Here is a 72,089-nt window from a genome sequence, read left to right on the forward strand (position 1 = left end):
GGGGTGGGATGAAAAGGGGAAAAATAATGAATATGATATGTTTTGATAATATGTTATGTTGAAATTGTTAATAGAAAACTTTTTTTAAAAAATACATTAAAACTTCAGTCATTAAAAACTTCCCGAAACAGGGCTTCCTTCAGATGTCTTCTAAATGTCACTTAGTTGTTTATTTCTTTGACATCTGATGGGAGGGCGTTCCACTACTGAGATCACCCTCTGCCTGGTTTCCTGTAACTTCGCTTCTCATAGTGAGGAGACCACCAGAAGACCCTCGGAGCTGGACCTCAGCGTCCGGGCAGAACGATGGGGGTGGAGACGCTCCTTCAGGTATACAGGACCGAGGCCGTTTAGGGCTTTAAAGGTCAGCACCAACACTTTGAATTGTGCTTGGAAACGTACCTGTCTGGTTTGAAATCTTCCCTTCTGGACATGGAGTACAATCATAGCAGCAAAATGGTTCCCCCTCTTTCCTTTGTCTGCTGCAACCTGGATGGCAGTAGTCATTACACAAGGCAAGGGGCACCACCTGCCCATAAAAGAGAAGATATTGCATGTATTCTATTCTATTTCTGTTTGTTCTTTGCCTTTTCATCAACAGGGTGTTGCATTGAAATAATGCACTCGGAGGGTATTTATTATTATTATTATTATTATTAATTAGCACCACTATCTTTACAATGGTTGTTTCAATCACCAATATTTGTGCATATTCAAACCAATATATATATATATATATATATATATATATATATATATATATGCTTTCGTAGATTTTCACGGGTACAGGAATGCAGGTTTTGGTGTCTTCGGGTGTCTTCCCGTGTAAGAGTCGTCTGTGCGACGTTTCGTCAAAGAATTGAAGCATTGGAGGCAACTCTGGGGATCATGAATTCTAACCCCGGAGGAATATACAGCTGTCCTATAAAGGGATCAAGCCTGTGGCCTTGGCATTACCAGCACCATGCTCTAACCAACTGAGCCACGCGGCCAGTAAATGGTTCAGGCAAAGAAAATGTACAAGTCAATGGACCTACTGATATATGTTTCCTTTTAAAATACGTTTATACAAATGGCAACTTGGTTCCTTAAAAAAAATGGACCACAGAATAAAAATTAAAGTTTCCTACAAAGCACAAGTTTGCATTGAATGCTTTCTGTGCTTGTCACATATTGATGTTCTCATTCCAAAACATTTATTGAATGATTGAGTTTTAGCTCGCATTCCACGTTAAGAAAAATGACATCTCATACATGGCAACAGCAGAAATACAGTGGTTAGGCAGAGTTGTATGGGAACCAAGGGAATGATATCTAAAAAGTTCTTCCACAGAATTCCTACAAAGGCTCTAACCCTTTGCTGCTAAGCACACCACACCAACTACGTTCCACTGGTCAACAGAGCTTAGTTCAACTAGATAGTCTAGGTATTTCGACCAGTGAATGAGGGCAGAGTTTTAAACCCTGGAAACCAAGATCACTACAGTGACATGTAAACAACCCATCCCTAGCCATACAATCAATGCAGCTAAAAAGACTCCTTCAGCAGGGTGTACATACATGATTATGAAACAAATCTGGTGCATGTCTACCTATAGACCTCAGAAGCTGCAGTTGGGTCCTACCTGGTTAAAACTCTGGTGCCATGTAATGATCTTTTCATCAATGGAGAAATCACTGCCCAGTGGTGCTTGGGGATCCATTTCCCCAACTTTCACTCTTGAGAAGGACTTATTTGGGAAAGTCACCCAGTTGATAATATCAAATCCACCTTCTAGCTCACGTTTCTCATTAAAAAAGACAGTGTCCCCAGCACTGTTGTTAAACAAGATATTTCTCAGGAAAGGTTGAAGCTACAGAGGAGGAAAGAGAATGGTTAATTGGGTAGAAATAGAGCACATAGCACAAAGCTTCTGTTTTCTCATGCTGGGATAAATTCACAGTATTTGTTGAAACTCCCCTTGAGTTTTAAGGGGAGACATGCCTGTCTTAATGGATCACTGCCTTGCAGTGGCGAAGGGGCTTGAATAACTCAGAGAAGCTATGAGCTATGCCGTGCAGGGCACCCAAGATGGACAGGTCATAGTGGAGAGTTTTGACCAAACATGATCCACCTGGAGGAGGAACTGGCAAGCCACTCCAGTATCCCTGCCAAGAAAACTCCATGGACAAAGGCAACAGGAATATAAAAGTTATGACGCTGGAAGATGAGCCCCTGAGGTCAGAAGGCGTCCAACATGCTACTGAGGAAGAGTGGAGTACAAGTAGAAGTTGATTCAGAGCTGATGAAGTGGCTGGGCCAAAGCCGAAAGGACGCTCAGTTGCAGATATGCCTGGAAGCGAAAGGAAAGTCCAATGCTGTAAAGAAAAATATTGTATAGGAACCTGGAATGTAAGAACCATGAAACTTGGTAAGTTGGATGTGGTCAAAAATGAGATGGCAAGAATAAATATTGCATCCTGGGCATCAGTGAACTAAAATGGATGGGAATGGGCGAATTCAGTTTGAAAGACCATCATACCTACAACTGTGGGCAAGAATCCCGTAAAAGAAATAGAGTGGCCCTCATAGTCAACAAAAGAGTGGCAAAAGCTGTACTGGGATGCAATCTCAAAAATGATAGAATGATCTCGATACGAATCCAAGGCAGACCTTTTAACACCACAGTAATCGAAGTTTATGCACCAACCACTGGTGCAGAAGAAACTGAAATTGACCAATTCTATGAAGACTTACAACATGTTAGGGTGTGAAACCTAAGACGCTGGCAAGTTAGCAATGTCATGTAACTTTAAGTAGTCAAGCTCGTTAAGTTGTTAAGTTGCTCAGTATATAAAGAGTGTTTGTTTCTCAGTGTGTGGGGCGTGAAGCAAAAATGTCTGAAAGCTCCGGAGGTGTTTCTGTTATCTTTCTGCAATAAACCTGTCTTTGGAAAGACAGGCTTCCCTGTGTCGTTATTTCTTTGCTGCTGAGACTCTGAAGCTTGTACTGCAACAAGAATCTCTGCACTGGACTTAATTAATGCTCTGCAAAGAGAGCTGTTGCTGGTGGCGCAGCGGAAGCGTTTACTGGACCAGTACACAAACTCTCTTAGGTTATGGATCCTTCTACGTTTCTACAGCTGTATTGTGTGCAGAGAAAGTGAAAGCAGCTTTCGGATGAGAGAAGACCGGCTTGGTCGTAAATCCAGCTCTTAAAGGAACTGAGAGGCTGCAGAAAATTGAGAGAGCTGCGTAAGTGAAGATTTACAGCTTCATTAGCTGCAAAAGGCTAGCTTGACCTCCCGTTGTGTTTGTGTTTTGTTAACAAAACCAGAGGACGGTGGTAGGTTGCTAGTGAAGAGACGGGGAAAAGAAAAAAAGTTTAAAAGGCTTCAGAGGAGGCTGGAGGCGTCTGAAAAGTGAGTAAAACAAATCCCAAGGGGAAAGAGAAGAAAGGGCACACAGAGGGAGTAGCAGCAGACCCCAAGAATGGCAGTGGAAAATTTCCAGGTTCCCTTTACAAAGTTGAACTCTGCTAATTACGTGCAATGGTCTAAGAGGGCTCAAGTCTGGTTGGAAGCCAAAGAAGTGTGGGCTGACTATGTCCAGAGGCGAAAGCCGTTTGTGGCTGTTGCAGCAGATGCCACAGCAGAGCAACAGGCTGCTGCACATGCCCAGAACAGGGAACATGATAAAATGGACTCTAAAGCTAGATGCATGTTGATGGTATCGATAGACGATTCCCAATTACCTCATGTGGAAAATGTAAGGTCTGCATTTGAAATTTGGGAAGCTCTTAGGCGAATTCACCATAGAGCCACGCCCGGAGAGAAGGTGAACATTATACGTGCTTTGTATGAGTTGAAATTGAAGCCAGAGGATAGTGTGGTTGAACACACGTCACAGATGACTGAGTATTTCAACCAACTGTCATCTTTAGGTGTGAATTTTCCTGAAAATATTAAAGTTTATACTCTGCTTAGCAGCCTGCATGCAGGGTTTGAAAACTTAGTACTAACTTTACAAGTTTTGCCAGAGGACCAGCTGAATATGAATTATGTGACTGGTAGATTGTGTGAGCAAGAATATCAACATCATCGAAAACGTATTGATAATTCAAATACCCCAAGGGTTGGATGTTCAGATAATTCTCAGCGTGGGAAAACTAGCAGGCAGAGCTGTAAGGAAGCCTCACAAGTGTCTGCCATGGCCAGCAAGTCATGTTTTCGATGTGGCAGCAGGTTTCATTTGATAGCAAAGTGTCCAGAAAAGCAACAGGAATTTCAACAGTCCAAGGCCAGTTTCCGGAGTTACAGGGGAAGACGACGTGAGAACTACAAGAATCAACGATCCAGAGGGGGAGCAGGTGCTGATAAGGGGCTATCTGCAATGGCAGCACAACAGAGTTCTAAAAGGAGTCAACAAACTTTGAAGTGGATAATTGACAGTGGAGCAAGTCACAGTTTAGTTCCAGCGACATCTATTGGCCGCTTGATGAACTGCAAGACATTGCCAGTTGCAAAAACCATGACTATAGCAGACAATAGTAAACGAGAAATGAACCTTAAAGGCACAATTTATGTTAACTGTTTGCAAACTAACCTTCCTGTTTTTGTTCTTCCAGGAATGAAGAATGGACTTTTGAGTGTGTCATGCCTGGTAAAAAGTGGAAACAGGGAAAGGAGCTAGTTAAAATTCCCTGTGAGGATGGGCTTTTCATTTTGGTTGAAGAGCAGTTAGCAGCAGGTAGATGTTCAACAGGTTAAGCGCAAGCTAAGTGTGTAAATAAGGCTCCTCATACAGGTTGTGCACATCTACTACACAGAAGGTTAGCTCATATATGCTTTAAGTATGTAAGCAAGATGCCAGATTTAGCTGAGGAGTGTAACATTAAACCCTGTCCAAATTTTTTGGATTGTTGTGCTTGTAAACATGCTAAGGTTAAGACATGTAACTATCCTAGATCTGATAGAGTAAGCAAGAAACCTTTTGAACTTGTGCACACAGACGTGTGTGGCCCTATGCCAGTCAAATCGCTTGGAGGTGCGAGATTTATGCAAATTTTGGTGGATGACTTTTCAAGGGCTAGTTGGGTTTTCTTTCTGAAAGAAAAATCACAAGCCGCTTCCATCCTGATGGATTGGATTGAAGAAGTCGAATGTAAATTTGACACCAGGGTACGTAAAATACAATCAGATCGTGGTGGGGAATATGTGAACCACACGCTGGAGACGTGGTTAAAAAGGAAAGGTATAGTTCATAGACTTACCAATCCCTATTCATCACAGGAGAATGCAGTTGCCGAAAGAAAATTTCGAACATTACAGGAAGCCATTACTGCTTTGCTGTTTGATTCTGGACTTCCACAGCGTTTTTGGGCTGAGGCTGCACTGTATGCGAATTATACTTTTAACAGAGTGTACAATAGCACAGTAGGCAACACTCCTTACTTCATGCTATTTGGGAAAAAACCAAAAATTGATCATCTAAGAGTTTTTGGATGTCGTGCTTATGTGCTGGTGCCTAGGGCACAACGTAGGAAAGGCGATCCTAGGTCTAAAGAAATGTTTTTCTGTGGTTATCAAGCAAACACAAAAGGTTGGAGATTTGTGAATGTAGAAGGCAATCAAACGAAAATCACAATCAGCAGAAGTGCGGAATTTTGTGAACAGGATGGTTGGAATAAAATTCATGGAAATCCTGACATACTATTTGATGTGGTGAACAGTAGCAATGAAACTCAGGCCCCAGGGCAGGTATTAGTTCCAGAACAGACTGAGGAATTTAAGTCTGAGGATGAGGGTGAGAAATCGCCTAGTTCACCCAAGTCTGTAAAATCAGAATCTTCTAGCTCTAAAAGTTCACCTGTACAGCAAGAGAGACGTGTAAAGTCAGAATCAGAAAGTTCTTCAACTACTAGTGACAAACAGGTGACGACTAGTGATTCTGGGTCAGAGGGGGAAACTGAAGGAACATCGCAGGAACTGTTAAGGCGTTCTAAGCGTACCAACAAAGGTAAACCTCCTGAAAGGTACCAAGCTATTAGTGTTTGGGCTGGTTTGGCAAATTGCGAACCTGAAAGTTTTGAGGAGGTTGAGCAATTACCCCAGGAGGAGGCCAGTAGGTGGCGTGAGGCCATGCAAAAGGAGTTGAATTCTATGAAAGAACTGGGTGTGTTTTCCATCACCAAACTGCCAGAAGGTACCAAGGCAGTAAGTTGTAGGTGGGTGTACAGGATAAAGACAACAGCGATGGGGAAACCAGAGTACAAAGCAAGGCTTGTAGCTCGAGGTTTTACGCAAAGAAAGGGGTTACATTATTCTGAAGTCTATGCACCCACTTCAAGGAGTGAAACCCTACGGGCACTATTAGCAGTTGCTGCTCAGAAAGGGTTCAAAGTGAATCAATTTGATGTCTCTACAGCTTATCTTCATTCAGACTTGGCTGAAGAGCTCTATATGGAGCTACCACCAGGATTGAAAGTTGGTAAATCAAATCAGGTATGGAAACTACATAAATCTATTTATGGACTCAAGCAATCTGCTCATAATTGGAATGAGTGTTTGAATGACGTTTTGGTAGGCATTGGTTTTAGCAGGAGCAAGGCTGACAATTGCTTATATTTCAGAAGTTCAGGAGATGCTCAAGAATCTTTGCTTGTTTATGTAGATGACCTGATTTATACTTCAAAGACACAAGAACAAGTAAAAAAACTAGCCAAAGAGTTAAATAAACACTTCAAAGTTAAGAATCTTGGTGATGTGAAGGTCTATCTTGGTGTTCAGATAGATAGGACCAAAAATGGCAGTTTTCTACTGAATCAAAAAGGCAAGATATTACAAATGTTGAAAAAGTTTAACATGACGGAGTGTGCAGGTGTTAGAACACCAATGGAAATGGGTTTTGTAAAAGACAATGAGTTCAAGGATAGTGCTGAATTCAAGCGTGCTGAAATCTTTCAGTCAGCACTGGGAAGCTTACTTCATCTTTCGCAATGGAGTAGACCAGATATTGCTTACGCTGTTAACTTACTCAGCAGAGAAGCTTCGAAGCCTAGTGTAAATGGATGGAAAGGAATTCAAAGAGTGTTAAGATATTTACAATACACCAAAGATTTTTGCCTTGAATTATCTTCGGAAGGACAAGCACAGATTACTTGTTGGGCAGATAGTGATTGGGCAAATTTAAAGGATAGAAAATCAGTGTCTGGCTGTGTAATAAAATTTGGTAACTCTCTGATTGGGTGGAGATCCAAGAAACAGAACCTGATTGCTTTGTCGTCAACAGAAGCTGAGTTCTGTGCCTTATCTGAGTTATGTAGAGATCTAGAATTTTACAAATGCTTGGCACAAGAGATGTATGAAAAGGCCATCACTCCAATCACTGTATGGGGTGATAATCAACCGTGTCTTAAGTTAGCACAAAATGGGCAGTTTAAAGGTCGTACAAAACATTTGGATATCCGCTTTCAAAATGTTTGTCAAACGGTAAAAGCAGGAATTGTTAAATTAAATTACTGTCCCAGTCATGAAAATCAAGCTGATGGTTTTACAAAACCGCTTGGGTTTCAGCGGCATGAAAACTTTTGTGAAGAAATGGGTCTGAAGTAATTTTGTTTTTTGTATTGCCAGCGAGAGGGGGTGTTAGGGTGTGAAACCTAAGACGCTGGCAAGTTAGCAATGTCATGTAACTTTAAGTAGTCAAGCTCGTTAAGTTGTTAAGTTGCTCAGTATATAAAGAGTGTTTGTTTCTCAGTGTGTGGGGCGTGAAGCAAAAATGTCTGAAAGCTCCGGAGGTGTTTCTGTTATCTTTCTGCAATAAACCTGTCTTTGGAAAGACAGGCTTCCCTGTGTCGTTATTTCTTTGCTGCTGAGACTCTGAAGCTTGTACTGCAACAAGAATCTCTGCACTGGACTTAATTAATGCTCTGCAAAGAGAGCTGTTGCTGGTGGCGCAGCGGAAGCGTTTACTGGACCAGTACACAAACTCTCTTACAACACCTTATAGAAATGACACCAAAGAAGGATGTTCTTCTCATTATAGGGGATTGGAATGCTAAGGTAGGGAATCAAGAGATAAAAGGAACAACTGGCAACGAAGCAGGGCAAAGGCTAATAGAGTTCTGCCAAGAGAACAAGCTGGTCATCACAAACACGCTTTTCCAACAACACAAGAGACAACTCTACACATGGACATCACCAGATGGGCAGCATCAAAATCATATTGATTATATTCTCTGCAGCCAAAGATGGAGGAGCTCTATACAGTCAGCAAAAACAAGACCTGGAGCTGACTGTGGCTCAGATCATCAGCTTCTTATAGCAAAAATCAAGCTTTAACTGAAGAAAGTAGGAAAAATCACTGAGACGGTAAGATACAATCTAAATCAAATCCCTTATGAATACACAGTGGAAGTGAGGAACAGGTTTAAGGATTTAGATTTGGTGGACAGAGTGTCTGAAGAACTATGGATGGAGGCTCACAACATTATACAGGAGGCAGCAACAAAAACCATCCCAATGAAAAGGAAATGCAAGAAAGCAAAGTGGCTGTCCAACGAGGCCTTACAAATAGCGGGGGAGAGAAGGCAAGCAAGATGTGAGGGAGATAGTGAAAGATACAATAAATTGAATGCAAATTCCCAAAAAATTGCAAGGAGAGAGAAGAAGGCCTTCTTAAACGAGCAATGCAAAGAAATAGAGGAAAACAATAGAATGAGAAAAACCAGAGATCAGTTCAAGAAAATTGGAGATATGAAAGGAACATTTCGCACAAAGATTACCATAATAAAGGACAAAAGTGGTAAGGACCTAACAGAAGCAGAAGACATCAAGAAGAGGTGGCAAGAATACACAGAGGAATTATACCAGAAAGATGTGGATGTCTTGTACACCCCAGGTAGTGTGGTTGCAGACCTTGAGCCAGACATCGTGGAGAGTGAAGTCAAATGGGCCTTAGAAAGCACTGCTAATAACAAGGCCAGTGGAGGTGATGATATTCCAGCTGAACTATTTAAAATTTTAAACGATGATGCTGTTAAGGTGCTACACTCAATATGCCAGCAAATTTGGAAAACAGCAGTGGCCAGAGGATTGGAGAAAATCAGTCTACATCCTAATCCCAAAGAAGGGCAGTGCCAAAGAATGCTCCAACTACCGCACAATTCCACTCATCTCACACGCTAGCAAGGTTATGCTTAAAATTCTACAAGGCAGACTTAAGCAGTATGTGGACCGAGAACTCCCAGAAGTGCAAGCTGGATTTCAAAGGGGCAGAGGAACCAGAGACCAAATTGCAAACATGCGCTGGATTATGGAGAAAGCTAGAGAGTTCCAGAAAGACATCTACTTCTGCTTCATTGACTATGCAAAAGCCTTTGACTGTGTTGACCACAGCAAACTATGGCAAGTTCTTAAAGAAATGGGAGTGCCTGATCACCTCATCTGTCTCCTGAGAAATCTCTATGTGGGACAAGAAGCTACAGTTAGAACTGGATATGGAACAACTGATTGGTTCAAAATTGGGAAAGGAGTACGGTAAGGCTGTATTTTGTCTCCCTGCTTATTTAACTTATATGCAGAATTCATCATGCGAAAGGCTGGGCTGGATGAATCCCAAGCTGGAATTAAGATTGCCGGAAGAAATATCAACAACCTCAGATATGCAGATGACACAACCTTGATGGCAGAAAGTGAAGAGGAATTAAAGAACCTTTTAATGAGGGTGAAAGAGGAGAGCGCAAAATATGGTCTGAAGCTCAACATCAAAAAAACGAAGATCACGGCCACTGGTCCCATCACCTCCTGGCAAATAGAAGGGGAAGAAATGGAGGCAATGAGAGATTTTACTTTCTTGGGCTCCATGACACCTGCTCCTTGGGAGAAAGGCAATGGCAAACCAAGACAGCATCTTAAAAAGCAGAGACATCAGCTTGCCAACAAAGGTCCATATAGTTAAAGCCATGGTTTTCGCAGCAGTGATGTATGGAACTGAGAGCTGGACCATAACGAAGACTGATCGCCGAAGAATTGATGCTTTTGAATTATGGTGCTGGAGGAGACTCTTGAGAGTCCCATGGACTGCAAGAAGATCAAACGCATCCATTCTTAAGGAAATTAGCCCTGAGTGGTCACTGGAAGGACAGATCGTGAAGCTGAGGCTCCAATACTTTGGCCACCTCATGAGAAGAGAAGACTCCCTGGAAAAGACCCTGATGTTCGGAAAGACTGAGGGCACAAGGAGAAGGGGACGACAGAGGACGAGATGGTTGGACAGTGTTCTTGAAGCTACAAACATGAGTCTGACCAAACTGCAGGAGGCAGTGGAAGACAGGAGTGCCTGGCATGCTGTGGTCCATGGGGTCACGAAGAGTCAGACACAACTAAACGACTGAACAACAACAACAACAACAACAACAACAACAACATGCCTGTCTAGATTCCATTTTTGTTACTAAGAAGCATTTTTTGCCTAGAAGAAGTAGCTGCCGTCATTAAATGTAAGTAAACCTTTTTAGTTTTTTCACTTTTGTGTGGTTTATTCTTAGCAACAGGTAGAAATTGAGGAAAGATCAGCAGAACAAAATAAACAGGGATAAATTGTGAAATTTCCTAATTCCTAGCTTCCAGGACGGTGCAAATTGCATAAGAGGTTTTACTCTGTTAAAAAATGGGGCTTCACAGCCTGTTTGGCCCATATTTCTCCACACATGTTGGACAGGAGGTTTAAACTTTAATTTTAAGTTCAACATTTCCATTCAACTTTTTTCAGCACCTGCTAAAAACTTTCAAACATTGCATTATTAGCAAGACATTTGTCTTTAGTCTGTTAGCACTTTTAAAGTTAATTGTGTTATTTTATACCAGATCTCATTGAAATTTGAACTATCTATTGATAGCATCAGAAATATATAACAAATATACTTAGTTTCTTAAGAAACGACTTTTTATTAGCAATCCATTTCTGCAGCTTATAGTCTAGGAACCATATGTTTGATTCTCACCTTCACTAGAAGCTCTTCTGTGCCCTTATAACATGGGTCAGCAAACTAAGGTCCGGGGCTGAATAAGGTCCACCAGGGTCATAAATGTGTCCTGCGGAGCCTGCCACCCACTTGGTCAGTCACCACGCCGTACCGGTTTAGCTCCAGTTTAGTTCTGCAGAGAGGCGCTTTCCTGGGACTGCATCTCCCAGCATGCTCTGAGGTTGCTCAGACTTCCGCAACGCTCGCCAATCTGAAGCCTTAGCAACCTCAGGCCATTGGCTGGTTTGAGGTGAGCCAGCGGCCAATTGTGACCCTTCCTGAGGCTCACTGTTTCAATTGGGGCAAGGCGCAGTGCAGGGCACCTTGTTGATGTCTAGCTCTGAGAAGGGAGAAGTAGAAGCAAAGGGGTGAGAAGAAGTGGGAGCAGAGAGCCTGTGAGGAGTGAGGAGGAGGAGGAGGAGGAGAAGTGTGTGGCTTGGTGGTGGCACATGTGTGCATGGTCATGGACACCCTGGGGTAGGGGCCCTTCCTGGCTGGGTGGCTGTGGCCCCTCTGTACAAGCTGAGACCCAGCGCCGGCAGGGTGCCCCCTAACCAGCCCAGCCCGCACTGTCTGAACTTGGTGAGTGGAGGTTTCTCAGTCGCTCTGTCCCCGAGGGAAGAAGGAAGGATGGGAGGGAAGGCGTGTGTGTGTGTGTGTGCATGTGCACATTCTGGCCCACCACAAGTTCTGAGGGACAGTGAACTGGCCCCCTCCCAGAAAAAGTTTGCTGACCCATGCCTTATAATAATAAATACATACAACTTTCCAAAGAACCAAATGAAAAAGCAACATTCTCTGTGGATGTGGAAGCCTCCGTATGTGCTCTCCAAGATTTAGTTTTATGTTTGGGCTATTCATTTAAAAAAAATGATCTGCTTTCCATGCTAGACATTACAGTACCTGGAAATGCGGCCTTTGAGGTCTCAGATAGTTACCAAGCACTATTTCTCTATGTTTGGTTCTGAGTGCCAACATGGCATGCGAAGCATGTGCCACAGCATAGACAGCATTGTAGATGCTGTAGCTTTGGCTGGTCATTTGCATTTCAAAAAAACCTCCAGGAAGGCTCTCCAGCTTCTCCTCACCAGTGCAGGATTCCTCCTCCGTTTCCACATCTAGAAACTGGCAACCAAATGCCTGTTGCCAGAAGAACCTGATAAAGCCATCAGCCTCAGAGTGGGGATTTAGGTTCAGGAGGAAACGGTGGAACCCCTTAACCTCACTGGAATGAATCGCAAAGGATAAGGCACCATGGAAGTTTTGTATATCCAGATCTTTGTGGAATACGTCCAGTGATAAATCCCAGTCAGCAGTCATAACCCACACTTTGTTTATGGGACGTGCACTCAACATGCCTAATAGTAGCAGCCATTGCAAACTTGTCTTGGTGTTCTTGTCTGCGTTGACAACAAATATATTGACATTTGTTTTGCCTAGGGACTCGGCCATTCTCTGATAGTCCGCCATCATCCCCAAATCACTAATATCCCTGTGGGTTAGGAATCTCTCAGTGACAGCTATACAGATGCCATTCTGGGAAAGCTGGCTTGCCAACATTTTCACAAACTTTTCTCCTTTATCGTCAGCTGTGACAAATATCCCAACCCACTTCCACTGGAAATAGAGAAGAAGCTGAACAATGCCAGTGTATTGATGTTCTTCGTTGGGGGCCATTTGGTACAAGGAGGAAATATGGTCTTTTTCACTCACCGCTGGAGTAAATGAAGAATAGGTGATCTAGCAAAGAACAGAGGGATTTTTAATCACCAGATATGATATTTATGAGTCTTTAAGTAATCAAACACATTTTTAGTACATCATGCTTCAGCAGAGGGAGAGATTGGGACCAGAACTATTCCATTAACGCAGATGAGAGGTCAGTTTTATTTAGGTAATCCTCATCTACTTTAGGTTTTCCATTTAAATTGGCAATCTCAATAACTTTCTGAGTTTAAGGATTAGTTTTTGAATTGGCTTTTTCTCATCCTTGCTCCTCATTTTCCTACTTTTGCCATGTCTTATAGGCAGTAGTGGCTGTTGGGGTGGATACTTTGTATTCTGAGCTTAATATATATTTCTTAATAAATTTATTTACTAATAAACATTAATCTTTTATACTACTTTCGAATTTCCTTTAATACCAATACCCATCCAACTTTAACATCCCTCCCCATAAACCTTCCCTGTCTCCAAACCACATTGTCTGTGATGCAACCTAAGGGTGTTGTCATGGCAAGTGAGGGGGAACAGGTCTGGCTTTGCCACTGAGGATCCTCTGGTGGATCCCAAACTGCTGTCATAAAGATTAAAATTTTGGTTTCTTCATACCATACACACTCAGTGGCCTGCTAAGGGATTTGATCTTAATTTCTTCTAGTCATGGCATAAGGTAAAGGTAAAGGTACCCCTGCCCGTACGGGCCAGTCTTGACAGACTCTAGGGTTGTGCGCTCATCTCACTCTAGAGGCCGGGAGCCAGTGCAGCACACACGGAAACGCCGTTTACCTTCCTGCTAGTAAGTGGTCCCTATTTATCTACTTCCACCCGGGGGTGCTTTCGAACTGCTAGGTTGGCAGGCGCTGGGACCGAGCAATGGGAGCGCACCCCGCCGTGGGGATTCGAACCGCCGACCATGCGATCGGCAAGTCCTAGGCGCTGAGGTTTTACCCACAGCACCACCCGCATCCCTGCATACTGGCATACTGAATGCTTAAAGAACAGGGTAGTTTTTGTTTTAATAAATAAATAAATAATAAAAAGTAAGCAAGAAATATTTGTTTTAGCCTTCCAAAAAACATTCACCTTTCCTTCTCCCCCTCCCAGTGCCATGGGAATACACGCTAAGGCTAAATCATATACAATAGTTGTGGAGTCTTCATTCCAGCCACACTCTTCCTACCTGTAGAATCTTATAAAGCTCCAAGATGGAGGCCATGTGGCTTGAAGTTTCAGACTCAAGGCCCCCAATGGCAGCTACCAGGTTCTTCTCAACACCACACTTGTAGTTGGGGATGGTTTTCCTATGATGAGAGATGAGGTTCAAAGTATTCTGATAAGTCATCTTTGCATCACAGTAGCTGTCATAGATCTGGAACCCCAAAGTGATGTTGGATAAAATGTTGGGGTTCTCGTTGACCTCACTCACAGCAAAGACTAAGGAAAGGACATGCTGGTAGTTCTTTGGCAATGCGCTGAAAAAAAAGAGGGATTATGCATGTGGTGGCGTTTCCTGCTTTTATCTTGCTTCTGGTGGACAGACCTCATGTTTTGAAAGTGGATAAACACACAAAGACATTATCCCACAATATTCAAATTGGGGACATACAATGAAACTGAATTTTGAAATTTCCTGGGGAGACAAAAGAAAGTAAAAAAGAAAGGTAAACTACGAAATTTATTCCCACAAGAGTTAGTGATGGCCAACAAATTATATGGCTTTAAATGACGATTTGACATTTCTAATGAGAGATACAGCTATTAAGCAGAGTGGCTAGGTTCTCTCTCCACCATTGGAGGCACTGTGCCTTTGAATCCCAGTTTCTGGTAATGGGGGCTGAGAAGACTGCTGTAATGCTCAGGACTTGCTTGTGGGTTTCTCATGGCATCTGGTTGGCCACTGTGAGATTACAGTGTAGGGCTACAACTCCTTGGTCGGAGTTAGAAGGACCTTTCTTACATTTGCTAGTTCTAATGCAGTCTCTGTGGAGAACAGAATGAAATGTATGGCAAAACTGCTGAAGGGCAGGGTAGGAAAAAAGTTCAGAAGGAAAATATATGGCTGCAGATGAAATATGAATTTCAAAGGATGTCAGTGCTTTAGTTTAAAAAACATTTCAGGAAATCTGAGTTAGTTAGGTGTGCCTTTCAATGTTAATTGAGCTAATGTTCTCCCCTATTCCTACTTATGAACAGTCCAAGCGATGGTCCCATTTCATTGACTGTAGCTCAATCTACTGATGATCTGCCTGTCCTTTCTACTACAAATCCAACTAGCCAACACTGAGGAGACTTCTTTTTGACCATACTATCACGTTTATTATCAAATTTTTATTATGTATGTACATAACCAGAAGCTTTTATCCCCAAAACAATAAAAATCATGTTCTTACACATATTCATCAGCAAGTGTTTCCGTTGGCTTCTCCTTGAAGTCTATTGAAGTGAAGACAGGTGAGAAGAACTGTGAAGTGATTCCACCAATAAGAAAGTGCCCCGGCTGATAATACTGGTGTTGGATGTGGAAGAGGTCAATCACACAATGCAAATCAGAACGTATCAAAAATAGAGGGAAAAGCATGAGTAGGGTCCAGAAAGGTAATCTTAACATCTTGAGATGTGGGGGTTCTCCTCTTAAAAATAAAGCACCTGTTTCAGTCTATCATCACCCAATGTCATCAGCTTCTGTCCTGTTGCCCTCCAGCAGCTCTAATTTATGTTTATAAATAAATGGTAGAATAGCTGTCATTGGCACTGGGGTGGTTTTTTATAAGCATTCTGCTGCTTCTGTGTTGCATATGGGCTTCAAAATGTCATCTGTATATTGCTAGAGAAAGAATGAATTGCTGTGTGTTAAGATAATAATATGGTACACAGTCCCAGTGGAGTTGCTAGGTCTGTGGCACCATGTGCAGCAGAAGCATCGAACAAAATATGTTTTGCCCCCTTGAGAAGATATTTTCGGTTGCATTGTAGATTGGGCAGAGCACCTGGTTTCAGGAAGATCTGAATGGGTGTGAAAATAATAGTGGATTAGCCAGGCCATGGGGGAAAATGGAAAGGTTTGTGTTCCATTATGCTTCAGAGAAGGGAATGTTCCACAGTATAGAAAATGCCTTGCATGAAAAAGTGGTCAGGTCCAGCATCTTGACTAACAAAGGAAGGAAGAAATAGTTCACTGAGAACCTGGCCAGTGTTAACATTGCTTTTCTGTTTTGCAAGCATGGCATCTATTAGCATTGAGTACTTTGTTGCTCACTGTCAGGCTGCCAGAAAAACTCCTCAGTCTGTTGTCTGATGCTTTCTAGTCAACTTTATTGCTCAGTAATCAAGTAGTCAGCACACAGTACTTCCATCAGATAAGCACGTCAGTTGCAGAAGCTAAAATTCTGTCCTCATTCCCCTTTATTTATACCTCTGTCCTTGCATTTATTTCATGGTGACTCAGCTTTCTTAATCATTCTAGCCCTTTCCCGTCCCTTCTTATCTAGCGCTGGGAGTGGAGCAGGGGAAGGAGCTGAATCAGGACTGTATTGCAGAGCAGGAGACATAGCCCTCGCTCCTTTTCTATCAGCATTTGTGGTTACCTCAAGCTGCTCCCCTTCATCCTCACTCTCTGCTGGTGATTCCTCCCTGTCCCACCAGTCTGAACCTGGTTCAAAATCCCTTTCACCCTCCGGTGCCTCCTGGACCACTAGCTGCCACTACTCTTCCTCATCCTGCCAGACCCTGACACTCGCTGTGTGCAGTATCACGACTTACCTGAGAGGATGCCTGGGTTCCGGACAAGGCCTCTTTCTTGCCTACATGAGGGATTAAGTTGACAGATCAAAGTGATCTGTGGTGGCAGCAGGTATAAAGGGGATGTTTATTAAAACACCCAAGGAAAACCCAGCTCATAGCTGCATAGCTTAAATAAAATGAAAATGTGGTGCAGGGGAGTGTGGGCAGTCCCAGAGCAGCTCAGAGTAAAGTGTGTGGCATGATAGAGGCAATGGCACACCCCCTCTTTAAGAGAACCTTTTTGGACCCAGAAGCTATGACCCAGAAGCTACGAGCCATAAACTATGACCCAGTGACAGGAGTACCAGGGGGGGGGGCTTCCCCTGAAAATTTTCAAGGAAGGGGCAGGGCTCCCTTAACATTTCATGGCAGCCATTGTGGTGCACGCCAAAGGGCATGCTAGCGTCACCTCACTTTGCCATTGTAATTGAGGGGGCACAGGCATGTCAGCATGTTGTGACCCATGCATAAGCCATGGAGCGTCTGCATGACATGTCAACACACCCCACAGTGTGTGCAAGTGACATCAGAACACCCCACGGAATGTGTGCATGGTCTACTGATGTCACACTGCCCAGGCACCCCTGATCACAGGGGCAAGGCAGCATGGGGGCAAGATACTTGAGATGGTTGTGAAAGTCCTTTTCAATCATGGGGCAGGGCCCCCTCAAAGTAAACACACCCTTTGACAGGGATAAAATTGGAATCACTTATGGAATATAATCAAAGCACATATTAGGGAGGAGGGAGGGATAGTGGCTTACAGTGGAACATTAATATGCTCCTGAGATGTGGGATCTCTTGAGGTCAGCATCAGAAAAGGATAATAAAAGACACAATCCAACCAAGAAAGATTTCACCTGGCTGGTGCCATGTATGTAGGACATAAACAGGATCATTTGCAATACATTTCAAATTATGGAATTTGTACTCCTTATGAGAGACAGCACTACCAACACAAGCATTGCAAAGCTTGACAGTTGCTTTCACAGGACAGAATCAGAACTCAAAATAACCATAACACATTGGAGAACTGGGCCCAAGTTACAAAATGAATTTCAATAAGGAATAACATAATAAGAACCAGGTTCCCAAATATTAGATGGAGGAAACCTAGCTTACTAGCAGTACATGGGAAAAAGATCTAGGGGTCTTGGTGGACAACAAATTTAACATGAGTCAACTGTATGATGCAGGAGCAAAGATCTAATTCTATTCTAGGCTGCGTCAACAAATGTATAAGGTCCATATCAAGGGAAGTAATAAAGGTAAAGGTAAAGGTACCCCTGCCCGTACGGGCCAGTCTTGCCAGACTCTAGGGTTGTGCGCTCATCTCACTCTATAGGCCGGGAGCCAGCGCTGTCCGCAGACACTTCCGGGTCACGTGGCCAGCATGACAAGCTGCATCTGGCGAGCCAGCGCAGCACACGGAACGGCGTTTACCATCCCGCTAGTAAGAGGTCCCTATTTATCTACTTGCACCCGGGGGTGCTTTCAAACTGCTAGGTTGGCAGGCGCTAGGACTGAACGACGGGAGCGCACCCTGCCGCGGGGATTTGAACCACCGACCATGCGATCGGCAAGTCCTAGGCGCTGAGGTTTTACCCACAGTGCCACCTGCGTCCCAAGGGAAGTAATAGTACCACTCTATTCTGCCTTGGACTACTGTTTCCAATTTTGGACACCACAATAGAAGAAGGATGTTGACAAGGTGGAGCTTGTACAGAGTAGGGCAATCAAGATGATCAAGGGTCTGGAAACCAAGCCTTAGGAGAAAGAGTTGAATGGGCTGTGTATGTTTAGCCATGATATGTTTAATATCTTTGTAGTATGTTTATATAATTGCCATCTTCAAATATCTTAAGGGCTGTCACATGGAAGTTGGAGCAAGCTTGTTTTCTGTTGCTCTGGAGGGTAGGACATAAACGAATGGATTCAAGTTACAGTGGTACCTCGGGTTAAGTACTTAATTCATTCCGGAGGTCCGTTCTTAACCTGAAACTGTCCTTAACCTGAAGCACCACTTTAGCTAATGGGGCCTCCTGCTGCCGCCGCGCCGCAGGAGCGCGATTTCTGTTCTCATCCTGAAGCAAAGTTCTTAACCTGAAGTACTATTTCTGGGTTAGTGGAGCCTGTAACCTGAAGCATATGTAACCTGAAGCATATGAAACCCGAGGTATCACTGTACAAGAAAGGAGATTCCACGACTAAACATCAGGAAGAACTTTCTGTCTGTATGAGCTGTTAGACAGTGGAAGGGACTCCCTCAGGCAGTAGTGGGCTCTTCTTCATTGGAGGTTTTAAAGCAGAGGTTGGAAGGCCATCTGTCACGGGTGCTTTAGCTGAGATTCCTGCATTCCAGGGTTGGGACTGGATGACCTTCAGGGTCTCGCCCAACTCTACTATCACGTTCTATATGAATTAATCAAAGTAAATCAAGTAGAACAATACAATAAAAATATTACGTGTAGAAGTACAAATAGAAATACAAAGCAATATATCTGAAAGAGATTTAATTAGATAAGTAGAATACTTAAGATCATTAGGAAGGCCAAATTTCATGTTGTACCATGGAAAGGGACTCCTTTGTGTCTCTCTTGTGTTCTGTACATGATAAAACACCACCAAACTGCACAGAATTTTTCAAGATATTCACGGCTTTTCAAAACATATTTTTTAATGAGCAAATCTTTCAACTAGTACTAAACAACACATATTTTTATGCTGGAGCAGGTTGCAATTACTGTAAGGTTTTCCACATTTTGACGACTGCAGTTCTGACAGTAAGCAACATCTATATCAAGAGAACCTGAAAGCTGAACCCTTCCCAAACACACAAACTTTAAAACATGTAAAAGGTTATCCACTATAATGATTTTAATAGTTAGATTGTTACTTATTTCTCTTTTTTAGCTGCCCTTTTGAGTTGAGTTCAGGCTTGAAGACAATGATATAACATTTTGGGGAGAAGATACAAGCCAAGATTCCAGCACTGGAGGCCAAGATGGAGAAGATCTCCACAGCCACTATGTACTTCCCTTTGGTGCTTAAGTAGGTTGGAACAAAAGAAAGCCACACACTGCAAAACACCAACATGCTGAAAGTGATAAATTTGGCTTCATTAAAAGTGTCCGGCAGCTTCCGAGCAAAGAAAGCCACGACGAAGCTGACAAGAGCCAGCAATCCCATGTAACCAAGAACAGAGTAGAACATGTTGGCTGAGCCTTCATTGCATTCCACTATGACTTCTTCAGGCAGAGAGTGCATGTCCAGATCTGGAAAAGGAGGGTCAGTACAGAGCCATACTATACAAATACTTGCCTGGACAGAAGCACAACCAAGAACAATAGAGATGGAAAATCTTGTCCCCACCCATTTCCTCATCTTGGATCCTGGTTTGGTGGCCATGAAAGCCAGAACCACGGTGAGGGTTTTAGCCAAAACAGAAGAAACAGCCACTGAGAAGATGATACCAAAGGCAGTTTGTCGTAGATTGCAGGTGAGTAACTGGGGGCGCCCAATGAATAGCAAGGAGCAGAGGAAGCAGAGCAGGAGGGAGATGAGCAGGGTGTAGGTGAGATTCCGGTTGTTGGCTTTGACAATGGGAGTGTTTTGATGTTTGATGAAGATTCCAAACACCAAGGCTGTAGTTGCAGAAAAAGCCAGAGCCAAAAGAGCCAAACTGATGCCTAAAGGTGCTTCATAAGATAGGAAGTTTTCTTTCTTGCTGATGCACTGGTTTCTCTCTTGGTTAGGATACCGATCTTCTTGGCACTGGAAGCAATCATCCATATCTTGAAGTATAAAGAAATCAGGATTACAATTATAGCATTTTGAGTCTCAATGAGATACAAATATTTATGGTCTAGGATCAGGAAACTGTATTATAATTCAGTCTAATTTACAGTATACACAATACAAAACATTATCTTTTTCAGGAAATTGTTAGAGTGTTAACATGTTTTGTCTTTATGGTAAACTATTTTTGGAAGATTCCTTCCAGTGGATAATTAAATCAGAATTAAATCTAAATGATAAGCTCCATAAATGTATGTTTGTGTTTACACGTGCATAGAATTGGAATTTGGGTGTGTTCAGAGGGGAGAAATCCCTAGTTCATCAATAAGAACTTTCAAAGCTATCTGAATGGAGAAATAATAATTAAAAATTAGTGTTTCACAGCTTACCAGTAGAAATAGTTGTAAAATAGGAAGTTTCATTTACCAATATTCAGAGTATTTTCTATCCCAGAAAGGAAGCTTAATGTCAAAGGAAGACTAAAGGTGCTAATATAATCCAGTTAACACACCTAGGAATATGGTAAAAAAAAATTACTATTGAATTGAAAATTCTAGAATTTTGGTGATCAAGTAAGTTGGTGTCCATGCAATCCATGAAGTTTTCAGGTGTGGAGGTAAGCAGAAGATATGCTGGTTAGCAATTCATAAGATTGTTTATGATAAAACACTTGTACAGTGGTACCTTGGTTTAAGAACAGTAAATATATTTCACAAAGAATAAATGGTATTGGGGAAAGATGGTGTCAGTTTGTACTTGACGGTTGGTAGATTCTTCTCTTAGTTCTCTTTGTTGCATCTTTGACTGAGAGCGTGGGAGTTTGGTGACTTCAAGCAGACATTGTCTGGAGGGGTTTTTGAGGACGGGCAAGATTTGGATTATTAGCTTATGCTCAGCTATGAAGGAGATTTGAAAACAAAAAGGACTAAACCCTCTCTTGGGCTCAAGGGACAGAAGCACATTCATATATATATATATATATATATATATATATATATATATATATATTTGCTTTCGTAGATTTTCACGGGTACAGGAATGCAGGTTTTGGTGTCTTCGGGTGTCTTCCCGTGTAAGAGTCGGGGTGTCTGTGCGACGTTTCGACGAGGTCTCACTCGTTCCTGGAACTCAAACACCAGATTCTGCTCTGTTCCAGTAACAAGAAGCCGAAAGCACCAGCCTGAAGATGACGAGTGAGACCTCGTCGAAACGTCGCACAGACACCCCGACTCTTACACGGGAAGACACCCGAAGACACCAAAACCTGCATATATATATATATATATATATATATATATATATATATATGAATAATACTTGATTTTCAACTGTTGACAACTAGACAAGTAATGTTTCTCTTCAGGTCTTGCGTAAGGTGTCTTATTCATATATATATATATATATATATATGAATGAATGATAGAAGAAGAAGAAGAAGAAGAAGAAGAAGAAGAAGAAGAAGAAGAAGAAGAGTTTGGATTTGATATCCCGCCTTTCACTCCCTTTAAGAAGTCTCAAAGCGGCTAACATTCTCCTTTCCCTTCCTCCCCCACAACAAACACTCTGTGAGGTGAGTGGGGCTGAGAGACTTCAGAGAAGTGTGACTGGCCCAAGGTCACCCAGCAGCTGCAGGTGGAGGAGCGGAGACGCAAACCCGGTTCCCCAGATTACGAGTCCACCCCTCTTAACCACTACACCACACTGATACTTGTTCAACGGTTGAAAACCAGACAAGTAAAGGTATATCTTCAAATATTTTGTAAGGCATCTATTTGTTCATAAATAGCTAACAAAAAACATGTTCTCAATATAGTTGATATACTATATCATACAGTCCCCTACCTGTCTGGTTTGAAATCTTCCCTTCTGGACATGGAGTACAATCATAGCAGCAAAATGGTTCTCCCTCTTTCCTTTGTCTTCTGTAACCTGGATGGCAGTGGTCATTACACAAGGCAAGGGGCACCACCTGTCCATAAAACAGAAGGTATTGCATGTATTCTATTCTATGTTTGTTCTTTGCATTTTCATCAACAGGCTGCTGCATTGAAATAAGGCATCCAACAGGGTATTTTTTAAAAAATTAATTAATTAATTAATGCCACTAACTTTACAATGGTTGTGACAATCACCAATATTTGTGCATATTCAACCCAACAAAGATAATAGAATCATAGAGTTTGAGGGGGCTCTGAGGATCATGTATTCCAACCCCCGTGCAATGCAGGAATATACAGCTGTCCTATAGAGGTATCAAACCTGTGACCTTGGCATTATCAGCACCTTGCTCTAACCAGCTGAGCCACTCAGCCAGTAAATGGTTCAGGCAAAGAAAATGTGAATATCTACTGATATGTGTAGATTTTATAATATGTTTTTAAAGATGAGAAGTGGCAACTTGGTTCCATTAAAGAAATGAATCACAGAAATGAAACTAAAGATTCCTACGAAGCACAATTTTGCATTGCATGCTTTCTGTGCTAGTTGCATGTGGATGTTCTCATTATAAAACATTTATTTCATTAATGGATTATTATTTCACAATCCACCTTAAGAAAAATGAAATCTCAAACATGGCAACAGCAGAAATACAGTGCGTAGGCAGAGGTATATGGGAGCCAAAGAACACACCAAAAATTAATTATATTTTTTATTCATTTATAATTCCGTGACACCTAAAAAGTTCTTCCACAGAATGACTACAAAGGTTCTAACCCTTTGCTGCTAGCCACACTACACCAACACCCCTACCACTGGTCAACAAATCTTGGTTCAACTAAATAGTCTAGGCATTTCAAATGGTGTTTCAGAGAAGAGCTGCATGGTTTTAAACCCTGAAAGCGAAGATCACTACAGTGACATGTAAACAAGCCATCCCTAACATACAAAGAATCAATGCAGCTAAAAGGAACTCATTCAGCAGGGTGTACATGATTATGAAACAAATCTGGTGCATGTCTACCTATAGACCTCAGAAGCTGCAATTGGGTCCTACCTGGTTAAAACTCTGGTGCCATGTAATGATCTTTTCATCAATGGAGAAATCACTGCCCAGTGGAGCTTGGGGATCCACTTTCCCAACTTTCACTCTTAAGAAGGACTTATTTGGGAAAGTCACCCAGTTGATAATATCAAATCCACCTTCTAGCTCACGTTTCTCATTAAAAAACACAGTGTCCCCCGCACTGTTGTTAAACAAGATATTCCTCAGGAAAGGTTGAAGCTACAGAGGAAGAAAGAGAATGGTAGATTTGGTAAAAATAGAGAATACACTACAAAACTTCTTTTTTCTCTTGCTGGGATCAATTCATACTATTTGTTGAAGCTCCCCTTGAGTTTTCAGGGGAGACATACCTGCCTAGATTCCATTTCAGAAACTATTTTTGTATTTCGTAATTAAGAAGCATTTTTTACCTAGAGGTAGCAGCTGCCTTCATTCAATGTAAGTAAACATTTTTACTTTTACAAATTTGCCTGGTTTATTCTGAGCAACAGGTAGAAATTGAGGAAAGATCAGCAGAACACAAATAAACAGGGATAAAATGTGTAATTTCATAATTCCTAGCTTCACAGCCTCCTTGCCATCTTTTTTCTCCCACACATGTTGGATAGGAGGCTTAAATTCTAATTTACAGATTTAATCCTCAATCCATATCCATCCAACCTAAGCTCAACATTTCCATTCAACTCTTTTTACATAGATTTTAATACATCAAAAGCTTTTGAACTGCTTATTGAATTTCACCAAACCAATGCAAGTGTGTATTCCTTGACAAACTATGTTAGACATTACCTGGAAATATTGATTTTGAGGTCTCAGATAGTTACCAAGCACCATCTCTCCCTGTTTGGTTCTGGGTGCCAACATGGCATGCAAAGCATGTGCCACAGCATAGATGGCATTGTAGATGCTGTAGCTTTGGCTGGTCATTTGCATTTCAAAAAAAGCCCCAGGAAGGCTCTCCAGCTTCTCCTCACCAGTGCAGGATCCCTCCTCCGTTTCCACATCTAGAAATTGGCAACCAAATGCCTGTTGCCAGAAGAACCTGATAAAGCCATCGGTCTCAGAGTGGGGATTTAGGTTCAGGAGGAAACGGTGGAACTCCTTAACCTCACTGGAATGAATGGCAAAGGATAAGGCACCATGGAAGTTTTGTATATCCAGATCTTTGTGATATGGCTCTGAAGAGAAATCCCAGTCGGCGGTCATAACCCACACTTTGTTTATCGGACTCATACTCATCATTCTACCTATCAGTAGCAGCCATTGCAAACCTGTCTTGGTGTTTTTGTCTGCATTGACAACAAATACATTGACATTTGTTTTGCTTAGGGACTCGGCCATATTCTGACATTTCTCTATCAACCCAGTATCATCAAAACCCCTGTTGGTTACCATTCTCTCAGTGACAGCTATACAGATGCCATTCTGGGAAAGCTGGCGTGTCAACATTTTCACAAACGTTTCTCCTTTATCGTCAGCTGTGACAAATATCCCAACCCACTTCCACTGGAAATAGAGAAGAAGCTGAACAATGCCAGTGTATTGATGTTCTTCACTGGGGGCCATTTGGTACAAGGAAGAAATATGGTCTTTTTCACTCACCGCTGGAGTAAATGAAGAATAGGTGATCTAGGGAAGAACAGAGGGATTTTTAAATCACCAGGTAGGATATTTATGTTTCTTGAGGTTTTTTATTCTTGCTGAGTTCAATAACTTTCTGAGTTTAAGGATTATTTTTTGAATTTGCTTTTCTGCATCCCTGCTCCTCATTTTCCTACTCTTACCATGTCTTATAGGCAGTAGTGGCTGGTGGAGTGGGTCAGGGGAACTTATTTGGCATCTTTTACATTGAGGGCAAAAAGGAAGGGAGAGAGGTTTGAACAGTGCAAATGCATTATGGTGAGTGCTGGATTGGATACATTAGGTGCATTTTCATCACACCAACCTAACTCTTCACTTCTACACCTTTCCTTCTGTTTACAGCACACATAAAATGGTGCTGGGAGGTCTGCCTTGCAGGAAAAAGAGCTGATTTCCATGTGATACTTCAGAGCAAAATTTGTAGAATCTTCTAAAGCATGGTTTGTCAAACTTTCTCATTTTTACTAACCACAGGGCCCACTTACATGGGTGGAAATTACTGGGGCCCATTAGACGTATGATAGTTAGCCAGAGGCAGAGTTTGGCATAATCAGCTGGAAATTCCTGACATGATTTTCTACAGATAACTAATTCATCTCTGAAAATGGTTGAATTCTTTTTCACAGTATTTTCCTTCTGAAAAAATGGGTTCCGTAGCTCAGCTTTCCTCTACACTATGCACAAACATTTGTTATGGAGATTTTGTGACTCAGTTAATCTATTTTAGGGAGAATTTCCTGATCCAGGGGTTTTAAGTTGATAAAACATATGATTTTATATTTTTCCCATTCCCAGCTCCACATGCTCCTCAAAGTCATTTCATATTACATTCTCCTTTCACACACCACTTACCATAGATTCCGGCGTATTAGGTGACTGGGCGTATAAGACGACCCCCCAAATTGGCCGCTGCTTCTATGCGGCAGCTTTGCTGGGCAGCGGCAGTGGGCGGTGGTCTCCATGCCAGAAGGAAGCTGTCCGGTGAAGTTGTCCAGCGATGTTAAGCTGGCTTTGGCAGCTTCAGCAGCTTCGCTGAGCAGGAGCAGTGGGAGGCAGGCTCCGCTCCGCATTGGGAGGCAGCTTTCTCCCAACGCAGAGCCCGCCGCCCACTGCTGCTGCCCAGTGAACCCATATCCAGTGTATAAGATGACCCGCGACTTTTTAGAGGATTTTCTAGGGTTAAAAATTCATCTTATACGCTGGAATCTACGGTATATCTTTTTCATCCACTCAACCATATACTTTCAGTTTCTTTCATCCCTCCTCCCTGATCACTTTACACTCACTTCTTGCTTATGATTTTTTTTTAAATTCACTTATCCATTTCCTTTGTGTTCTGAGCTTAATATATATTTGCTAATAGATTTATTTACTAATAAATATTAATCTTTTATCCCACATTCCAATTTCCTTTAATTCCAATACCCACCCAACTTTAACATCTCTTCCCATAAACCTTCCCTGTCTCCAAACCACATTGACAGTGATCCAACCTAAGGGTGTTGTCATGGCAAGAGAGGGGGAACTGGTCTGGCTTTGGTACTGAGGACAATCCACTGGTGGATCCCAACCTGATGTTTGAAAAAAATTGTCATACAGTTTAAAATTCTGATTTCTTCATACCATACACCCTCAGTGGCCTACTAAGGGAATTGATCTTAATTTCTTCTAGTCATGGCATACTGAATGCTGAAAGAACAGGGTAGTTTGATTATTATTCTTTAATTTAATAAATAAGCAAGAAATATTTGTTTTAGCCTGCCAAAAAAACATTCTCCTTTCCTTCTCCCCTCCCAATGCCCTGAGAATATACACTAAGACTAAATCATACACAACAGTTGTGGAGTCTTCATTCCAGCCACACTCTTCCTACCTGTAGAATCTTATAAAGCTCCAAGATGGAGGCCATGTGGCTTGAAGTTTCAGAGTCAAGGCCCCCAATGGCAGCTACCAGGTTCTTCTCAACACCACACTTGTAGTTGGGGATGGTTTTCCTATGATGAGAGATGAGGTTCAAAGTATTCTGATAAGTCATCTTTGCATCACAGTAGCTGTCATAGATCTGGAACCCCAAAGTGATGTTGGATAAAATGTTGGGGTTCTCGTTGACCTCATTCACAGCAAAGACTAAGGAAAGGACATGCTGGTAGTTCTTTGGCAATGCGCTGAAACAATAGAGAGATTATGGATGTGGTGGGTTTTCCTGCTTCTGTCTTGCTTCTGCTGGACAGACCTCATGTTTTGAAAGTGGATAAACACACACAAATCCACACATTATCCCATAAGATTATAATCTGAGCACATGCAATGAAATTGAATTTTGAAAGATCCAGGGGAGACAAAATAAAGTAAACACTTAGGTAACCAATGAAATTTACTCCCACAAGAGTTAGCAATGGCCAACAACTTATATGGCTTTAAATGAAGATTAAAACAGCATCAACAACAACAACAACAACAACAACAACAACAACAACAACAAGGGTGGTAGCTGCTAACCACAGTGGCTATGTTCTCTCCCCACCATTGGAGGCACTATGCCTTTGAATCCCAGTTCCTGGTAATGGGAGCTGAGAAGACTGCTGTAATGCTCAGGACTTACTTGTGGGTTTATCGTGGCCATCTGGTTGGCTGTTGTGAGATCATAGCGTGAGGCTATATGGGTCCTTGGCCTTTCTTACATTTGCTAGTTCTTATGACCTCTATGTGTAGAACAGAGTGGAAAGTATGGCATATGTGGTGTCATGTAAGGTAATAAAAACTTTCTAGGATATGATATATAATGAATTGAGAAAAAGTTTAAAAGAATGTTTGTTGAAAACCTGGAAGCTTTTTTATTAGCAATTATAAGTACTGAGATTCCAAAGGATCAGAAAAGACTATTTATGTATGCGACAATAGCCACTCAGATGTTATTAGCCCAGAGGTGAAAATAAGAATAAATCCCGACTAGGGAAGAATGGAAACCAAGTTGATGAAGTATGCTGAAATGGCAAAACTAATGGGAAAGCTCAGGAACCAAGAGGACAAGAACTTTTAAAAAGAATGGGGAGAAATTATAATTTATTTAGGAGACCATTGTAAACAGATGAAAACATTAGCAGGATTTTAATCTGATTTATAAAGTAATAAAGACTTTGGGATTAAAAAAAAGGATAACAGATTGATATTCAGTTGTAAATGTTGACATTAGGAGCCATGGAGAGGATGGGGGAAGTTGTGAGATTCAGAGTAATCTCTTTATATGAATTTGCAATTGATTTTGTTAGAAGTATATATATATTTAAAACCAAATAAAAACTATTCTATATAAAGAAAATTATCTAGTTTTTTATTATTTACTTACATAACCAGGAGCTCCCCCCCCGAAAAATAAAAATATTTCCTTACGTATATTCATCAGCAGGTGTTTCCTTTGGCTTCTCCCTGAAGTCTATTGAAAAGCTGGGGGAAAAGAATTGTGAAGTGATGCCACCAATTACAAAGTGCCCCGGTTGATAATACTGGTGTTGAACATGGAAGAGGTCAATCACACAATGCAAAGCAGAACGTGTCAAAAATAAAGGGAACAGTATGAGTAGGGTCCAGAAGGGTAAACTTAACATCTTGAGATGTGGGGGTTCTCCTCTTAAAAATAAAGCACCTGTTTCAGTCTAAAATTCTTATCATCACCCAATGTCAGCATACCTTCTGTCCTGTTGCCCTCCAGCAGCTCTAGTCTATGTTTATAAATAAATGGTAGAATAGCTGTCAATGGCACTGGGGTGGTTTTTTATAAGCATTCTGCTGTTTCTCTGTGGCATATGGGCTTCAAACTAACATGCGGATACTGCTAGATAAAGAATGAATTGCTGTGTGTTAAGATAATAACATGGTACACAGTCCCAGCGGAGTTGCTAGGTCTGTGGCACCATGTGCAGCAGAAGCATTGAACAAAATATGTTTTGCCCCCTTGAAAATATATTATCTGTTGCATTACAGATCAGGCAGAGCACCTGGTTTCAGGAAGATCTGAATGGGTGTGAAAATAATAGTGGATTGGCCAGGCCATGGGGGAAAATGGAAAGGCTGGTGTTCCATTATGCTCCAGAGAAGGGAATGTTCCAAAGTATAGAAAATGCCTTGTGTGAAAAAGTGGTCAGGTCCAGCAACTTGACTAACAAAAGAAGGAAGAAATAGTTCACTGAGAACTTGGCCAATGTTGACATTGCTTTTCAGTTTTGCAAGCATGGCATCTATTAGCATTGAGTGCTTTGTTGCTCACTGTCAGGCTGCCAGAAAAACCCCTCAGTTTATTGTCTGATTCTCTAAGCAGAACCAGGCACTGTGATTGCAGAAATCAACTTTATTGCTCAGTAATCAAGTAGTCAGCACACGGTACATCCATCAGATAAGCACGTCAGTTACAGAAGCTAAAATTCTGTCCTCACTCCCCCTTATTTATACCTCTGCCCTTGCATTTTTTTCACGGTGACTCAGCTTTCTTAATCATTCCAGCCTTTTCCTGTCCCTTCTTATCCAGCACTGGAAGTGGAGCAGGGGAAGGAGCTGAATCAGGACTGTATTGCAGAGCAGGAGACATAGCCCTCGCTCCTTCTCTATCAGCATCTGTGGCTACCTCAAGCTGCTCCCCTTCACCCTCACTCTCTGCTGGTGATTCCTCCCTGTACCACCAGTCTGAACTTGGTTCAAAATCCCCTTCACCTCCAGGTGCCTCCTGGACCACTAGCTGCCACTACTCTTTCTCATCCTGCGAGATCCTGACACTCGCTGTGTGCAGTATCACGACTTACCTGAGAGGATGCCTCGGTTCAGGACAAGGCCTCTTTCTTGCCTACATAGGGATTATGTTGACAGATCAAAGTGATCTGTCATTCATCCTGAAAGATGAATGTTTTAAAAAATGGCAGAAAGACATTTCAAAATTTATCGGAGGGGGGGGGGGCAAAAGGCCAAGGATAAAACATTAAATGCTTACAAATGTAAAAGATAGAGGCGGGTTTGCCCTCCCAGACCTTAAATTGTATTATGAATCTGCTTGTTTGCTATGGATCAGGGACTGGATGAGATTAGATAAGCAAGAGGCATTAGAACTAGAAGGACATGGCAACAGATTCGGCTGGCACACATACTTATGGTACAGGAAAGGGAAGGTTCATAGAAGTTTTAACAACCATATAAACAGGAAATCACTAATGAGAGTATGGGAGAGATACAAAGACTTATTGGAACAAAAGACCCTGTCGTGGCTTTCACCACATGAAGCATTACTGCTCAAACCACTTAGAAAGAAAGGAAAATGGCTCACATATGTTGATTTATTAAAGGAACATGATGGAAAATGGAAATTAAGAGATTATGATGAGATCAAAGACCACTTTCAGAGTTGGTTGCATTATCAACAACTATATGAAACACATAAAGAAGACAGCAAGAAAGGATTTAGTTATACAAGATCTAGGTCTCAAATGAAAGTTATTGAAGGGAAAGTGAAATTACTGAACGCCGCATACAGTATACTATTAGAATTGGAGACGAAAGATGAAGAGGTAAAATCAGTTATGATTAAATGGGTATAAGATGTAGGTCACTACATTATGATGGAAAACTGGGGAAAATTATGGAAAAGTGATTTAAAATTTACAGATTGTTCCGTATTGAAGGAGAATTAAATGAAGATGATGTACAGATTGTATATAACACCAGTGCAGTTAGGGGAAATGTACAAAACTAGTTCAAATATATGTTGGAAGTGTAAGCAACATCTATATCAAGAGAACGTGAAAGCTGAACCCTTCCCAAACAGAGAAACCTTAAAACATTTAAAAGGTTATCCATTATAATGATTTTAATAGTTAGATTGTTACTTATTTCTCTTTTTTAGCTGCTCTTTTGAGTTGAGTTCAGGCTTGAAGACAATGATATAACATTTTGGGGAGAAGATACAAGCCAAGATTCCAGCACTGGAGGCCAAGATGGAGAAGATCTCCACGGCCACTATGTACTTCCCTTTGGTGCTTAAGTAGGATGGAACAAAAGAAAGCCACACACTGCAAAACACCAACATGCTGAAAGTGATAAATTTGGCTTCATTAAAAGTGTCTGGCAGCTTCCGAGCAAAGAAAGCCACAGCAAAGCTGACAAGAGCCAGCAATCCCATGTAACCAAGAACAGAGTAGAACATGTTGGCTGAGCCTTCATTGCATTCCACTATGACTTCTTCAGGCAGAGAGTGCATGTCCAGATCTGGGAATGGATGGTCAGTACCCAGCCATACTATACAAATACTTGCTTGGATAAATGAGCAAAAGAGAATAATAGAGGTGGAAAATCTTGTCCCCACCCATTTCCTCATCTTGGATCCTGGTTTGGTGGCCATGAAAGCCAGAACCACCGTGAGTGTTTTAGCCAAAATTGAAGAAACAGCCACTGAGAAGATGATACCAAAGGCAGTTTGTCGTAGATGGCAGGTCAGCAACTGGGGGCGCCCAATGAATAGCAAGGAGCAGAGGAAGCAGAGCAGGAGGGAGATGAGCAGGGTATAGGTGAGATTCCGGTTGTTGGCTTTGACAATGGGAGTGTTTTGATGTTTGATGAAGATTCCAAACACCAAGGCTGTAATTGCAGAAAAAGCCAGAGCCAACAGAGCCAAACTGATGCCTAAAGGTGCTTCATAAGATAGGAAGTTTTCTTTCTTGCTGATGCACTGGTTTCGCTCTTGGTTAGGATACCGATCTTCTTGGCACTGGAAGCAGTCATCCATATCTTGCAGTATAAAGAAATCAGGATTACAGTTATAGTATTTTCAGTCTCACTGAGATACAAATATTTATGGTTTAGGATCAGGAAACCTTGAATTTCACTGTACTATAATTGAATGTAATTTATAGTATACATGATACAAAACATTGTCTTTTTCAGGAAATTGTTAGAGTGTTAACATGTTTTGTCTTTAAGGTAAGCTAATTTTGGAAGATTCTTTTCAGTGGAAAATTAAATGAGAATTAAATTTAAATAGTAAACTCCATAAATGTTTGTTTGTGTTTACACATGCATAGAATTGAAAGGTGTGTTTAGAGAGAGAAAAGTCCCCATTCTAGCAATAGGAGCTTTCCAACCTATCTGAATGGAGAAATAATAATTAAACATTAATGTTTCACAGCTTACCAGTAGAAATGGTTGTAAAATAGGAAGTTTCATTTACCAATATTCAGAGCATTTCCTATCCTAGAAAGGAAGCCTAATGTCAATGGAAGACTAAAGGTGCTCATATAATTCAGTTAACACACCTAGCAATATGGTCAAAAAAATACTCTTGAATTGACATTTCTAGAATTTTGGTGATAAGTAAGTTGCTCTCCATGCAATCCATGAAGTTTTCAGGTGTGGAGGTAAGCAGAAAATATCCTGGTTAGCAATTTATAATATTGCTTATGATAAAACACTTGTACAGTGGTACCTCGGTTTAATAACAGTAAATATATTTCATAAAGAATAAATGGTATTGGGGGGGAAAGAAGGTAGTTGGTAGTTGCCAGTTGGTTGGTTCTTCTGTTAGTTGCATCTTTCATTGAGAACATGGGAGTTTGGTGACTTCAAGGAAACACTGTCTGGAGGAGTTTTTGAGGACAGGTAAGATATTGATTATAAACTTATCCTCTGCTATGAAGGAACTTTGAAAACAAAAAAGGACTAAACCCTCTCTTGGGCTCAAGGGACAGAAGCACATTGCATTCAAATATTGAGAGAGAGAGAGAGAGAGAGAGAGAGAGAGAGAGAGAGAGAATATGAATGAATAATACTTGTTGTATTATACTTGTTGACAACCGGACAAGTAAAGGTTTATCTTCAAATCTTTTGTAGGGCGTCTATTTGTTCACAAATAGCTAACAAAAAACATGTTCTCAATATAGTTGATATACTATATCATACAGTCCCCTACCTGTCTGGTTTGAAATCTTCTCTTCTGGACATGGAGTACAATCATAGCAGCAAAAAGGTTCTCCATCTTGCCTTTGTCTGCTGTAACCTGGATGGCAGTGGTCATTACACAAGGCAAGGGGCACCACCTGCCCATAAAACAGAAGTCATTGCATGTATTCTATTCTATTTTATGTTTGTTCCTTGCCTTTTCATCAACATGGTTCTGAATTGAAATAAGGCACCCAGAGGTTTTTTGTTTTAATCAAATAGCACCACCAACTTTCCAATGGTTGTTTCAATCACCAATATTTGTGCATATTCAGCTTAAAAAGTTCTTCTACAGAATGATTGCAATGGCTCTAACCCTTTGCTGCTAAACACACTACACCAACTACCTATCACTGGTCAACACATCTTGGTTGAACTAGATAGTCTAGGCATTTCAACCTGTGAATGAGGGCAGAGCTGCAGGGTTTTAAACCCTGGAAACCAAGATCACTAGAGTGGCATGTAAACAACCCATCCCAAACCATACAAAGAATCAATGCAGCTAAAAGGAACTCATTCAGCAGGGTGTACATGATGATGAAACAAATCTGGTGAATGTCTACCTATAGACCTCAGAAGCTGCAATTGGGTCCTACCTGGTTAAAACTCTGGTGCCATGTAATGATCTTCTCATCAATGGAGAAATCACTGCCCAGTGGTGCTTGGGGATCCATCTTCCCAACTTTCACTCTTGAGAAGGACTTATTTGGGAAAGTTACCCAGTTGATAATATCAAATCCACCTTCTAGCTCACGTTTCTCATTTAAAAAGACAGTGTCACCAGCACTGTTGTTAAACAAGATATTCCTCAGGAAAGGTTGAAGCTTCAGTGGAAAAAAGAGAATGGTAAATTGGGTAGAAATAGAGAACACACTACAAAGATTCTGTTTTCTCATGCTGGGATCAATTCACAGTATTTGTTGAAACTCCCCTTGTGTTTTAAGGGGAGACATGCCTGTCTAAATTCAATTTTAGAAACTAAGGGGAAAAAATTACCTTGAAGTAGTAGCTGCCTTCATTGAATGTAAGTAAACCTTTTTAGTTTTTCAAATTTGTGTGGTTTATTCTTAGCAACAGGTAGAAAGTGAGGAAATATCAGCAGAACACAAATAAACAGGTATAAATTGTGAAATTTCCTAATTCCTAGCTTCCGGGACGGTGCAAGTTGGATAAGTGGTTTTACTCTGCTAAAAAACGGGCTTCACAGCCTGTTTGGTCTCATATTTTCCCCACACATTTTGGGCAGGAGCTTTAAATTTTAATTTACATATTTAATCCTCAACCCATATCCATCAATCCTAAGATCAACATTTCCATTCAACATTTTTCAGTACCTGCTAAAAACATACAAGCATTGCAATATTGGCAAGACTTTTGGCTTAAATTTGCCAGCATGCTTCCGTACAACTTAACGTATTTTTCGTCCCATAGGACGCTCCGTCCCATAGGACGACCTAGTTTTTTTGGGGGGGAAATAGAGGGAAAAATCTTTTCCTTTATTTCCCCCCCAAAACCAAGTCGGGGAACAGCGGGATGGTGGCGCTGCGCCTCCCGGCTGTCCCCCGAGCTTGTGGGGCTGGCCGATGTCTGCCCGAAGCACGGGGTGCTCTGCTTCAGTGCTCCCCACGCTCCGTGCAGCAGGCTGCTATCTGCAGCCTAGGGAGCCCTGCGGGAGTTCCCGCAGGGCTCCTTAGGCTGTGGATATCTGCCCGGCGCGAGGGGCGCTGTGCTTCAGGGCGCCCGCGCGCTGGACAGCAGGCTGCTACCCGCAGCGTGGGGAACCCTGCGGGAACTCCTGCAGGGCTCCCTAGGTTGCGGATGTCTTCCAGAAGCGCCGGGCGCTCTGCTTTCAGCGCACCCCACGTTCCGGGAAGCAGGCTGCTATCCGCAGCCTAGGGAGCCCTGCGGGAACACCCGCAGGCTCCCCAGGCTTGCTGATAGCTTCCTGAAGTGCGCACCGACCCCTCTCGCTCTCCAAGCTTCAGCGAAAGCCTGTATTCACCCCATAAGATGCACACAGATTTCCCCTTCATTTTTGGAGGGGAAAAAGTGCGTCCTATAGGGTGAAAAATACGGTAATACAACAAAGACTCTTGAATTGCTTATTGAATTTCACCAAACCAATGAAAGTGTGTTTCCCTTGACAAACCAGAATAAAGTACTTCAGTATTTTTTATCACAATTGGATAGAAATATATGGCATGTTTGTGTAGGGGGGGGAGTTTACAAATGTGTTTGTTAGCACTTTTAAACTTAATTGTGGTATTTCATTGAATTGTGGTATTTCATTTCATTGAAATCTGAGCCATCTATTGATAGTAAAAAGAAATATGTAACAAATATCCTTAATTTCTGAAGAGACAACTTTTTATTAGCAGTAGATTTCTGCAGCCTATACTCAAGGAACCATGTGTTTGATTCTCACCTTCATTAGGAGCACTTCTGTGCCCTTATAATAATAAATACTGTACTTACAACTTTCCAAAGAACCGAATGAAAAAGCAACATTCTCTGTGGATGTGGAAGCCTCTGTATGTGCTCTCCAAGCACATTATGATTGGGCTATTCATTAAAAAAATGATCTGCTTTCCGTGTTAGACATTACCTGAAAATATTGTGGCTCATGAAGTCCCACATAGTGCCCAAGCATCACCTCTCCATATTTGGTTCTGGATGCCAACATGGCATGCAAAGCATGTGCCACAGCATAGACGGCATTGTAGATGCTGTAGCTTTGGCTGGTCATTTGCATTTCAAAAAAAGCCCCAGGAAGGCTCTCCAGCTTCTCCTCACCAGTGCAGGATCCCTCCTCCGTTTCCACATCTAGAAACTGGCAACCAAATGCCTGTTGCCAGAAGAACCTGATAAAGCCATCGGTCTCAGAGTGGGGATTTAGGTTCAGGAGGAAATGGTGGAACCCCTTCACCTCACTGGAATGAATGGCAAAGGATAATGCACCATGGAAGTTTTGTATATCCAGATCTCTGTGAAATGTTTCTGATGAGAAATCCCAGTCGGCAGTCATAACCCAGACCTTGTTTATTGGCCTCACACCATACATTACACCTGCTATTAGCATCCACTGCAAAAACTTCATGGTGTAAGTGTCTGCATTTACAACAAACACATTGACATTGGTTTTGCTTAGGGAAATGGCCACGTCTTGACATTTCTCCACCACATCATAAATGTTGAAAAAATGACTGGCACTTGGCAATCTTTCAATGCTGGCTGCACAGATTTCACTCAAGGAAAATTGGTGTGTCAGTGTCTTCACAAACATTTCTCCTTTATTGTCAGCTGTGACAAAGATCCCAACCCATACCCATTGGAAATACACAAGAAGCTGAACAATCCCATTGTATTGATTTGCTTCACTTGGTGTCATTTGGTATAAGGAAGAAATATGTTGTTTTGCACTCCGTGCTGCAGAATAGGTGATCTAGACATGAACAAAGGAGAGAGAGAGAGAGAGAGAGAGAGAGAGAGAGAGAGAGAGAGAGAAGGGGATCAAGGTCATACGATTAGCCCCGCAGAGACAGAAGTTCTGTTTAGCTCCAATCCTAATTGATAATTGTATTCTTAAGAACCTCTTCTGAACCTTCCAAGTGTGATGAGAAGTTCTACATAGAGCTGATACTAGGTCCAGAGACACTCAGAGAGTTTTATATTACACTCGTTCTCCTGTTTTCCACTGGACCTTATATTGGAGTATAAACCATATAAACAATTTCACCATGAGATTAATTGAAACAACTGGGAAAAAAATGTTTGACATCATGCTCCCCCTGCTTTCATCAGAAGCTTTTCTGTGACGCCAAAATATTTTTGTGTGTGACCTATTTTCCTATTTGCTGTAACTGGTGACTCTTCCCCACTCTAAAGCGAGTGCATCAGTGTCACCTGCTTTGCGTTTGTAACAAATCCTTTTCTCCCTTCACGCACATTTCTCCCTTCACTCACACCCAAAGCCTGGGAATATACAATAATAAAACATGTCCCAGTTGTGAATGCTTCAACCCTATTAGAATCATGTTACCTGTGGAATCTTGTAGCAGCTTAAGATGGAATCCATGTAGATTGACGTTTCAGAGTCAAGACCCCCAATGACAGTTATCAGGTTCTTCTCAGCACCACACTTGTAGTTGGGAACAGTCTTCTCATGGCGAGAGACAAGATTCAAAGTATTCTGATAAGTCATCCTTGCATTGAAGTAGCTGTCATAGATCTGGAACCCCAGAGTGATGTTTAGTAAAATCTTGGCATTCTCATTGACTTCCTTCACAGCAAAGACTAAGGATAGGGCATGCTGGTAGTTCTTTGGCACTGCACTGAAGCAAGAGAAAAAAGATGATGCGTATAATGGGTTTTCCTGCTTTCACTGGTGTATAGTCTGCAAACTAATCCACACTGTCCATCATCAAACCTGTATATTTATTTCATATGGGAGAGAAGGGAGTTTCAATTCCATTAAATATTTGCTCCGTGATGCACAGAATCACCATAGCAAATATATACAGAATGCAAGAAGATGATGTTCAGTACTGTATATAAAGAGTAAACTTGCTCAAAAAATTGCTAATGCACCCATGGGGATTAGTTTGTGGATTTCGCCACTTGTCATCCTTTTCTGTTCATGACGCTTATGCATGAAAATTCATCACTTTCATTGTAAATTTTGCCTAATATACTCATGATTTTATGAAATTTTGCAACAGTTTTGTATGCTGTCTGTAACAAGAAACAGTATGTATTTATAGTGCCACTTTACCCTATCATTTGCATTTCTGTACATGCTATTTAGATGGAAAACTGCATTGCAGAATTCAGAAAAGTGTGAATTTGAAGGGATAGATCTTTTATTGTTATTGTTTAGTCGTTTAGTCGTGCCCGACTCTTCCCCTATTGTTCCAGCAATTGTGAAAGAGGCAGGCTGTTTTTAATTGTGAATGAAATCAAAGTACTCCCCCATCTCTATTTACAATCAGCCCAGGGGTGTTTCTTCTCCTTATTGACTCCAACTCCACCTACTGTTGGTCTCCCTGTTTCCCATCTTACAAGTCTCATTGAGCACCTGCCACCACAAGCAAATTGCTTCTGTTATCTAGTATTTTCCCGACTTGGGACTTTTTTACCCAGAGAATGAAAAATCTTCTTACGCATATTCATCAGCAAGCATTTCATTTGGCTTCTCCTTGAAGTATAGTGGAGTGAAGGAGGGTAAGAATAGCTGTGAAGTGATACCACCGATGATGAAGTGCCCAGGCTGATAATATTGGTGTTGGACATGGATGGGGTCAGTCACACAATGCAAAGCAGGGTGTACTGAAAATAGAGGGAACATGATGGGTAGCAGCAAAAAGAGTACCTCTAATATCCTGAGATGAAAGTCTACTCTTCTTAACATTAAAGCACCTGCTTCAGTCTAAACTCATTATCATTCTCCACTGTCAACCTCCACTGGCATCTGTTGCTATGAGCAGCTCAGGCTGTTGGTATAAGTGGTAGATCAGTTCTCATTGGAACTGGGTAGTCTTTATAAACATTCTGAATTTCACTCAGGCATATGTTTGTTGACACCAAAATGCTATGTGGCTATTGCCAGAGGAAGGCTGAATCACAGTGCCTTGAGATAATTTTAGAGTTCATAGTCTCTGGTGCATTGCAATCTAGTTGGCATTATGTGTAATAGAACCATTGAGCAAATAATGTTTTACTCCTCTTGACAAAGCTCTTCTGTCCTCTGTTGTGAGACAGGCAATACAGTGGTACCTCAGGTTACATACGCTTCAGATTACAGGCTCCGCTAACCCAGAAATAGTGCTTCAGGTTAAGTACTTTGCTTCAGGATGAGAACAGAAATTGTGCTCCGGGAGCACGGTAGCAGCAGGAGGCCCATTTAGCTAAAGTGGTGCTTTAGGTTAAGAGCAGTTTCAGGTTAAGTAAGGACCTCCGGAACAAATTAAGTACTTAACCTGAGGTACCGCTGTAAATGCCTACGTTCCACAAAACTAGAGAGAAAATCTAACACCCACAGATGGACCATAATGAACATGCTTTGCTTGCAGCATGGCCTGGATGATCCATTTTGTAAGAGCTTCATTTCAAAGGGAAGGACCACTTGAGGAGATGGTTGATGCAGGAGGACCTCTCCTGCACAGTGCAGTAATTAGTTCGATGTATAACAACAACAACAACAACAACAACAACAATAACAATTTATAATAATAATAATTTATTATTTATACCCCGCCCATCTGGCTGGGTTTCCCCAGCCACTCTGGCCAGTTTCCAACCAAATATTAAAAACAATACAGCATCAGACATTAAAAAAACTTCCCTAAACAGTTGTCTTTTATAAGTAAAATAGTTGTTTATTGCCTTGACATCTGCTGGGAGGGCGTTCCAAAGGGCAGGTGCCACTACCGAGAAGGCCCTCTGTCTGGTTCCCTGTAACCTCACTTCTCGCAGCGAGGGAACTGCCAGAAGGCCCTCAGCGCTGGACCTCAGTGTCCGGGCTGGATGATGGGGGTGGAGACGCTCCTTCAGGTATACAGGACTGAGGCCATTTAGGGCTTTAAAGGTCAGCATCAATACTTCGAATTGTGCTCGGAAAGGTACTGGGTCAATTTCAAAAGGATCTTTTAATCTTATTTTAATTCTATTGTGGTTTAATTGCATTTTAATGGTTCTCTTTTCTATGTCTTTAGCTTGTTCTACTTTATTGTAGAGTCCCAAACTGGGGAAAAGGTGGGATATATTATGAAGGCTAAGAATAAGGATAAGGATAAGGATAAGTGAAATGACCTTTTACCCTGTCCCAAGCTGCAAAGTGCTTTTTAAACCTATGCCAGCAGCAGCACCTTCAGCTTACCTTATTAGCTCATTGGCAGCCAATGTAAGTCTTAATGCAGTGGCATAATCTGTTGGTAATATTCTTCTCAAACTACTGGCGTGTGAAGCTTCTGGGGCACTGTAGAAGACACCACAACCATGAAGTCCAACAGAAGGTGAGAGGTGGGGGTGCTGGATTTTGCTGTCACCAAGGGTGCCACTGAAATTTGGACAGTCTAGGAGGCTTGAAGGACATTCTGTTATGGGACACGGGTGGCACTGTGGGTAAAACCTCAGCACCTAGGACTTGCCGATCTCATGGTCGGCGGTTCAAATCCCCACAGCGGGGTGAGCTCCCGTCGTTCGGTCCCAGCTCCTGCCCACCTAGCAGTTCGAAAGCACCCTTAGGTGCAAGTAGATAAATAGGTACCGCTTTATAGCGGGAAGGTAAACGGCGTTCCGTGTGCTGCGCTGGCTCGCCAGATGCAGCTTTGTCACGCTGGCCACGTGACCCGGAGGTGTCTGCGGACAGCGCTGGCTCCCGGCCTCTAGAGTGAGATGAGCGCACAACCCTAGAGTCTGTCAAGACTGGCCCGTACGGGCAGGGGTACCTTTACTTAGGAGGCCATAGATTGTTTAATGAGCCCAAGGCCTGGAACAGCCTGTTTTTATTTGTTTATTTGTTTATTATTTTCATTTCTATACCACTTTATATTTTTAAGAAAAATCTCAAAGCGGTTTAAAGGTAAAGGTAAAGGTACCCCTGCCCGAACGGGCCAGTCTTGACAGACTGTGGGGTTTGTGCGCCCATCTCACATTTATTGGCCGGGGGCCAGCACTGTCCGGGGACACTTCCGGGTCACGTGGCCAGCGTGACATCGCTGCTCTGGCGAGCCAGAGCCGCACACGGAACGCCGTTTACCTTCCCGCTGGTAAGCGGTACCTATTTATCTACTTGCCCCCGGGGGTGCTTTCGAACTGCTAGGTGGGCAGGCGCTGGGACCGAACAGCGGGAGCGCACCCCGCCGCGGGGATTCGAACCGCCGACCTTTCGATCGGCAAGCCCTAGGCGCTGAGGCTTTAGCCCACAGCGGTTTACCGCACATTAAACATCAATAAAACAATCTGGAATCAAAACCTGGCACCAAAAAATATGTAACGGAGGAGGAGGCATATGAAGAAGGGAGGTTTGGAGGGTAACAGGCCTTTTCTGTGGTGGGTCCTTGTTTGCAGAATGATTTCCCCAGCATATATTTTGGCACCACATGAAAACATTCCTCTTTGGCTGTAAATGATTCTGTGACCTTTTAAAGCAGGATGAGTTTTGTCTTCCCCTCACTTTACTATTATAAAATTGTTTAATTTGTGTTTTATTCTGTAAACCACCCTGTGGTCTCTTGATGAAGGGGTGTATATAAATTTAATAAATAATAATAGCGAAAATCTATATATGACATGGCACAGTGTCCACATGGATCAACTGTAAATTAGTTTTAATGATGGCACTGGAACAATTGTAGAGGGAACATGTTTCTTTGAACTGGAAACCTTTTAAGCAAACATAACTGATGGACAACATCCATTTAACATTTAAACCAAGGAATCTTTATGTAGAGAAAATCATAGCATTTTGGGGGGGACCAGAGATGTATTCGTAAATATGCCACCTCTGATTTATGGTCTATATCCTATCTTCAGACTCTCATTGGACATATTCCAGCTATTTGCTCAGCAAAATTAAATGGAAATAAAGCGTATTTCAGTCAACTGGATTTACTTCCGAGTATCATGATTTCAGTTGTTTGATTTTTAGTTATTTCTCTTTTTTAGCTGCTCTTTACTGTTCAGTTCAGGTCTGAGGACAATTATATAGCATTTAGGGGAGAAAATACAACCCAGTATCCCTGCGCTGGAGGCCAAGATAGAGAAGATCTCCACAGCCACCATGTATTTTCCTTTGGTGCTCAGAAACGTTGGAACAAAAGAAAGCCACACACTGCTAAACACCAGCATGCTGAAAGTGATGAATTTGGCTTCATTAAAAGTGTCTGGCAGTCTCCGAGCAAAGAAAGCCACAACAAAGCTGACAAGAGCCAGCAATCCCATGTAACCAAGAATATAGTAGAACATGTGGGCTGATCCTTCATTGCATTCCACTACAATTTCTTCAGGAAGAGAATGCATGTCTAAATCTGGAAAGGGAGGGTCTGTACATAGCCATAGTATGCAAATACCTACTTGGATAACTGAACAGCTGAAAATAATAGAGTTTGAGAATCTTTTCCCCACCCATTTCCTTATTTTGGATCCTGGCTTGGTAGCCATGAAAGCCAAAACCACAGTGAGGGTTTTTGCCAAAACAGAAGAAACAGCCACTGAAAAGATGATACCGAAAGCAGTTTGTCGTAACTGACAAGTTAGTGTCTGAGGCTTGCCAATGAATAGCAAGGAGCAGAGGAAGCAGAGCAGGAGGGAGATGAGCAGAGTGTAGGTGAGGTTCTGGTTGTTGGCTTTGACAATGGGAGTCTTCCGCTGCTTGACAAAGATTCCAAACACCAACACTGTCGTTGAAGATAGTGACAGAGCCAAAACAGTCAAAGTGATGCCCAAAGGTTCATCATAAGACAAAAAGTTCAGATATTTCAGAAGGCACTCGTTTCTCTCTTTATTAGGATATTTATGTTCTTGGCATTCAAAACAATCATCCATATCTTTAAAAATAAAAGAAAAAGTAATAGTATTTTAATCAACTCTTCCATATTATACTGTATTACCGAAGTATAATAGAGATATATCATGGACTGATGTTATTGTTGATTATCTACCATGCTGGCAGATTACTAGCTAGTAATGTGTGGCTAGTATGAGGAAATGCTTAGCCCAGAAGTGCATTTGTTTCAAATGCAGGAAAGACCCTCGTAAAGCAGCACCATGAAAAATTAACCCCCCTAATTTCAATTAGAAGGGGTTAGAAGATACATCTCCTTCTTGCCCCTGCTTCCTGGCCATATGCTTATCCAGGTTTAGGGGAAAATGAAAAACCCTCTTATTTAGCATCCCCCCCCCCGAACTATTTGACCAGAGGATGCAAAGTGGAGCAGGTGGTCTCTTAGTTGGCACTTGATAGGAAAGAGTGGGAGCCTCAGGGTGGATTGGGTGGGCTGTGCAAATTTATATCTAATATTCCTGATGGTGATTGTTGTAGGGTGGCCTAGGGTGGGGTGTGTGTGTGTGTGTGTGTGTGTGTGTGTGTGGTTTTTCTGTCTCTCAATGAAAGTTTTATCCAGCACTCTATAGGCCTCCCAGCTTCCCTTGCTTCCTGATCTGAAAAAGCCCCATGTCATTCCCCCCCCCCTTATTGAAGCATAGGCATGTGGGAAGCCTGCAGACTGCAGTCAACTGGTTAGATTACTGGCAAAATGAAATAAAATACACTCACGAACACTCTTCGGCCATCACAAATGGAATGTGAATAAACCTTGCAGATGAGAATTTCAGCAAAGTTTCTCTCCTTTGGTCATTTTCAAATGCAATTGCTCATAATGGATCAGCAAAGTTTTTTTGTGTGTTTTTTTTAAAAAATGGAAGTATTTATTATTATTTTGTGGCATAACCCTATGAGATACAAAATGGTTCTGAACATCCTTTAGAAAATAATGTCTCCTTACCCTTTGCATTTGAAATCTTCCCCTCTGGACATGGAAGACACTCATAGCAACAAAATGGCTTGCCCTCCTTCTTTTTTCTGCTGAAACCTGGATAGCAGTAGTCATTACACAAGGCAAGGGGGATAGCCTGTTCATAAAAGAGAAGAGATAACATTTATAAAATCTCTCATAACAGTGAGGTTGCTGAATTTAACAAAGAGCGTCATGTGCCTCTGATAGGGTTTTGTATGTTTATTCAACCAGAGCTAACACGAAAGGGTGAGGGGTCAGCACTCTTAGAAGATACCACTTCCTTTTAGCCGGGTGTTTTTTGTGTTTTTTTTTTTTTTGGTGGGGTCATGCTGAATGAATTGCTGAAAAGATAGGATCTATGTTTTGAGTCATTCAGGAATCTTTTCCCTCACTCTAAATACGTTGAGGTTTCCTCATATGACCACCCTTTAAATTAACCCATTGTCCTCTTACAGAACTTGGTAGAGTTGTAATGCCAGCATGTGCACCGTTTAATACCTGGTAGGCTGGGATCACACTGGGGAAGAGAAGCCTTGGTGAGTAAAACCATTACAGAAAGAAGATACAGTGGTGCCCCGCAAGACGAATGCTTCGCAAGATGGAAAACTCGCTAGACGAAAGAGTTTTCCGTTTTGGAGGTGCTTCGCAAAACGAATCTCCTATGGGCTTGCTTCGCAAGACGAAAATGTCTTGTGAGTTCCTGTGGGGTTTTATTTCCTTTCCCCCCTTTTTCTAAGCCGCTAAGCCACTTATCTGCTTATCCGCTAAGCCGATAAGCCGCTAAAAGCTGCTAAAAGCCGCTAAAAGCGCTAATAGCGCTAATCCGCTAATCCGTCAATGGGCTTGCTTCGCAAGACGAAAAAACCGCTAGACGAAGAGACTCACAGAACGGATTATTTTCGTCTTGCGAGGCACCACTGTATAGCATTTGTGCAATTTCATATTGTCATGAACAGGTTGCTAAATTGTAACAAAAGATCATATGCTTCACAGGGAGGTTGTATTCAGGCTGCTATTGATACTAACTCGGGAAAGGAGGAATGTTTTAAGCACTGACAGAGAATGGCACATTCATTTTTCAGTGCTGTGTATGTGGGTGTGTGTTAGTGAACTGCTACAAAACAGAATGAAATAGCTTTGTGGTTGTTGTTGTTTTTTTAAAAAATGGAACAAAAATGTTAAGAATAATAAAAAGAAACATTGATCTCATACGGAATTAGGTTTGCATTCCCTAAGTAATATCTGATTTGGGACTTTCACACAGAAAATGATCCTTTGTCCTCATTCCAATTTATCTTCCCCCATAAAACCAATCCTTTTTTCTGGTGGTACTCACCAGTACACAGTATTGGCACAATCAGTGCTCAGCTGCGTAGGGAGCTGTGCCATGAGCAAAGGCCTGCTGGGGTCTGGTCGCTGCCTCACTCACACACACACACACACACACACACACACACACGGAGGAATTTGTGTGCTGGCTTGAGCACACAAATCTTGCCCCCCAAGGAGCCTGAGAATGTAAGGTACAGCATGTGATGCACTTCCCCCATTGTGCGCTGTGCACTGCTGCTGGTCGTATGCGTTCTGGTACCCTAGATGGTGGCACTCACGATGGTCAGGGTAGGAGCCACTTTTGAGTGCCAGCAACTTTTTCTAGGAAAAACAGGTGCTACCTAAAATTGATTTTACAAAAGGGGTGGGGAAGGTCAAACAATATTTAGTATTTACTCCCTTATTCATTCATACGTTTTAGTTCTATTGCAGCTTTTCACAAATGTCTTTCAAGAGTAGGATTAACTGATCAACTTTGTACCCTAGACTATCCAGTCTGACCCTACCTGGTTCAATTGGTTGTGCCATGTAATCATTGTCTCATTGATGGAGATCTGTCCGTCCAGTGGTTCTTGAGGCTCCATTCTTCCTACTTTCACTTTTAGGAAAGATTTGTTTGGGAAAGTGACCCAATTGATAATATCAAATCCAACTAACAATTCACCCTTCTCATCAAAGGACACTTTGTCACCAGCACTGTTGTTGAATGAGATGCTCCTAAGAAAAGCATGAAGCTAGAGTAAAAGATGTTTAAGTCAGATTTTTGAAGTGTGAATGTGCTTTATATGCAATGTGCTCTGTGTGGCACTGCCCTTGAGATTGGTTTGGAAGCTGTAGCTGGTGCAAAATATCCCATACACTGGGACAGAGTATGCCTATACTGTATATTACCCCACTTTTTGAAGAATTGCATGGGCTGCCAATTAGCTTCTGGGCTAAATTCAAAGTCCTGGTTTTGGCGTATAAAACCCTACACAGCTTGGGACTATGATACCTGAAATTTTTTTCTTACCCCTTATATCAGGGGTCAGCAAACTTTTTCAGCAGGGGGGCGGTCCACTGTCCCTCAGACCTTGTGGGGGCAGAACTATATTTTGAAAGAACAACAACCATGAATGAATTCATATGCCCCACAAATAACCGAGAGATGCATTTTAAATAAAAGCACAAATTCTAATGTAAAAAGACACTGATTCCTGGACCGTCCGCGGGCTGGATTTAGAAGGCAACTGGGCCGGATCCAGCTCCTGAGCATATAAGGCATGGGCTTGCCTACCCATGCCTTATAAACTCAATTGATCACTGCACTCTTCTTGGAGGGGCAGCTGCAGAAACCATCTTATCAGGAAGTACATTCCAAACAATCTAAGAAATTGGCCTTTAGTCTTCTGGTTAAAGTCTTTAGTCTTCTGGCTTTAGTCTTCGGCCCAGTATACCTGAAGGATCATTTCCACGCCCATCATCCAACCTGGACACTGAGGTTCAGCGCCGAGGGCCTTCTGGCACTTCCCTCAGTGCAAGAAGCAAAGTTACAGGGAACCAGGCAAAGGACCTTCTTGGTAGTGGCACCCACCCTGTGGAACACCTTCCCATCAGATGTCAAAGAAATTAAAATCTATGTGACGTTTAGAAGACATCTGAAGGCAGCCCTGTTTAGGGAAGTTTTTAATGACTGATGTTTTAATGTATTTTTTATCTTTTGTTGGAAGCCACCCAGAGTGGCTGGGGTATAAATAAATTAATAATAATAATAATAATAATAATAATAATAATAATAATAATAATAATAACAACAACAATTGCATATCATAAAACTAAATGTACATTGATGGTCCCATATAAACAAACAAACAAATATTGTCAATTTCATAGTCAGTTCCTAAAAATATAAATAGGCAGTAATATATGGTACATCACCTTTAAAAGACTTGTCTTTGAAATCTCCAGAAGGTCTCTATCCGCAATGGTTCTGTATCTGTTTCTAGATGCATATAAGGCATTCAATGCATGTGCAACAGTGTATACAGCATTGTAAATGCTATAACTTTGGCTGGTCATACTCATTTCGAAAAAAGGTCCAGGAAGTCTCTCCAGCATCTCCTTTCCTGTGCAGCATCCATTACCCATGTCAGTATCTGCAGTTAATGAACAGCTGAATGCTTGTTCCCAGAAGGCCCTGATAAAGCCATCTTCATCAGAGATGGAGGGATTCCGGATCTGAAGGAAATCTTTGAACCCCTTCACCTCAGTAGAATGAATGGCAAAAGACAAGGCACCGTGGAAAATCTTTACATCCAGATTGTGGAAAAATGGCTCCAATGAAAAGTCCCAATGGGCTGTCATGACCCACACCTTGCTTATGGGGATCTTAATATCCTTTTCAATTAGATTGAGCACTACTTGCAAAATCAACATCATGTGAGGATCAGCACTTGCAACACAGACATTGACGCTTGTCTCATTTAGTGAAGCTATTATATCCATATAAATGTCGTAAAAGTTAATCACACCTAAAATGTTGCTCTGTTTTGGCATCCTTTTAGCGAAGGCTGTACAGATACCATTCCGGGAAAAGATGTGGTCCATGGTCTGGATGAATTTTTCTCCTTTATCATCACCCATGGCCAGGATCCCAACCCACTTCCACTGAAAATAGAGCAGCAGCTTGACAATTCCGGTGTACTGATGCTCTTCATTTGGAACCATGCGATATAACGGAGAGCGCTGAGTTACATCACTTACACCTGGTGCATATAAACAATAGGTGACCTAAGCAAGGAAAATAATGTTTGTTTCCATTGGGGGAAATGTTCACTTAATTATAATAGTAATAGTTTCTTTCATATTTGCTGCTCAAAATTGTCCATGCTAAAACCTTAGGCACCTTGTTTGCCCATTGGTATTTTAGTTTGCCCATAGGCATCTGTTTGGCTGCTGTGAAAAGAGGATTTTGGAACTGACAGACCACTGGCCTGACCTAGCAGGCTCTTCTTATGTTCTTATGCATGTGGGATCTCTCACCACTTTTAACTTCTCACAACATCTCAGAACATCTACCCCTCAAATCTTCCTTCCTTCCTTCCTTCCTTCCTTCCTTCCTTCCTTCCTTCCTTCCTTCCTTCCTTCCTTCCTTCCTCTGTTCTCGTTGTTGTTGGAAGTTCTGATGTTAGATGATGCTAGGAGTTTGCAGGATTTTCCCGCTTATTCAATAATGTATTGAATATTTTCAAAAAGTGAAGAGTCCAAACTTATTTGCAAAATACAAGGATCATTTATAAAATGAATAGCAAATTTCAAACAGCCCCATCTTTTAATCCTTAAAGATTTAGGTGAAGGTAGATGAGAATCAACCAATCAATTTGGTATTCTTTGTTGTTACACTTGCAGGTAAGCATGGACAGGGAGGGTGATCAGTAATTAATGCCTTCCTAGTCCAGATAAGTAAATGCAAAATGTGATAACTGGGGGATATTTTCTATTTTACTCCTTGCAGACAGAGCCAATGGCAGCCCTGTATCAGGAAGTTTTTAATGTTGGACAGTTGCTGTGTTTTTATTATGTTGGATGCCACCCAGAGTGGCTGGGGCAACTCGGTCAGGTGGATGGAGTTTCAATAATAAAATTATTGTTGTTGTTGCTGCTGTTGTTATTGCTGTGAAATATCAGCGGCACACTGTCCGATGCTAAAATTTGGTGCCCTCCACCTCTTGCCCTCCGTTCTACATCCTTGTTGCAGCAACCTGTGTGGCAACAGCACTCAATGCAAGTGAACCAGCTGGACTGTCCTAAAACAATATCTGATAGGGCCAACAATGGGAGATTCTATCATACTTGAGACATGACAAGGCTGCCTATCCTGAAGGGAGAGTCTATGTCGCTGGGTCGGAGAGACGATTTTAAAAGAGAGTTCTGCCACCTTCATTTGTAAAGCCTTCTTTCCTTTAATATTAATCCGATGCCTTCCAATATAGTATATAAGAATACAGGAGTTTTATTTACTTATTTATAATTCCTCTATTAACATACTAACACAATTCAGCATTAATTTAGTATTGTGCATCAGTGTATGCATTTTCTTTTTGGTGCTTCTTTCCTACCCTATGCTTGGTCTGTCTTTCTTAGGCCATCTAGCTCAGAATTAACTATACTGACTGGCAATGTTTCTCAAGGATTTTAGACAGAGTTCTCTCCTAGGCCTACATGGAGATGCCGGGAATTAAATCTGGGACTTTTCCTATGTCATCCTACCTGTGGAATCTTGTAGAGGCCTAAGACAGTAGCTATGTGGAAGGAGGTTTCGGAGTCAAGGCCTCCAATGACAGCAATTAGATTTTTCTGCATATCACAGTTGTAGTTGAGAACAATCCTCTTCTGATTAAAGAGAAGATTCAAAGTGTTCTGGTAAGTTATCTGGGCATCAAAGTGACTGTCATAGATATGGAACCCCAAAGTGATGTTCGGTAAGATCATGCAGTTCTCATTGATCTCTTTTACAGCATACGCCAAGGACAAGGCATGCTGATATTTTTTCACCATCACACTATAGTAGAGAAGAAGAAAAAAACTAGACTCATAATGCATTAACTGGCATTTTGTCTCGATATCACCTTTCTATACTTGACTGCTTTTGTAGGAGCAGCTTTCAGCATTGCCTTCTGTACCTACATCATCTCAACATCAGCAAAGCCCTGCTGGGTCGATCTGATCCAGTATCTTTTTTTCTACAGTGTCTAAGTAGATATCCATGGGAACCCAGAAAACATGTGAGCAATAGCCCTTACCCACTGCCTCTTTCCCAGCAGATTATTATTCAGCTGTGTGCTGGCTCTAAACCTGGGTGTAACACCTAGTAATCATTGCTGCTATTTTTCTAGAAAAAGAGGTGCTGGGACTCGCTATAAATACCTCCATTGTTCTCTTATAATGGCAGTGACATCCAGCTAAGAGGTGACAGAACTGAGTTCCTGTGAATTCCAGCTGAAAAGAAATCCCAGGTCATCATAGACTAGTAGGTTTCAATAGCCTTTTGAGAACATTTTTGTTGGTGGCCATCTCTACATATTGTGATAGTTAGTTCCATAGTTTATGTTTGGGTAAGTGGTGGTTGTATATTGTCTGCCCAGAATATCTAACCATTCTGCTTGGATGAGCCTCATTTCTAAAATTATGAGACAGGGAGGAAAAGAAATGTCTCCTCATTTGATCCAAACCATGAATAATTTTAGAAACCTCTGTAATGCCCTTGCCTTCCTCAACATTTTCTTTCTAAAGTAAAAGGTTTCAAAAGTTACAACCTTTTACTTATAATGGAATTGCTTCAGTCCTATGATTGAGGTTGCTCTTTTCTGTGTGTTTTTTTATAACTCTACAATATCCTTTTCATGATTTGGCTCCCAGAACTGCAGGCCATCCCAAATGAACAAAGGTAGAGTGTACAAAGGCATTATGGTATTTCTGAATCCATAATATTTAATAAAGCCTTTTCAAAACTGTCACACAGAGGGCCGACATTTTAATTGAATCATGACATTGTCAGTCACTGTCATATCAGATCTCATCTCTCTGTGTGTGTTCATAGATAGATAATTTGCTCCAGAGTGACAGTGAGCTACATTTGTCATTTTAATGCCAATTCAATTTTGGGGAAATATCCTTTCTCAACTCCTCACAATCCCTTTTTATTTTTTACCACCCATCTCATTGCTTAACCTCAAAATATGTCATTTGTGAAGAAGTTAAAAAGCATTGTTCCCAATACAGATCTTTGGAAGATCACCACTCTGGTGTCCATTTCTTCTTCCTACTCTCTGTTTTCAGTTTGTCAACCAGTTAATGTCTTATTATCCCATGACTAATTAATTTGTCCAGAAGCCTTTGGTGAAGGCAATACTTTTTTGAAATTTCCAGAATATTGCATGGACACCTTTCTAAATGCTTTCCTTATAAATACTCACTCTCTCTCTCTCTCTCTCTCTCTCTCTCTCTCTCTCTCTCTCTTATAATATAACCACTGAAGATTCACATAACGGCCTGCTTTTTAATAGCTAAGCTAATAATCATCATTTGATCTCTTAGTCTCACTACAACTAATGCAATACTAAACAAGAAGTTCTTCACAGTTCTCGCCAGTCAGTCTAACCATTATAGTCATTGGAACTTATTTGCTGTTTTGATCCTGTCTGACAGCAATGATAATTGGGGTGTATGCACTGGGCCAGAGAGGGGAAAGCTAAATACATAGTCATAGGGTTGGGTTTAAATTCTAGAAGTATGTGGTGTGAGATAAATTATAGAATCAAGTCTAACAAGGAAACTACATGGGCATCCCCACCACAAAAAAATGAACACCATTCCCTCCAGTATAGAAACCCAAGTGGTTATTTTTTTTTTAAAAAAACAAATCATTGCTAATAGGACCTTTTTATATAATTTATCGAAGGAGAATGAGGCAGCCAATCACTATTAGTCACTATAGCTGCATTATACATACAGGTTCACAAAACAGTCAAATGTGTGCAATGGAAAACAAGACAATGGCTTCCTTACACAGGTTCAACATCATACTTTGGTTTTGGCTGTGTTTCGAAGTCTGCACCCTCTGAAAATGAGAAGATCTGGGAAGTGATCCCACCAATGATAAAGCTCCCTGGCTGATAATACTGGTATCTCACCCGGAGGGGATCATTCATGGTACACAAAGCTGGATAGATATTGCAATCAGTCTGAGGCAACAGCAGCAACACCAGGAGTTGTAAGGACAAGAAATACCCTGTCATCCAGAAGGAAAAATGGTCTTCCTTTGACAAAGAACTCCCGGTTCCTTTCTTGATCATTCTCATCTGTCACCAACCTGGTTACAAAAGCATGGTCTCATTGAATCTAAAGCCTTTTCATAAACTGATCTGCTACCTGCCCTCTAAACTTAAAGGGGGGAAAGGTCCCCACAAAGGGCGACGCAGTACTGTATGAACTCTCCCCCCTTTCTGACTAGTTTGAGGGCTATTATATATACATATTTAAAAGAATAATATGGCCTGTTGTAGTAAGGGCAGTGAATAATTGGGATCTTAGATAATTATACAGGATGAACAAGCATCTCCCCAAAGTATTGCATTCAGAAAGGCACCAGCTGTTGCAGGACTGCAAAATAAATATAGACCATTCCAGTTCTTAATTAGTTTCACAATGTTAGAACAATTGTAACTTCCACTGTTATTGCAGTACCATTTGTTCCCCCTGGAAATAGCATAGGTTTTTGATGCCTGGGCAAGAGGAGTGGAAGAAATCTATAGGAAATTGGGTAGGGTGGGTTTGCCCTGCTTTTGTGGCTCAGATTTTTTTTATAAAAAAAATTGTTTGTTTGTTTGTTTGAAACATCTTTTGTCTTGTCTTAATAAAATAAAATAGAGATGTATTTCAGTGTCTCAGAGATAAACATTGATTGATTGACTGATTGATTGATTGATTTGAAACATCTTTTTAAAATATATATTTTTAAAAAAATACTTGCCAGGTACTGATTGCAGTATACACGTTTCAGTCTCAGTTTTGGTGCAAGGTGACTATAGTAATGATGGTAGCATCTGACAAGGATCCCCCCCCCAAGGTAATAAAATAGACACTCCCCCACAGAGAAACCCTTGCTCTCTAAATTAGGTAAGCCACCTCATCTTGAAAACCCACTCTTTAGACCTAAATCGGAACAAGTGCTGTTTCTTCCAATACAACTCTAAACCATGGGTTTTCATGGGGAAAATTGGTGGGGCAAATGAAGGTGTGGATGAATCCTATGTATTAGGCTTGGGTCCTAGTTTTCTGATAGGCTGCAGTAGGCTCCAAGTCAGATATGGTCCAAATCGGATAGGTGGTGATCATATTGGCCAGCATGGTCACAGAAGGGTTGGAGTTCAGATCTGATCAGGAAAGGCTGGAAACTCTATGTTGCTACTCAATGAGATGAAAAAATTCCTTCCAGTAGCATCTTAAAGACCAACTAAGTTAGTTCTTGGTATACCAAGAACTAACTTAGTTGGTCTTTAAGGTGCTACTGGAAGGATTTTTTTTATTTTGACTATGGCAGACCAACACGGCTACCTATCTGTAACTGGAATCAATGAGATGAGTTTGAGATGAGTTTCACAGAGTGGACAACTGACAAGGTTAGAAAAGTTTGGAAGGCAACTGACAAGGTTGGCAAAGTTTGGAAGGCCTGCTGTGGGTCCTTGGATTGTGAGTGGAGTGCAGCCAAGTCTTGCAAAAGCCATGAGGATAGCATCTGACAAGGCCCTCTTAAAGGTTGTTCTAGAACTGAGAAGCCACCACCAAAATATCTAGTAGCCAGCCAGCCATTTTACATATAATTTATTTGGTGACGGAAATTGGAGCAGAGCCTCTATCAATGAACTTCACGATCAGTTAGAGCTGTATATGGCAAGGCAATATTTCAATAGCTTGGTCCAAGATTTTATGGGCTTTAAATGTAAGAATGAGAATTTTGGGGGGTTACCATGTCAAATAACCTCATTTGAAATTCTTCTTGAGCAAAATAATAAAACCAAAATAACAACAAAGCTATATTTAGTACTCTAAATATATACCAAACAATCTCTCCGTACTCCATATAAAAGGAAATAGGAATGGGACTTAGCAAATATTGGGTTAACAATCCTCAAAGCAGAATGGACATGGACATTTAAAATATTCCAAAAACATATATTAATGTATATGAATGAGAATTATCTTAAGGCAATTTTCCAATGATACTAAATTCCACACAGAATTAGTAAAGTTTACGGCCAAAACATGAACAGCTGCAGAACTAGCACAGATTTAATACATATCTTTTGGAGTTGTGAAAAAGAAACACTTTTCTGGACAGAAGTACTAAATAATTATATAAACAAGCACACGCTACAATCTTCCAAGAAATCCTACAATAACTCTCCTTTATTCTGAAGTCGTTAATACTGATTTGTAGCTGATTAAAACACGGCTAATGAAAACAAAACAGTGCAATACCCAAAAAAGGAAAAATAAAGATCCTCTTACTATAACAATTAGTTAAGAAAAAGCTGTCAAACTATCTCAATGATAAAACTTACATAAGAGAGAATGCAATAAATAATAATCAAGAAAACAAATTTATTGGGAGCTGGGCTTTATTTTGACCTTTTGGAGTGACAATGTGAACATGACTTTCCCTTTTAATCTGTTCACCAAACTTCACAGTGTATGTCTGTGTGTGTTTGCTATGTTGCGCCTTTCTTCTTTCACATGTTATTGGTGGCCATCCAACCTCTGCTTTCAAAGGTACCTAGAGAAGGGGGGGATCCATATGGCATAGAGCTAAAATAGACCCACTGTAAGTTTGTAAAAATGTCAGCCCTGAAAGCAAGTGTACAGAGTAAAACATATTTAGGATTGAACACGAAATAGAAAACTAAACATTTAGCATTGATTAAGTAATTCAACCAAACTATGATAACTTTATTTAATGGAGTTCATTGGGACAAAGATGCATCCCTAAATATGCCACATTTGATTCAAAGTAAACATCATGTTTCAGAATATCATAGGGCACATTTGAGATATTTAGTCTGTATACATAAATGGGGCTAAAGCATATTAGAAACAGTTGTGTTTACTCCTGAATATAATTATCTCAGTTGTAATATTTTTACTTATTTCTCTTCTTTAGCTGCTCTTTACTGTTCAGGTCTGGCCTCAGGATAATTATGTAACATTTAGGGGAGAAAATGCAACCAAGTATTCCAGCACTAGAGGCCAAGATAGAGAAGATCTCCACAGCCACCATATACTTCCCTTTGGTGCTTAAATAAGTTGGAACAAATGAAAGCCACACACTGCAAAACACCAGCATGCTAAAAGTGATAAATTTGGCTTCATTAAAAGTGTCCGGAAGCTTCCGAGCAAAGAAAGCGACAACGAAGCTAACAAGAGCCAGAAATCCCATGTAACCAAGAATATAGTAGAACATATTGGGTGAGCCCTCATTGCATTCGACTATGATATACTCAGGCAGAGAGTGCATGTCAAGATCTGGGAATGGAGGCTCAGTACCCAGCCATAGCATGCAAATACTTGCTTGGATAAATGAGCAAAAGAGAATAATAGAGGTGGAAAATCTTTTCCCCAACCACTTCCTCATCTTGGAGCCTGGTTTAGTTGCCATAAAAGCCAAAACAACAGTGAGGGTTTTTGCCAAGACAGAAGAAACAGCCACTGAGAAGATGATACCAAAAGCAGTTTGTCGTAAATAGCAGGTTGGGATCTGAGGCTGGCCAATGAATAGCAAGGAGCAGAGGAAGCAGAGCAAGAGGGAGACGAGCAGGGTGTAGGTGAGGTTCCGGTTGTTGGCTTTGACAATTGGAGTCTTCCAGTGCTTGATGAAGAGTCCAAGGACAAAAGCAGTGACTACAGAAAAAGCCAGAGCCAATGCAGTCAAGCTGATGCCCAAAGGTTCATCATAAGACAGGAAGTTTAGGTCCTTGGGAAGACACTGGTTTCTTTCTTTGTTAGGATATTGATCTTCTGGACAGTGGAAACAATCATCCATGTCTTGTTTTAATAAAATAAAATAGAAATGTATTTCAGTGTCTCAGAGATAAACAATACTGAAGTCCACTAAGGAGACTTCTTTATTAGAGATTATGCATATCCCTGCACATCACCATTTAGTTCTGCTATGTTTCTCTTCAACTGAGGATTGCACAAGTGCAAAAGCATCTTACACACCCCAGAATTTAAGTTGGGCCACTTATAATTCTATGTTTTGGTAGGTTTTTCCTTAAAAGAAAGACTAGTCTCCAGGGAATTGGAGGTAATGTCATGTGTTCTTTAGCATAACTGTAATTCTTGTAGAAGTATCGTGTTTATTTCTTTCACCCAGTTACCCATGAAGCTTGAGACATTTCTTGGGTGCTATCTATCTTGCTGAAACAATGATACAGACCCTCTAATGTCAGTATATATGATTGCTCTTAATATGCTTTACAGAATAATGTGTACAACCTCTCTTGTTCGAAATCTTCCCTTCTGGACATTGAGCACAGTCATAGCAACAAAATGGTTCTCCCTCCTTCTTTTTTCTGCTGGAACCTGGGTGGCAAGGGGCATTGCACAATGCAAGGGGCACAGCCTATTCACAGAAAAAGAAGATATAACATTTATTTTTTTTTAAAAAACCCCTCCTATGATCAAGAAATTGCTGGTGTCAACAAAGAGCATCATATATCACTGAGAGGATTATGCATGCTGATCAGACTGAAGAGGGTAGGGTTACAGCACAGTTAAAAGTTGCCCTTTCCTATTTGCTGTCTTTTTTGGGTGGGTGGGTCGGTGTGGGTGTGTATGAAATATTTAAAAAAGGAACTCACACTTTGAGTCATTTAAGAATCTTTGCCCTTACACTCAACTGGCCTTGTTTCCCCTTATGGATCCCGAACATTGTTTGATCGCCCTTTAAACTAACCAATTCCTGGGCAAGGTGATTGAGAGAGCGGTTGCTGAACAGCTTGGTAGGTTTCTGGATGAAACATCGGCTCTGGATCCATTCCAGTCCGGCTTCCGCGCTGGTCATGGGACCGAGACGGCTCTGGTCGCCCTAACAGATGATCTCCGTAGACAGCTGGATCGAGGCGGGTCGGGGCTGCTGATTCTTCTAGATCTGTCAGCAGCTTTCGACATGGTCGATCACGAACTTTTGGACCACCGCCTCGCCGACATGGGGATCCAGGGCGCAGTCCTTCAATGGCTGCGCTCGTTTCTCTCTGGTCGGGGACAGAGGGTGGCGCTTGGGGGGGGACTGTCATCCCGCCACCCCTTGGTGTGTGGAGTGCCTCAGGGTGCGATTCTCTCCCCGATGCTTTTTAACATCTTTATGCGCCCCCTCGCCCAGCTTGTCCGGAGTTTTGGGCTGGGTTGCCATCAGTATGCCGATGACACCCAACTCTATCTGTTGATGGATGGCCATCCTGACTCGGCCCCAGACACACTGATCAGATGCTTGGAAGCTGTGGCTGGATGGTTACGTGGGAGTCGGTTGAAGTTAAATCCTTCGAAGACAGAGGTCCTCTGGCTGGGACGGGACGATATGGGATTGAGGGGGCAACTCCCATCTCTTGCGGGGGTGCAATTAGTGCCAGCACCGTCCGTTAAGAGTTTGGGTGTAATCTTCGATACCTCCCTCTCTATGGAGGCGCAGATTGCAGCTATAACAAAGGCGGCATTTTTTCATCTCCGCCAAGCTAAGCAGTTGGCCCCTTACCTCTCTCGCCCTGACCTAGCCACTGTGATCCACGCGACGGTCACCTCCAGACTGGATTATTGTAACTCGCTCTACGTGGGGCTGCCCTTGAGACTGACCCAGAAACTCCAGCGGGTGCAGAATGCCGCAGCGAGACTCCTTACGGGGTCTTCGCTGCGGGATCACATTCATCCGGTGCTATACCAGCTGCACTGGCTCCCAGTGGAGTACAGGATCAGGTTTAAGGTGCTGGTTTTAACCTTTAAAGCCCTATACGGCCTAGGACCCTCGTATCTACGGGACCGCCTCTCCTGGTATGCCCCACAGAGGAACTTACGGTCCTCTAATAAAAACATCTTGAAGGTCCCAGGCCACAGAGAGGTTAGGCTGGCCTCAACTAGAGCCAGGGCTTTTTCGGCTGCGGCTCCAACCTGGTGGAACGCTCTGTCACAAGAGACAAGGGCCCTGCAGGACTTGACATCTTTCCGCAGGGCCTGCAAGACAGAGCTGTTCCACCAGGCCTTTGGTTAGGGCACAGCCTGACTCCCTCCTTCAGCAATCTTTACAATACTTTAGTTTATGGTTGCCATTAATTTTGATTTTAATTAATTCTTATGATGTTTTTATATTGTTGCACTTTTTTAGTGTTGTTAGCCGCCCTGAGCCCGGCTTCGGCTGGGGAGGGCGGGATATAAATAAAAATTTATTATTATTATTATTATTAATTGCTATTATTCTAAGTTTGCTTTCTTTGCCTTCAGTCATCTGAGTTTTGTAGAATGCTACAAAAAATTGTGTGTTCACCACTAAAATAAAATAAAAAAGAGGTTAAAATCAAATGGTATCTTTCCATTTAACCAGGTGGAGTATTTTCAAAATGGAAGTTCGATATTGTTTCCCATAAAACTATAAATAAATAACTCTCAAAGTGGGTCCTTTTGCTACCCATATCAGTCTCTAATGAAAGTTTATCTCCTGCACCATAGCAAGTTTAGTTTCAGGAAGTATGCGGGCTGAAAGGGGTGCAGTGCCAGGAGATGATGTGGATGCCCTGAATAGAGTCAGAAATATGAGGTGCGTTCTGAGTCAAGTAGGGAAGGATTTGGTCGATTTCTAGCACACAACCCTAAACGTAAAATCCAATGCTACAGACTGGAGCCAACATGACATGGAGGGAAAGGCATTAAGCTTTATGTCTTAGAAGCACCATTCTGGTCCTACCTTTTGGAATCGGCTGTGCCATGTAATTATGGCCTTATTAATGGAGAACTCTCTGTCCAGCGGTGACTGAGGATCCATCCTCCCTACTTTCACTTTTAGGAAGGATTTATTTTGGAAAGTAACCCAATTGATAATATCAAATCCAGCTATCAATTCACCTTTCTCATCAAAGGAGACCTTATCCCCAGCAGTGTTGTTAAATGAGATACTCCTCAGAAAAGGGTATAGCTAGAATGAAAAAAGTTTTAATTAGTATTGTCTCTTTCCATCCCTTTTGTAAAACTTATCTGGCTTCTGAAGCTATTAGTTATTTCCCTCATCCTAGGTAAAAAAGTTAAAGGACCCCTGGACAGTTAAGTCCAGTCAAAGGTGACTATGGGGTGCGACGCTCATCTTGCTTCAGGCCGAGGGAGCTGGCGTTTGTCCACAGACAACTTTCTGGGTCATGTGGCCAGCATGACTAAACTGCTTCTGGACTGATGGTACTGACAAGTGCCAGAGTTCACGGAAATGCTGTTTACCTTCCTGCCAAAGTGGTACCTATTTATCTACTCGTGCTGGTATACTTTTGAACTGCTAGATTGGCAGGAACTGAAGTGAGATGATCGCCACACTGCATATTCACCTTTGACTGGACTTAACAGTCCAGGGGTCCTTTACCGTTACCTTTTTTTAACATATCATCATAGTATTTCAACCATTGTTGGGAATGGCAAAGATATGCAAGATTGACCCTGGTGGATCAGATCAATGTCATTCTGATTCTTCATCCTATAGGCATCTTTGAGAACATGATGCTAGATTCGATAGACACTTCATCTGATCCTACAGGGCTGTTCTTATGTATTCATGTGACATTTTACCTGATGTGTGCCCAAGTATATCCCACTTTAGGTAGTATATAAACAAATAAGTAAACACAAAAAGGGGCAGCATGGATGAACATGGTAACTTCCCACCCAACCCCAATGATTCTACTTTTTCTGTGTAAGAAATTACCTTAAAATGTTGCAGCTTAGAAGTCTTCAGATGCTTTCCACCCACCGTTTGTCCATGTCTCTTTCCGGATGAATACAGGGCATGCAACGCATGTGCCACAGCATAGACAGTATTATAGATGCTGTAGCTTTGGCTGGTCATACTTATTTCAAAAAAAGGTCCAGGAAGGCTCTCTAACTTTTCCCTACCACTGCAACTCCCGCTACTCTCCTCACCCATGCCAGTATCTGGAAATAAGCAGCTGAACGCTTGCTCCCAGAAGACTTTGATAAAGCCATCTCCATCAGAGTGGGAACTATGGGCCTGAAGGAAATGTTGGAACCCCTGAACCTCATTGGAGTGAGCTGCAAAGGACAAGGCGCCATGGAAAATCTGAATGTCCAGTTTCTTGAATAACGGATGAACGGAAAAATCCCAGTGGGCTGTCATTATCCACACCTTGTTAATAGGCATCATATTAGTAATACCCAGATTGAGAACCACCTGCAGATCTAATATCATATGAGTGTCAGCACTTACAATAGCTACATTGACACTTGTCTTGCTTAGCAATGTTGCCATATTCATAAAAATGTCATAAAAGTTAATAACACCTAAAATGTTGCTCTGGATCGGCATTCTCTCGGTGAAGCCTGTACAGATACCATTCTGAGAAAATCTTTGCTTCATCGTCTGCACAAACTTTTCTCCTTTGTCATCACCCATGGCCATGATCCCGACCCACTTCCATTGAAAGTATAGCAGGAGCTTGACCATTCCACTGTACTGATGTTCTTCATTGGGGACCATGCGGTATAAGGAGAAGTGATAGGTTACATCATTCACAACTGGAGTATATATACAGTAGGTAACCTAAGCAAGAAAAATAAGTTTTCCTGTAATAAATGTATATAGTCAAACCTTTGCTTACTGACAATAGTAATTCAGTTTTTCTCATTAAAAAAACGACAACCCAAGGATATATTTGTGGGCTTATTTCACATTTTAACCCTACAAGACTCCAGTGAATTGGAACAGACTGGGGGGAAGTGATTGTTGAAGATAACCTCGTGAATTCTATGTATGACTCAAATCTGGATCTCCTGGTCTTCACTCCCAACACACTAACCACAATGCCATACCATTCTTTGTTCTGAATTATTGGTTAATCATTCCTGAATTATTATTTCAGGAATTATTCCTGAAATGCAGCTGTCTGACAAAACACAACTCTGATTTTTTCCAATGCAGTTCTCTCATCAAAATGTGTACAAGGAAGCACATATTGGGAGAAAGAGTGCATAACAATTTGGAGAAAAACTACATGCAAAAGTGGGATATACTAGTGAAATCTGCTTGCAAAAAATGTGGATTTTAGGCAAAATTGTATACAGTAATATGCCTATTAAGAAAAATTCACATTAAGATATTAATGTATTTCCGCAAGGACTTCATATGCAATTTTGTACACACTGCTCGGCTGAGAAACTGCATTGCACAATTTGGATAAGTGAAAATAAGTTTCATTTAACATATTGTTAACGGATTCATCTTCAAAAGGAAATTGGATTGAATTTACCTCATCCTTACTCTCAAGCTTGAAGTCTGCCTTGCCCTGGCTTACAGAATGCTGTATCCTACAATGGATCTGGTAGAATTTATTGTAAAATGACTGAAGCACTCATGTGATGGAAAGAAATCTGACACCAAGACCACATATATGGCCAAAGCTGCACTAGTCACAAGATGTATAGCCAATTCCCATCCTCCCTCCATCTTCATTTATCAGATGTTCCCTGCATAGGTAAAGGTAAAGGTAAAGGTACCCCTGCCCGAACGGGCCAGTCTTGACAGACTCTGGGGTTTGTGCGCCCATCTCACATTTATTGGCCGGGGGCCAGCGCTGTCCGGAGACACTTCCGGGTCACGTGGCCAGCGTGACAAAGCTGCATCTGGCGAGCCAGCGCAGCACACGGAACGCCGTTTACCTTCCCGCTGGTAAGCGGTACCTATTTATCTACTTGCCCCCGGGGGTGCTTTCGAACTGCTAGGTTGGCAGGCGCTGGGACCGAGCAGCGGGAGCGCACCCCGCCGCGGGGATTCGAACTGCCGACCTTTCGATCGGCAAGCCCTAGGCGCTGAGGCTTTAACCCACAGCGCCACCCGCGTCCCCCTAGTCACAAGATGTATAGCCAATTTCCATCCTCCCTCCATCTTCATTTATCAGATGTTCCCTGCATAATTTACATCAAATATTTCAACATCTGTTGAGGAAATGGATGCTACCATTCACATTAATTTTTAGGTAGGCATGTCCATAGGAAAACTGGCAGTCTAGCGGGCCTCCTAGTGAGTCTCAGACCACTGGTCCATTTATTCAGTATTAACTTTAGAAGCTGGCAGTGGCTGTCCAGAATTTCAGGGAGGCAGCACTTCCAGCCCTACTTGGGAGTTGCCAGGGATTGAACTTCTGCGTGCAAAGCAGCTGCTCGATCACTGAACTATGGCCCTTCCTATGTGCAAATTCTCCTTCATGTAAACAATGGATAGTATAGGACAATTTTCTCATAAGAATGATGAGCACAGCAGAGTCATTGAGTCTGGTAAATGGGAAACGGGTGAAGTTGATGTCTCTTACCTGTGGTATCTTGTAAAGCCCTAAGATAGTGGCTATGTGGAGGGATGTTTCTGAATCAAGTCCCCCAATGACAGCAACAGGGTTCTTCTTCATGTCGCAGTTGAAGTTGAGAACAGTTCTCTTCTGATTAAATAGAAGATTCAAAGTGTTCTGGTAAGTTACCTGTGCATCAAAGTGGCTGTCATAAACATGGAACCCCAAGGTGATGTTGGGTAAGATCTTGTGGTTCTCATTGATCTCTTTCACAGCAAATACAAAGGACAGGGCATGTTGATATTTTTTCAGCATTGCACTAATGTAAAAGACAGGTAATGTGTAAGAAGTGATGGTCTACATGATGAACTACTTCCTCACACTTTGCTGCTTCTGTGGGAACGTCTGCTTCAGTGTCTCTTGCAATATATTATATAAAGTGCCGCAGCAACCCATATTTATTATTGCTGGGGATCATAAGGAAATTAAAAGGAAAACATGGTTATGATATTTTGAGGTGTTTCACTGTTATCTGCCTTCATCTAAGACAATGCCAACAGCTTGCTTGTATTGTAGTATTATCAGGGAATCCTGTTCCTGTTCTTCTGAATATATTTTCAACTTCTTTCCCACTGGAGAGATCCATAGCTGCCTGTGTTTCAGGCAGGAATCATTCCCTGACCTATGTGGAGATGTTAGGGATTGAACCTGGGACCTTTGCATGCAACACATATGTTCACCTTCTGCTATGAACACCCTTACTGAGTGCTCAGATACTGTCTGACAGCTCAGATAAAAAGAGAGAAAAGAGCATTCAAGGTCACAGAGTGGGAAACCGAAGATGAAATTTGAGGATACTATAAATCCTGGAGGTACTGATATGTACATAGGAACATAGATTGCTGCCGTATACTAAGCTAGAGCAGTGGTCCATTGAGATCAGTATCTCAATGGCAGCAGCTCTCCAAGTTTTAGACTGGGGTTTTCCACCAGCTCTACCTGGAAATTCCATGGATGGAACCTGGGAACTTCTCCATGCAAGCAGACGCCCTACGATTAAGCCACAAGCCTTCCTCAAATTGTTGTATAGAAATTGTTGGAACAAGGAAACTGCAAGTGTGTTTTCCTTCAAAAACATGAACACCATTCTCTCTCAAGGACAAACGTGAGCGGCATGTTTTTTATATAAACCATGGTTTCTATCATTTATTTATATAATCTACCCTTTGTTACCAGTTATATGCACAGTGATTGTATATAACCTCCAGGTATATAATTTAGAGACAAATATATGGTTTTCTTACACAGGTTCAACATCATACTTTGGTGTGGGGTGTGTGCTGAAGTCTGCGCCCTCAGAAAAGGAGAAGAGCTGGGAAGTGATCCCACCGACGATGAGGTCCCCTGGCTGAAAATATTGATATCGCACCTGGAGGGGGTCATTCATGGTGCACACAACAGGAGCCAACTTGCAATCAGTTTGAGGCAATAGCAACAAAACCATGAGTCGCAAGGACTGAAAGTACCCTGTCATCCAGAAGGCAAAACTGCTGTCCCTTGATAAAGAATTCACTGTCCCTATCTTGATCATTATCTTCTAGTGACTATCTGTTTACCACATCCTGGTATCAATGCCTTTACAGTCTGATGCTCAACTGATCTGTTGGCTTCTTTCTTAATATATAGGGGAAAGTAGTCTGCACAAAGGGTGACACAGCACTGTGTGTACCTCAGCCTTTTTCTGTACAGTTCAGGGGCTATTATAATAGGATTATAAAAATAAAATCTCCAATGTCATTTGGACTGTGGCTGCAGTAAGTGAATAATTATGGCATTGGATAATTATGCAGAGTGAGAAATCATACTCCCCAAAGTATTGTGTTCAGTAGGGCATCAGGTGTAGCAGAACTGTGAAATAAACATGGGCATGATCCAGTCAAAGTTAAGCACACATAGACTGCTATTCTATTTTCACTTACCCGAAAGTAAGCACAATTGAACTCAGTGGGACTTACTTCTGAATAGTTGTGTATATGATCACAGCCATTAAATTAATCCATAATATGAGAGCTATGCCATTTTTATTTTTAAAGTTTTTATTATGTGTGTAAAACAAACAATTTGGGGTTTATTTCTAAGCTTGGGGCCTAGTTTTAGAATTAGAAAACATGGGTTTCATTAGGACATTCTTGCACCCATGTTGGTCAACACATGTCCAGGTTCATGCCAATTATACCTGATGTCAATCTTTTTGCAAAAAGGGTGCCACTAATGATGTAGCTTTCATACATATGTATATAGACCAAAAGGCTTGTACAGGAAGACACAAGATTTACCCACCATGGAAGAATGGCAGATGAAGGTGATGGACTACATGGAACTGGCAGAAATGACTGGCAGAATCTGGGATCAGGGAGAAGAGTTGGTGGAAGAAGACTGGAAGAAATTTAAAGACTACTTGCAGAAATACTGTAAAATTAATGAATGTTAAAGGGATGTTGGATTGAAAATAAGCGGTATTGGTAACAAGATTAACAAGAATATGTAAATATGGATTGATAATGGTGGAAAATATATATTTATAATAGGTTAAGACGCTGAGCAAGGATAAATGATAGAGGGTAAGGACTTGCTGAATTAAATATCTGAACTGGAATACAAAAAGGGAGGTGTGAGGAGGTCAGGAAACTAGTAAATGAAGTATAAGATATGAGATTATTGATTTTTTCCTTTTTTTCTTTTTATTAACTGCTTTCTATTTTGCATTTTTCATGTGTTTTGTTTTTGTATCTTTGTAGTTCTTTTTTCTTCTATTAGGGTTATTCTTTGTTCCTATTTTTTATGTTTAAACTTTGAAACTTTTTATTGTTTATAAAATTTCAATAAATATTACTTTAAAAAAACAAAAACAAAAGGCTTGTACAGGAAGTAAGGTGGCAATGGACTGGAAACCAGCTGCAAGAGGTGCTGCAAAATTGCCCACCTTCCATTTTTTTCACATTTTTGTGCATCCAGCCAAAATAGTTTCCCACCTTTGCTCTCATCCTGTGTTATTACACATGATTAGCTAGAACATATGGAAAGTGAGGACATGCATTCAGAAGTGCATCCAAATCACGTGAAAAGACATACTTTTCTAATGGGTGGAATCAGATGTGAAAAAGGTTATTCCTGAACTCTTGGAGCATTATCCAGCAAAATGGCATTGTCATCTGCTAATTTGCACACAACTGTGGTTCCAGTGTTAATATTTACTATTGTGAAAAGAAAGGCGGTTTACTATTGTGAATCACCCACAGATTTTATGATGAAAGGCGGTATATACATAAATCTAATAAATACATAATAAAATTATTTAAAATGAATAACAGTTCAGGGTTCACTTTAGTTTATTGACTTGTTTCAAATTAATCTTTAACGTCCTTCAGTGGAATGGCTTCAGGTTCCCCTTCCTTCTTTGTCTTGTGATAACCGGACTTCCGGAGGCGGCGCGAAACAAGTAATGGCGGTCCTCTTCGCGCTGCGAAGAGGGGCTCCGCAGGAAAGGGTCGTTCGCTGCGGCAAAGCGACGACCCACTAAGAAAAACCACGAGCAGAGTGAGCTCGTGGCCGTGGGATCCGGCGGGCACCTAGAGCGACCCCCAAAACGAAGAAGGGACCCCGTAAGGGGCTCCGGAAGCGCGGAGGGGAAGCGGTGCTGTGGATTCATCGCTCTTTCTGCGGGAGTGAAGCCGCGCGGCTGTTACGGATGAGCGCCGACCTTTCTTCCTTTTACATTGGATTACAAACCAACTACTCGTGAGTAAGATTCACCTGAGATTGGATTACAAAATTTATGAATTTGGCTGAAAGCGGGAGACGAGAAAAAGGAAGTCCGTCTCCCGATGGTGCTTAGTGATCAAAGGCAAAGGATTTGACAGGCTGGAAGCAGCACAGAAGGGCTTTAAAACAAGAGAAATCATACGCTTAGAGAAGCTGGAAACTGAAAGGCAAGTTGCTTTTATTTCTTTGGGACTGGCTCTATCTTTTTTTATGGGGACTTTCTCCTCTGCTAAATCTACTAAAAAATTTTAAAGACTTTAAAAACCCAAGCCCCGGACTTGCAGCGGGACAAAAGGCTGCTTTGCAGATACACTTACAAATCTGAAATGGATATTTAGAGGCATCACTGTTGGATACAATTTAACAACTGTACTTTGCACCTTTTAAGAAACTTGTGGCAACATTGTGAGAGCTCTGCTTGAGGGAAAGGGTCTTCTCCAAAGACTATTGTTAATTTACTTAATGGCAGGAACTTTAATGGCGACTGAAATTTTGTTTCTTCCTCCCTGAACTGTAACATTACTCCCTCTAGTGGAGTTTGGGACTTACAATTTCCTGAGAACCAACTTTGCTTTGTCTCTCTGTGGTTTGGTTGTTTACTCCAAGGCCTGCCTTTCCCATGAAATTTTTGACAGCTTGACCTTGAATCCAGAGACAGGTGGGGAATGAGCGACAGAGTAAAAACAAGAGCTGCGTCGAAGGCAGGGAAAGGCAAACTGACACAAACAACCCTATTTTCTCAGGGACGCAGATCCTCAGTCCCTGCCGTTTTGCAGACTGCACCCTCGCCAACAACTCTAGCTGAAGAAGCTGAACAATTAACAGGTGAGGATATGGCATCTGGAGGGTCTAACACTTTGTTAGAGGAAATGTTACAACAATTTGCAATTTTGAACAAAAAAGTGGATGACCAAACTGCAAAAATTGATTTAGCCACATCCTCAATTACCAAACTTTCAGAACAGGTGGCTAAGCATTCACAAGACATTGGAAATCTAAACGACGTAACATCTGAAAATCGAAAATTGGCGGAGGCTGCGAACCAAAAAGCAGAGGCCGCAGCAAAAGGAGTGGAGGAACTGAAAGGAGAGGTAAGACCGCTCCACAAACATATTACTGACCAGCAGGCCTACCTGTCTTTGGTGGAACTGCGAAACAAGGAAAATAATCTGAGATTACGCTCTATCCCAGAGATTGAGAAAGAGGACTTGATAGGTTTTCTAACAGCAGAATTCTCTAAATTCTGGGGTATTAATGAAGACACAGATTTTAAAATAACAACTGCATTTAGATTGGGAAGAGCCGCTGGAAAAGACAGGCCTAGAGACTGTTTGATCATCCTAAGGACTAAACAGGAGAGAGACAAGCTACTTGACCTACATTTTAATAAAGCACTTGTGATACAGGACAGAAGAGCACAAATCTACAAGGACATCCCTAAGCAACTACTGGATCTCAGATCTAACTATACTGACCTAGCCGGACTTTTGAGAGGTAACGGAATACCATACAGGTGGGAGTTTCCACAAGGCCTTTCATTCAAATATAAAGGAAAGAAGATAAAAATCAAAACGAAAGAGGACAGCCAGAAGTTCCTACACGACAACGGAGAAGACTTGCAGAAAGGAGCAGCAGCTATTTGGCCACCACCAGAATCTGGGAAAGAGCCACCACCTTCGGACCCGGACAAAAAAGAAGACACCCAATAAAGAGTAACAACAGATCGATACAGGATGTCTCTGCAGCTGTATAGTTGGAACATTAATGGCGCGAATTCCCCAGAAAAACGCAAAAGGATCTTCCATATTCTAAAGAAAGAGAATTTAGACATAATTTGTTTGCAAGAAACTCATGTGACCAGGTTACACAAGAAGGTGTTAATAAATAAAAGATTAGGCCAAGAATTTATTTCATCAGACAGAGTTAAAAAGAGAGGCGTGGTGATCTACGCCAAGGAGAACCTTTCACCAAAATTCTTGTTTAAAGATGAACAAGGAAGGATCCTGGCTATTGAAATATCGACCCAAGGAGAGAAAAATTTGATATTAGGAATCTATGCACCAAATGAGGGGAAATCAGAATTTTACAAGAAGCTGCATGAGACATTACTGGACTATCTGGACTATTCTAACATCATTATGATGGGAGATATGAATGGGGTTGTCTCTACTTTTATGGATAAGTCACAGAACCAGAATTTGACCAAAGATGGAAGACTACCAAAAACCTTTTTTGAATTAACTGACAATATGGATTTAATTGATTTATGGAGGACGAGAAACCCCCTTGGTAAAGAAGGAACTTTCTTTTCTGAGGCCCATCTGTCATGGACAAGAATCGACCAAATTTGGACAACTAGAGGGCTGGCACCTAAGACTATAAAAATAGAAATCTGCCCAAAGACATGCTCCGACCATAACGCTCTGAAAATGGAAATGAGACTTACTACTGCCGATTCCTTCAGATGGAAAATGAATGACAACCTGTTAAGAGATCAAGAGATTGTAAAGAAGGCCCAAAAAGCTTTAAAGGACTACTTTGAAATTAACTTGAATACCTCGGTGGAAAAAAGAATAATCTGGGACGCGAGTAAAGCTGTTATGAGAGGGTTCCTGATACAACAGAATACGATCAAGAAAAAGTTCTGGAATGGTAAAAAGGATAAGATATTGGAGAAGATAAGAGATGGTGAGAAAAAATTAAGATTAAACCCAAAATCAAAGGAGACTTTAAGGGAAATTAAATTCCACCAGTCACAATATGCGAAACTGATTAATCAAGAAGTGGAATGGAAGATTAAACAAATGAAACAAAGATCTTTTGAGTCGGCGAATAAATGTGGGAAACTGCTAGCTTGGCAGTTGAAAAAGAGACAAAAATTAAATTACGTTACCAATCTAGAAGTTGAAGGAAAGAACATTCAGAAACCGGGAGAAATTAGAAAGTGTTTCCAGAAATATTTTAAAAAACTGTATACACAAGGACCCGAGGATGCGACTGAGATAGAACAATTTTTGAAAGAAAACGGCCTTCCAGAAATATCACAAGAAAAGAGATCAATCTTGAACTGTAAAATAACACAACAGGAAATTGAGGATGCCATTCAGAATATGCAGCTAGGCAAATCCCCAGGTCCTGATGGACTCACCTCCAAATACTATAAGACCTTAAAAGACTACTTGACACAACCATTAATGGAGGTTTGTAACCAGATTATGGGGGGAGGGAGGGCACCAGATACGTGGAAAGAAGCATTCATCACACTGATACCTAAAGTGGAAACTGAAAAGACTCAACTTAAGAACTACCGACCCATCTCACTCCTAAACGTGGATTACAAAATATTTGCGGATGTTTTAGCTAATAGATTTAAAAAAGTGCTAAATGAAGTAATTCATAAGGACCAAGCAGGCTTTCTCCCAGGTAGACATTTGTTTGACAACACCAGGAACATTATCGATATTCTGGAACTTTTACAAACAAATATTAACACCAAAGCAGTGTTAATTTTTATTGATGCGGAGAAGGCCTTTGACAACATTTCTTGGAAATTTATGAAGAAAAATTTGGAAGGGATGGGAGTGGGAAGGGGGTTTGAGAATGGAATAGAGGCAATCTATTCAGAACAAAAAGCTAAGTTGATAGTGAACAATGTGGTGACAGAAGAACTTCATATTGAAAAAGGAACACGCCAGGGGTGCCCCCTATCCCCTCTGTTGTTTATTTCGGTCCTGGAGGTTTTGCTGAATATGATAAGGGAGGATCGGCAGGTACAAGGAATACGGGTCGGAGCGAAACAATATAAACTGAAAGCATTTGCAGACGACTTGGTTTTAACATTACAGGAGCCAGAACCTAGTACAAAAAGAGTTTTGGAATTGATTCAGAAATTTGGTCGGGTGGCGGGTTTTAAGTTGAACAAACAAAAAACTAAGGTGTTGGGGAAAAATTTGACGGTTATTGAAACAGAGGGGTTTCAGAAGGAAACAGAACTAAACATTGTTAAAAAAGTGAAATACCTGGGGGTCAATCTGTCTTCTAAGAATTTGAATCTATTTAAAGATAATTATGAAAAATGCTGGTCAGAGGTTAAAAAAGATTTTGAAATTTGGTCAAGATTGAAATTATCCTTGTTAGGCCGAATTGCAGTTATAAAAATGAACGTTTTGCCAAAAATGTTGTTTCTGTTTCAAGCCTTGCAGGTCGTGGACAGAGTGGAATGTTTTGGAAAGTGGCAGAGGGATATTTCTAGGTTTGTCTGGCAGGGCAAAAAGCCCCGAATAAAGTTTAAAATACTAACAGATGCAAAGGAGAGAGGGGGGTTTGCCCTGCCGGACTTAAGGTTATATTATGAAGCTGCGGCCTTCTGCTGGATGAAAGATTGGATCTTATTGGAAAACACTGATGTCCTAGATCTGGAAGGCTTTAACAATTCGTTAGGTTGGCATGCGTATTTGTGGTATGACAAGGGGAAAACATATGGAATGTTCAAAAACCATATTGTCAGGAAAGCAATATATATGGTCTGGAAAAAATACAAAGACTTATTGGAAAGTAAAACTCCGAGGTGGATCTCACCAATAGAGGCCAAAGCTCGGAAAACAGCCAATATGGAGGCACATTGGCCGAAATATTGGGAAATAATAGAAAATATCGGAGGTAATTGGAGGTTGCAGAGCTTTGAAAAACTAAAGGATAAGGTGCAAAATTGGCTACATTATGCCCAAATTAATGAGGTTTTTAAGCTAGATAAAAAAATAGGATTCCAGGTGGAAAAATCGAAACTTGAGACAGAGTTGCTAGAACCAAAGACCAAGGTATTATCGAGAATGTACAACTTGCTGCTTAAATGGAACACTCAGGATGAGACAGTTAAGTCAGCCATGATAAAATGGGCTCAAGACATTGGTTACAATATTATGTCTGAAGACTGGGAAAGGTTATGGACCACCGGTATGAAATTTACGGCATGTAATGCCTTGAAAGAAAACATTATGAAAATGGTATACCGGTGGTACATGACCCCAGTCAAGCTTGCTAAGATATACCATTTGTCTGACAATAAATGTTGGAAATGTAAGGAGGCTGAAGGGACATTCTTTCACCTCTGGTGGACTTGTCCAAGATTGAAGGCCTTTTGGGAAATGATTTATAACGAGTTAAAAAAGGTGTTCAAGTACACCTTCCCCAAGAAACCAGAGGCCTTCCTTCTGGGCATTGTCGGCCAGAAGGTGCTAAAAAAGGATAGAACTTTTTTTATGTATGCTACAACAGCAGCAAGAATCCTTATCGCTAAGCATTGGAAGACCCAAGATTTGCCCACACTGGAGGACTGGCAGATGCAATTGATGAACTACATGGAACTGGCCGAGATGACTGCAAGGATCCGAGACTTGGGAGAAGAGGCAATGGAGGAGGACTGGAAAAAATTTAAAGACTATTTGCAGAAGTATTATAAGTTCTATGAAACATAAGACGTCGTATGATTTGGAACGTTAGCCCCAGCAATGAAATTTAATTATTTATGAAACTGATAATATTCATGAAAGAATCAAAGTTTAAACGGGTAAAAAGGATATTATGCTATATTTTTAGAGTAATTGGAGAATAAGAGATTTAAACTTAAATTGCAACTGAAAATATAAAGAAACACATGAAATAAGGGTATAATTTGCTGACAATTTTATTGTCAAGAATGCATCCATGTGGGAGATGTGGGGAAGTCCAATGGAAATCTGAAATAAGTTGTCGAAATGGTTGAGATTTTCTGTTTTCTTTTCCTTTCTTTCTTTTGTTCTGCCTTTCTTTTTGTCTTCTCTGTAATTTGGAAAAAATGTAATAAAAATTATTATAAAAAAAAAAACAGAATTGGAAGCAGATATTCATGTCTAGCATAGACGTTTATAATAGTGAGCATCTTCTTTGATCTTAGACATGTTTGACTAGAAAGAGACCAATCTCACACACATTCCCAAAGAAATATACATATACCCAGTAATTAAGCACTGTAGCACTACAGTGCTACACTATGAGAAATCTTATAAAAGCTTAAATAACATACTGTAGCTTTCAATCACAGAAGACAACAGGTTGTTGTTATTTTAACATATTCTTTTTATTAGATGTGCCTTTTTGTTCAAATCAGGCCTCAGCAAAATAATGTAGCATTTGGGGAAAAAGACACAACCCAGTAATCCTGCATTGGAAGCCAAGATGGAGAAGATCTCAACAGCCACCATGTATTTGCCTTTGGTGCTCAGGTAGGTGGGGAAGAAGGATAACCAAACACTGCAAAATAACAGCATGCTGAAGGTGATTGACTTAGTTTCCTGGAAAGTGTCTGGTAATCTCCTGGCTAGGAAGGCCACAGTGAAACTGACAGTAGCCAAGAAACCCATGAATCCCAATACACAATAAAACATTAC

The 72,089-nt window shown here is 41.4% G+C and overlaps 2 protein-coding genes across 2 annotated transcripts; both read right to left on the bottom strand.

The window, feature by feature from the left end:
- Positions 1–36,951: 36,951 nt before the first annotated feature.
- Positions 36,952–51,456, bottom strand: LOC309517428 (vomeronasal type-2 receptor 26-like; the record flags this gene model as incomplete). Its single annotated transcript, XM_082196664.1, has 8 exons — positions 36,952–37,252; positions 38,081–38,246; positions 41,597–42,466; positions 43,424–43,550; positions 45,274–45,501; positions 46,685–47,536; positions 49,016–49,307; positions 51,314–51,456. The coding sequence occupies 8 exons, from the start codon at positions 51,454–51,456 to the stop codon at positions 36,952–36,954; spliced, it is 2,979 nt and encodes a 992-aa protein (XP_082052790.1).
- Positions 51,457–54,443: 2,987 nt separating this feature from the next.
- LOC309517429 (vomeronasal type-2 receptor 26-like) lies at positions 54,444–55,343 on the bottom strand (the record flags this gene model as incomplete). Its single annotated transcript, XM_082196665.1, has 1 exon — positions 54,444–55,343. The coding sequence occupies one exon, from the start codon at positions 55,341–55,343 to the stop codon at positions 54,444–54,446; it is 900 nt and encodes a 299-aa protein (XP_082052791.1).
- Between the last annotated feature and the right edge of the window lie 16,746 nt (positions 55,344–72,089).

Source organism: Podarcis vaucheri, assembly GCF_965113315.1.
Source record: "Podarcis vaucheri genome assembly, chromosome: 13".
Taxonomy (NCBI): Eukaryota; Metazoa; Chordata; class Lepidosauria; order Squamata; family Lacertidae; genus Podarcis; species Podarcis vaucheri.